Source organism: Bufo gargarizans, chromosome 5, assembly GCF_014858855.1.
Source record: "Bufo gargarizans isolate SCDJY-AF-19 chromosome 5, ASM1485885v1, whole genome shotgun sequence".
In the NCBI taxonomy this organism is placed as follows: domain Eukaryota; kingdom Metazoa; phylum Chordata; class Amphibia; order Anura; family Bufonidae; genus Bufo; species Bufo gargarizans.
Genome location: NC_058084.1, coordinates 472579747 through 472651835, shown reverse-complemented (window position 1 = coordinate 472651835; position 72089 = coordinate 472579747). Strand labels below are relative to the sequence as shown.

The 72089-nt window shown below is 42.7% G+C and overlaps 1 protein-coding gene across 1 annotated transcript; it reads right to left on the bottom strand.

Moving 5' to 3' along the window:
• Nucleotides 1-19018: 19018 nt before the first annotated feature.
• Nucleotides 19019-48720, bottom strand: LOC122939529 (highly reducing polyketide synthase PKS6-like). Its single transcript, XM_044295596.1, has 7 exons — nt 48618-48720; nt 47670-48560; nt 36515-36668; nt 34834-34994; nt 29607-29810; nt 24874-25055; nt 19019-24508 (listed from the first exon to the last, which is right to left on the bottom strand). The coding sequence occupies exons 1-7, from the start codon at nt 48718-48720 to the stop codon at nt 19019-19021; spliced, it is 7185 nt and encodes a 2394-aa protein (XP_044151531.1).
• Between the last annotated feature and the right edge of the window lie 23369 nt (nt 48721-72089).

Sequence of the window (72089 nt, the reverse complement as noted above, 5' to 3'; positions counted from 1 at the left end):
CCCGACATGTCAGAGCTGCTGCATAAAGTGCGGGCCGTCCGTGCGCGCTTTCAGCATTCTCACCCTGCTGCTGCTCGCCTGTCAGCGCCGCAGCGTAACTTCGGCCTTCCCGCTCACCTCCTCATATGCGACGTGCCCACAAGGTGGAACTCCACCTTGCACATGCTGGCCAGACTGTGCGAGCAGCAGCAGGTGATAGTGGAGTTTCAGCTGCAGCACGCGTGAGTCGCTCGGCGGAACAGCACCACTTCACCACCAATGTCTGGGCCTCCATGCGAGACCTGTGTTCCTTGTTGCGCTGTTTCGAGTACTCCACCAACATGGCCAGTGCCGATAATGCCATTCTCAGCGTTACTATCCCACTTCTATGCCTCCTTGAAAAAACGCTCATGGCGATGATGGAAGAGGATGTGGCACAGGAGGAGGAAGAGGGATCATTTCGTAGGGTTTTCGGCCAGTCATTCCCAATTGGCTCAGAGGGTGGGTTTCTGCACCTATATACCCAAGGTACACAATTGTCCAGCCAGGTCACAGTTCTGGAGGATGACAAGGTGGAGGATGAGGAGGAGGAGATTGAGGAGGAGGAGGAACCATGTTCACAGCAGGGTGGCACCCAGATCAGCTCATGGCCATCACTGGTGCGTGGATGGGGGGATACAGAGGACACAGACGATACACTTCCCACAGAGGACAGCTTTTCGTTGCCTCTGGGCAGCCTGGCACACATGAGCGATTACATGCTGCAGTTTCTCCGCAACGACCGCTGAGTTGCCCACATTCTAACTTGTGCGGATTATTGGGTGGCCACGCTGCTGGATCCCCATTACAAGGACAATGTACCGTCCTTGTACAAGGGCACACTGGTAGACGCCTAACAAAGGGGGAACAGTGGAAACACAAGGGGAAGGCAGAGGACGAGGAAGAGGTCGCCAACGCAGCTGGGGCTCCGCCAGCACCTCAGAGGGCATGGTTAGCATGGCCGAAATGTGGAAAAGCTTTGTCAGCACGCCACAACAACCAGCACCACCAGCTGATACCAGTCTTTGCAGGAGGCAGCATTTTACCAACATGGTGGAGCAGTATGTGTGCACACGCCTACACGTACTGAATGACGGGTCTGCCCCCTTCAACTTCTGGGTCTCCAAATTGGGCACATGGCCTGAGCTTGCCCTTTACGCCTTGGAGGTGCTGGCCTGCCCTGCAGCCAGTGTATTGTCTGAACGTGTGTTTAGCATGACTGGAGGGGGTTATCACAGGTTATATTTCACAATGTTTTGGGGTTTACCCTGATTAAAAAAAAAAAATGTAAAAGCAAAAAGCAGTGTAGTCTACCTCCTCCTCCTCCTCCACTGCCGCTTCTACCTACACCGCCATATCCACAGCCTCCTCAACCTCCTACTCCATATGGACCTCTTCCTCCTAGATCAAGATTATTATTTTTTATTTTTACGTATTTTATGTTATTTTAAGTAATTTCCCTATCCACATTTGTTTGCAGAGCACTTGCCATGCTCTTAACCACAATTTGTTGGCATTTGCAGCATTCTAGCCCTTTCCATGACATTTTTACAGCCTTTTTAGTGCTCAAAAGTTCGGGTCCAAATGTACTTAAACTGGGTTCGGGTTCGGGGTCAAGTTCGGTTCAAGTTCGGGGTCCTGAACCCGAACTTTTTTCTGAAGTTCGGCCGAACCCGTCGAACCCGAACATCCAGGTGTCCGCTCAACTCTACTTCAGATAAATGCCATGATGACAGTAAACAGTTTCAAATACCATCCATGGATGAATAGACTTATTCAGATATCATCTAAGGATGGGAAAAAAAACATTCAAACACCATCTAAGGAGGTATAGTGTTAGGAGGTATAGTGTTAGCTGGCCTATAAACTGCCAGAGGTAGAGGACTCAAATCCAGGTATATGGTTAGCTGGGTAAGGCTCCATTCACACACCCACCCGACACCCCTATAGAAATGCCTATTCTTGTCTGCAGCTGCGGACAAGAATAGGACATATTCTATCATTTGCAGAGCTGCAGACCCAAAGATAGGGGTCGCGCTCCACAAATGCGGATGCGGACAGCACACTGTGTGCTGTCCGCATCTATTCCATCCTGATAGAGAATGAATGAGTCCGCACCCGTTCTGTAAAATTACAGAACGGATGCGGACCCATTTACGGACGTGTGAATGGAGCCTTATTCTCATGGAGAGATAGCCATTAGCCTGTTCCTGTGAGTTAGCATGGTAAATATATTATGTAGTTCAGGGGGACAGTGAGCGATACTCATGTGCACGGAAACACCAGATGTACACACAAACAAACAAACCAGGCGCCATATGTTTCAGATGCAAGGCTGTAAGTGATGTAATGAAGCGTATAGAGCTGAAGGCATATCGCAATCAGTTCCAGTATAATTACCTAAGAGGCCGGTCATTAGAGATGGCCTTGTGGTTCACCTGTTTCGCGGCGAACTTTGCGTGTTCGTCGAACATGCTGTGCTATGTCTAAATAAAGTCAGTTCCTGTTTTAACCCTCAAAGTGAAGTGTCGTCTCATTCTTGGGGGAGGATTTATGGTATGCTGTTCCAGTTTGACTGCTAGGAGCGTAAACCTATTCGTATGGTTTCCTATTCAACTGTCTACAGCATTCATATGCTTGAGAGGATTTATATGCTTCTTTGGTTTGGTGATTGTGGGGTCTGCCAGAGTGCTTGGAAACCTCAGGAACACGCTAGGAGCATCCATCAACGGAGGTACTCAGTCGGGGTGCCAGGTGATCCGTTACATTGGTGGCAGCAGTGGGATGGCGTCCTGGTGTGAGAGGAACAACACCCTGGAGACACAGGAATTATTATGGAGCGGCATAGAACCAGCGAGTCCCTGGACAACACTCGAGGTAGGAAATGAATTTAACCGGAGGTTACAGAACCTCTTGGCACCACTGGTCAAGCCAATAGGAGAGGCAACCAGGTTGGACTGAAAAAACCCTAGAAGGTGTTCAGCGTTGGCGAAGTGAGCATCTTCCCAGCAAGGAGCAGCGGTTACAGGCCAGAGTGCCCTACGGATACCTATGCTGGGAGAACAGGCCCAGGAGGAATTGGTGATGCAACTTAATTCACTGGCATGGAGGGAACTGGGTCTCGAGGATGCATACCAAGCGCTACGTTGGTACGCGGTTCAGCGGGTTCCCGGCATGGCCAAATTTGACAAATCCGAGGGCAAAGATTAAAATGGCCCTGGCTTATTATGGGGGACCTTTGCAGAACCGGAATTTGGGAGTGCGGCAGAGTCACGGCTTTGGGACATATTTGACTACAGCGAGGCCGTGCTGGATCTCCCTATGGCCGAAGACCTAAGGCCAGACCTGATTGAACTAGCTGTCCAGGAATGGGAACTGGAGCAGTATTACCAGCACCTGTTTAGCTCCAGTCAGTCACCCTATACCCTGCAAGTACCACCAGAGCAGTGGGAGATCGAACAGAATTATGCAGACTTATATAATCAAGTGACACCGCCTGTCTCTAACCTGATGGGGCTTATGGACTGTACACCATTGGGAGCGGTGAGTTTCGTTCCCCCTCCCCAACAACTAAGCCCGTCATCAGGAGACTTGCATTCGGTACCTCCTACCCCCCAACCAGCTCCAGAAATGAGGGGCCTTATCGACTGGTCCTGGGAAGACCCACAGATGGCTGGTGGAGATGAGACTGCGGTCTCTCTACCGGCCCTACAGGGATGCTGGGCAGTTGGCCCAGATCCCCAGCGGCAGAATATTCCACCGGGAGGGGAGAGTCTCGTTCCCCCTCCCCAGCGGCAGCCTAGCCCACCAAGGGGAGACAGTAAGCCCCACAACAGTGCAGATGGGACTGTAGTCTCTGCACCTACACCACTGGGGATAGGGACAGTCTGTCCTGGTCCCTAACAGCAAGACAAAGTATTGGAAGGGGAGACAGTCGCTTTTCCCCTACAACAAGAGAGGGTGTCGCAGGGAGAGGAGCCTGTTACCCCCTCTCCCCAGCGGCTGAAAGTGTGTAAGGGAGAGGAGTTTGTTACCCCTTCTCCCCAGTGGCAGCCTAGCACACCAAGGGGAGACAGTAAGCCCCACAACAGTGCAGATGGGACCGTAGTTTCTGTACCTGCACCACTGGAGATATGGACAGTCTGTCCTGGTCCACAACAACAGGACGATGTATTGGAAGGAGAGGCAGTCTGTTTTCCCCTACAACAAGGGAGGGTGTCGCAGAGAGAGGAGCCTGTTACCCATTCCCCCCAGCAACAGCTTTGTTCCACAAGGGGAGAGGGCACCCTGGTTACCTTCCCCCCAAGCCATGGATCTACAACTGGGCACAAGTGGCAGGGGGCCATAGGGACAACTACACCCTTTACCCTTTAAGAAAAGCCGGCTGACTATCAGAGCCCCAGACCGACTGGTAGATAGTCTCAATGGGAAAGGGGAGAAATGTGGTGAAACCCGCCTCGCCACTGGGCATTGGAGAGGCCTGGCTTCCTGCCTCCTACCTGCTGACTATGGCCCCTGGTAAATTTGTACATTTGGGTGCAATTTGGGTATGTGGTATTTTGTATTGCTGCTGCTGGGGACCATCCGTGGACATATTGTGACTTTTGGGAGCGATGCCCTTTGGGACTGTATAGCAGATTGCATTCAGGCTGTTTTGAATGTTATGTATGTTGTTGTGGGTTCGGTTGAATTGTATTGCTGTGTATTGTAGACTGTGTGTGTCTTGCTCTTGCTGTGATGTTTGCTATGTTGGAGGCATTGCTGTTCTGTGCCTCTTCTCCTCCCCCTTTTTCCTGTCCCATTGTTTTCCCAGCAAGGTGTTGTCTCAGGGACACTGGGAGACCAGTTTAAACCAGCTGCTCTGTCCCTCCTCAATCTCCCATCAGCCCTTGCTATTGTCTGCCCCCACCCTTCCTTGTACTATAGTCCTCCATGTGCCCTATTGTATGTAAATGAGGCTGTTGGGGGGTTAAAAGTAGGTGTGCTATGTCTAAATAAAGTCAGTTCCTGTTTTAACCCTCAAAGTGAAGTGTCGTCTCATTCTTGGGGGAGGATTTATGGTATTCTGTTCCAGTTTGACTGCTAGGAGCGTAAACCTATTCGTATGGTTTCCTATTCAACTGTCTACAGCATTCATATGCTTGAGAGGATTTATATGCTTCTTCGGTTCGGTGATTGTGCGGTCTGCCAGAGTGCTTGGAAACCTTAGGAACACGCTAGGAGCATCCATCAACGGAGGTACTCAGTCGGGGTGCCAGGTGATCTGTTACAGCGAACATATGGAGAAATTCGCGCCCGCCATATTCTTTTACATTATGAAGAACTTTGACCCATGACACATCCATCAGGTGGTACATGACAGCCAATTGAGACATTTCAGCACATGGACATACCCCCTACCTTATTACCTTATAAATAAACCTGATCTGGCCGCCATTTTACATTCAGTGTTTTGCCAGTGTAGGGAGAGGTTGCTGTTTTGAGCAGGGAGAGGCTGTTATGGACACCAAACACTAGCTAATAGGGCCACAAAAGTCATTTTTAGGACTAGTATAGGTGTGCTATCTATATGTGTGATACACAGAGGGGTGCGATTTACTTATACTTTTATTATGAGTCAAAAACACATAGATCTATATAATGATCACCTGGAACTCCGGGGCCTAGGGGCTAGGGGCTTACTAGGGCCATTTTTATATAGGGTAAGCTTCCGGATGGGGTCGCTCTTATCAGGGCGGGTGGTCTGTAGTTAGGCTATCAGGGCCAGAATAGCACCCCCCTGTAGGGCAATATCAGGGACAGTTCTTTGCCCACCCTGTCCTTCAATACCACATCATCATCTAGCCCAGGGATAGATGGTTTTTGCTTTCCCTCCGGGATTCATGGATGTGCACTGGAACCCCCGGATTTGGTGCCGCCGAGCACCTGATTTAGTGCCGCCGAGCACTTGTTATTGCCTACCACATCTATTCTTTTTGCTTAAAGGGGTTCTGCACTTTGTTTTAACTGATGATCTATCCTCCGACACCCGGGACCCCCGCCGATCAGCTGAAAAAAATCTCCCAGGCTGTGAGCTCTGTGCTGCGATTGGCCAGTGCTAAAGCCTGGGAGAAGAAGACACCCAGGAGAACAAGGGCAGTCTCCACCTATTATAACCACGTGACCGAACATACCGGAGGGCATAGCGGGAGAACGGAGCGGCGCCCAGGGATAATAGTAAGTGCAGTGAGATCCCTGGAGGTCGCTGTACAGATCATGATACTTAGTTCACAATGTTTTGCCAGATGAAAGGTCCTCTTTAAGGGTGAACTCACTTTTGCTGCCAGCTGTTTAGACATTAATGGCTGTGTGTTGAGTTATTTTGTGGGCACACCAAATTTACAATGTTTTGCAGGCTGTACACTGACTACATTACATTGTATCAAAGTGTCACATCTTCAGTGTTGTCCTATGAAAAGAGATAATATAATATTTCCAAAAATGTGAGGGGTGTACTCACTTTTGTGAGATACTGTATATACAGCCTATACCTATATACAGCTTATACCTATATACAGTCTATACCTATATACAGTCTATACCTATATACAGTTTACACCTATGTACAACCTATACCAATATACAGCCTACAACTATATACTGCCTATATCTATATACAGTCTATACCTATACACAGTATACACCTATATATAGTCTACACCGTGTAGAGTGTACATAGATGTAGACTGCATGTAGGTATAGGCTGTATATTGGTGTAGACTGAATATAGATAAGATTAAGAACTTCTGTTCGAAACGCACCAAGTTTGCTACACTTGTTGGTGGATGTCCTAAAAAAAGACGAAGATTTTAGCTACAAAAATTTGCTGGAACTTAATTTGTTTTCATATCAAGTATACCTATGCACAGTCTACACCGTGTAGAGTGTACATAGGTGTAGACTGTATATAGGTATAGGCTGTATATTGGTGTATAAATTTTATTACAATAAGTTAAAAATAACAGAAAAAAGAGAAGAGTAAATTAGTACATGAGATGCCGTAAAGCAAGGTGATGGGAGCGGAGAAAAAACAGCACCACCCTGGGAGGAAGGAGCACACGGTTATAACAAATAGAAAGATGTGATATACGTGATATCTAACATGGGAGTAAGAGATCTTGGGTACAGTGCCCAAGATCTCTTACTCCCATGTTAGATATCACTTATATCACATCTTTCTATTTGTTATAACCGTGTGCTCCTTCCTCCCAGGGTGGTGCTGTTTTTTCTCCGCTCCCATCACCTTGCTTTACGGCATCTCATGTACTAATTTACTCTTCTCTTTTTTCTGTTATTTTTAACTTATTGTAATAAAATTTATATATTTTTGGTAATATGAGTAGGGATGAGCGAACTCGAACTGTATAGTTCGGGTTCGTACCGAATTTTGGGGTGTCCGTGACACGGACCCGAACCCGGACATTTTCGTAAAAGTCCGGGTTCGGGTTCGGTGTTCGTCGCTTTCTTGGCGCTTTTGTGACGCTTTCTTGGCGCTTTTTGAAAGGCTGCAAAGCAGCCAATCAACAAGCGTCATACTACTTGCCCCAAGAGGCCATCACAGCCATGCCTACTATTGGCATGGCTGTGATTGGCCAGAGCACCATGTGACCCAGCCTCTATTTAAGCTGGAGTCACATAGCGCCGCCCGTCACTCTGCTCTGATTAGCGTAGGGAGAGGTTGCGGCTGCGACAGTAGGGCGAGATTAGGCAGATTAACTCCTCCAAAGGACTTGATTAACTGATCGATCTGCAGCTGTGGATCATTGAGCTGCTGATCCTCAATTGCTCACTGTTTTTAGGCTGCACAGACCGTTTGTCAGTCTCATTTTTCTGGGGTGATCGGCGGCCATTTTGTGTCTTGTGGTGCGCCAGCACAAGCTGCGACCAAGTGCATTTAACCCTCAATGGTGTGGTTGTTTTTTGGCTAAAGCCTACATCAGGGTGAAGCTGTCACACCAAGTGCATTTAACCAGCAATAGTCTGTTCATTTTTTGGCCATATACAAAATCAGGGGCAAGCTGCGCCTGTCACCAAGTGCATTTAACCCTCAATGGTGTGGTTGTTTTTTGGCTAAAGCCTACATCAGGGTGAAGCTGTGACACCAAGTGCATTTAACCAGCAATAGTCTGTTCATTTTTTGGCCATATACAAAATCAGGGGCAAGCTGCGCCTGTCACCAAGTGCATTTAACCCTCAATGGTGTGGTTGTTTTTTGGCTAAAGCCTACATCAGGGTGAAGCTGTCACACCAAGTGCATTTAACCAGCAATAGTCTGTTCATTTTTTGGCCATATACAAAATCAGGGGCAAGCTGCGCCTGTCACCAAGTGCATTTAACCCTCAATGGTGTGGTTGTTTTTTGGCTAAAGCCTACATCAGGGTGAAGCTGTCACACCAAGTGCATTTAACCAGCAATAGTCTGTTTATTTTTTGGCCATATCCCAGTCTAATTCTGTCACTAAATCCATACCGGTCACCCAGCGCCTAAATACTAGGCCTCAAATTTATATCCAGCTAAATCTGTCCCTAGTGCTGTAGCTGGGCGAGTTATTTAGTGTCCGTTCAAGCACATTTCTTGTTCTGGGTTGAAATACAATTCCCAATTTAGCAATTTCATAATTTAGTGGTTCCTGCTATATCAGAGCTATTTGAAATCTATCCCAAAAAGGGTATATAATATTGAAGGTGCACATTGGGTCATTCAGAATAACTTCACACACACCCGCTACTGTGTATTTCCAAGTCTAATTCTGTCACTAAACCCATACCTGTCACCCAGCGCCTAAATACTAGGCCTCAAATTTAAATCCCTCTAAATCTCTCGTTACCGCTGTACTGTTGTTGCTGGGCAAGATATTTAGTGTCCGTCAAAGCACATTTTTTGTTCTGGGTTGAAGTACAATTCCCAATTTAGCAATTTCATAATTTAGTGGTTTCTGCTATATCAGAGCTATTTGAAATCTATCCCTAAAAGGGTATATAATATTGAAGGTGCACATTGGGTCATTCAGAATAACTTCACACACACGCTTCTGTGCATTTCCAAGTCTAATTCTGTCACTAAATCCATACCGGTGACCCAGCGCCTAAATACTAGGCCTCAAATTTAAATCCCTCTAAATCTCTCGTTACCCACCGCTGTACTGTTGTTGCTGGGCAAGATATTTAGTGTCCGTCAAAGCACATTTTTTGTTCTGGGTTGAAGTACAATTCCCAATTTAGCAATTTCATAATTTAGTGGTTTCTGCTATATCAGAGCTATTTGAAATCTATCCCTAAAAGGGTATATAATATTGAAGGTGCACATAGGGTCATTCAGAATAACTTCACACACACGCTTCTGTGCATTTCCAAGTCTAATTCTGTCACTAAATCCATACCGGTGACCCAGCGCCTAAATACTAGGCCTCAAATTTAAATCCCTCTAAATCTCTCGTTACCGCTGTCCTGTTGTAGCTGGGAAAGTTATTTAGTGCCCGTCAAAGCACATTTTTTGTTCTGGGTTGAAGTACAATTCCCAATTTAGCAATTTCATAATTTAGTGGTTCCTGCTATATCAGAGCTATTTGAAATCTATCCCAAAAAGGGTATATAATATTCAAGGTGCACATTGGGTCATTCAGAATAACTTCACACACACGCTTCTGTGCATTTCCAAGTCTAATTCTGTCACTAAATCCATACCGGTCACCCAGCGCCTAAATACTAGGCCTCAAATTTAAATCCCTCTAAATCTCTCGTTACCCACCGCTGTACTGTTGTTGCTGGGCAAGATATTTAGTGTCCGTCAAAGCACATTTTTTGTTCTGGGTTGAAGTACAATTCCCAATTTAGCAATTTCATAATTTAGTGGTTTCTGCTATATCAGAGCTATTTGAAATCTATCCCTAAAAGGGTATATAATATTGAAGGTGCACATAGGGTCATTCAGAATAACTTCACACACACGCTTCTGTGCATTTCCAAGTCTAATTCTGTCACTAAATCCATACCGGTGACCCAGCGCCTAAATACTAGGCCTCAAATTTAAATCCCTCTAAATCTCTCGTTACCGCTGTCCTGTTGTAGCTGGGAAAGTTATTTAGTGCCCGTCAAAGCACATTTTTTGTTCTGGGTTGAAGTACAATTCCCAATTTAGCAATTTCATAATTTAGTGGTTCCTGCTATATCAGAGCTATTTGAAATCTATCCCAAAAAGGGTATATAATATTCAAGGTGCACATTGGGTCATTCAGAATAACTTCACACACACGCTTCTGTGCATTTCCAAGTCTAATTCTGTCACTAAATCCATACCGGTCACCCAGCGCCTAAATACTAGGCCTCAAATTTATATCCCGCTGAATTTGAATACAATACATTGGGCCAAATAATATATTTGTTGTTGTGGTGAACCATAACAATGAGAAAAACATCTAGTAAGGGACGCGGACGTGGACATGGTCGTGGTGGTGTTAGTGGACCCTCTGGTGCTGGGAGAGGACGTGGCCGTTCTGCCACATCCACACGTCCTAGTGTACCAACTACCTCAGGTCCCAGTAGCCGCCAGAATTTACAGCGATATATGGTGGGGCCCAATGCCGTTCTAAGGATGGTAAGGCCTGAGCAGGTACAGGCATTAGTCAATTGGGTGGCCGACAGTGGATCCAGCACGTTCACATTATCTCCCACCCAGTCTTCTGCAGAAAGCGCACAGATGGCGCCTGAAAACCAACCCCATCAGTCTGTCACATCACCCCCATGCATACCAGGGAAACTGTCTCAGCCTCAAGTTATGCAGCAGTCTCTTATGCTGTTTGAAGACTCCGCTGGCAGGGTTTCCCAAGGGCATCCACCTAGCCCTTCCCCAGCGGTGAAAGACATAGAATGCACTGACGCACAACCACTTATGTTTCCTGATGATGAGGACATGGGAATACCACCTCAGCATGTCTCTGATGATGACGAAACACAGGTGCCAACTGCTGCGTCTTTCTGCAGTGTGCAGACTGAACAGGAGGTCAGGGATCAAGACTGGGTGGAAGACGATGCAGGGGACGATGAGGTCCTAGACCCCACATGGAATGAAGGTCGTGCCACTGACTTTCACAGTTCGGAGGAAGAGGCAGTGGTGAGACCGAGCCAACAGCGTAGCAAAAGAGGGAGCAGTGGGCAAAAGCAGAACACCCGCCGCCAAGAGACTCCGCCTGCTACTGACCGCCGCCATCTGGGACCGAGCACCCCAAAGGCAGCTTCAAGGAGTTCCCTGGCATGGCACTTCTTCAAACAATGTGCTGACGACAAGACCCGAGTGGTTTGCACGCTGTGCCATCAGAGCCTGAAGCGAGGCATTAACGTTCTGAACCTGAGCACAACCTGCATGACCAGGCACCTGCATGCAAAGCATGAACTGCAGTGGAGTAAACACCTTAAAACCAAGGAAGTCACTCAGGCTCCCCCTGCTACCTCTTCTGCTGCTGCCGCCTCGGCCTATTCTGCTGCTGCCGCCTCGGCCTCTTCCTCCGCCTCTGGAGGAACGTTGGCACCTGCCGCCCAGCAAACAGGGGATGTACCACCAACACCACCACCACCACCTCCGTCACCAAGCGTCTCAACCATGTCACACGCCAGCGTTCAGCTCTCCATCTCACAAACATTTGATAGAAAGCGTAAATTCCCACCTAGCCACCCTCGATCCCTGGCCCTGAATGCCAGCATTTCTAAACTACTGGCCTATGAAATGCTGTCATTTAGGCTGGTGGACACAGACAGCTTCAAACAGCTCATGTCGCTTGCTGTCCCACAGTATGTTGTTCCCAGCCGGCACTACTTCTCCAAGAGAGCCGTGCCTTCCCTGCACAACCAAGTATCCGATAAAATCAAGTGTGCACTGCGCAATGCCATCTGTAGCAAGGTCCACCTAACCACAGATACGTGGACCAGTAAGCACGGCCAGGGACGCTATATCTCCCTAACTGCACACTGGGTAAATGTAGTGGCAGCTGGGCCCCAGGCGGAGAGCTGTTTGGCGCACGTCCTGCCGCCGCCAAGGATCGCAGGGCAACATTCTTTGCCTCCTGTTGCCACCTCCTCCTTCTCGGCTTCCTCCTCCTCTTCTTCCACCTGCTCATCCAGTCAGCCACACACCTTCACCACCAACTTCAGCACAGCCCGGGGTAAACGTCAGCAGGCCATTCTGAAACTCATATGTTTGGGGGACAGGCCCCACACCGCACAGGAGTTGTGGCGGGGTATTGAACAACAGACCGACGAGTGGTTGCTGCCGATGAGCCTCAAGCCCGGCCTGGTGGTGTGTGATAATGGGCGAAATCTCGTTGCAGCTCTGGGACTAGCCAATTTGACGCACATCCCTTGCTTGGCGCATGTGCTGAATTTGGTGGTGCAGAAGTTCATTCACAACTACCCCGACATGTCAGAGCTGCTGCATAAAGTGCGGGCCGTCTGTTCGCGCTTCCGGCGTTCACATCCTGCCGCTGCTCGCCTGTCTGCGCTACAGCGTAACTTCGGCCTTCCCGCTCACCGCCTCATATGCGACGTGCCCACCAGGTGGAACTCCACCTTGCACATGCTGGACAGACTGTGCGAGCAGCAGCAGGCCATAGTGGAGTTTCAGCTGCAGCACGCACGGGTCAGTCGCACTACAGAACAGCACCACTTCACCACCAATGACTGGGCCTCCATGCGAGACCTGTGTGCCCTGTTGCGCTGTTTCGAGTACTCCACCAACATGGCCAGTGGCGATGACACCGTTATCAGCGTTACAATACCACTTCTATGTCTCCTTGAGAAAACACTTAGGGCGATGATGGAAGAGGAGGTGGCCCAGGAGGAGGAGGAGGAGGAGGAGGAAGAGGGGTCATTTTTAGCACTTTCAGGCCAGTCTCTTCGAAGTGACTCAGAGGGAGGTTTTTGGCAACAGCAGAGGCCAGGTACAAATGTGGCCAGCCAGGGCCCACTACTGGAGGACGAGGAGGACGAGGATGAGGAGGAGGTGGAGGAGGATGAGGATGAAGCATGGTCACAGCGGGGTGGCACCCAACGCAGCTCGGGTCCATCACTGGTGCGTGGCTGGGGGGAAAGGCAGGACGATGACGATACGCCTCCCACAGAGGACAGCTTGTCCTTACCCCTGGGCAGCCTGGCACACATGAGCGACTACATGCTGCAGTGCCTGCGCAACGACAGCAGAGTTGCCCACATTTTAACCTGTGCGGACTACTGGGTTGCCACCCTGCTGGATCCACGCTACAAAGACAATGTGCCCACCTTACTTCCTGCACTGGAGCGTGATAGGAAGATGCGCGAGTACAAGCGCACGTTGGTAGACGCGCTACTGAGAGCATTCCCAAATGTCACAGGGGAACAAGTGGAAGCCCAAGGCCAAGGCAGAGGAGGAGCAAGAGGTCGCCAAGGCAGCTGTGTCACGGCCAGCTCCTCTGAGGGCAGGGTTAGCATGGCAGAGATGTGGAAAACTTTTGTCAACACGCCACAGCTAACTGCACCACCACCTGATACGCAACGTGTTAGCAGGAGGCAACATTTCACTAACATGGTGGAACAGTACGTGTGCACACCCCTCCACGTACTGACTGATGGTTCGGCCCCATTCAACTTCTGGGTCTCTAAATTGTCCACGTGGCCAGAGCTAGCCTTTTATGCCTTGGAGGTGCTGGCCTGCCCGGCAGCCAGCGTTTTGTCTGAACGTGTATTCAGCACGGCAGGGGGCGTCATTACAGACAAACGCAGCCGCCTGTCTACAGCCAATGTGGACAAGCTGACGTTCATAAAAATGAACCAGGCATGGATCCCACAGGACCTGTCCGTCCCTTGTCCAGATTAGACATTAACTACCTCCCCATAACCATATATTATTGGACTCCAGGGCACTTCCTCATTCAATCCTATTTTTATTTTCATTTTACCATTATATTGCAAGGCTACCCAAAGTTGAATGAACCTCTCCTCTGCCTGTGTGCTAGGCCTAAATATATGCCAATGGATTGTTGCAGTGGTGGCTGACGTGAAGCCTCATTCTCTGCTATGACATGCAGACTGATTCTCTGGTGACATGAAGCCAGATCCTCTGTTACGGGACCTCTCTCCTCTGCCTGGGTGCTGGGCCTAAATTTATGAAAATGGACTGTTGCAGTGGTGGGTGACGTGAAGCCTGATTCTCTGCTATGACATGCAGACTGATTCTCTGGTGACATGAAGCCAGATCCTCTGTTACGGGACCTCTCTCCTCTGCCTGGGTGCTGGGCCTAAATTTATGAAAATGGACTGTTGCAGTGGTGGGTGACGTGAAGCCTCATTCTCTGCTATGACATGCAGACTGATTCTCTGCTGACATGAAGCCAGATTGTCTGTTACGGGACCTCTCTCCTCTGCCTGGGTGCTGGGCCTGAATTTATGACAATGGACTGTTGCAGTGGTGGCTGACGTGAAGCCTGATTCTCTGCTATGATATGAAGACTGATTCTCTGCTGACATGAAGCCAGATTGTCTGTTACGGGACCTCTCTCCTCTGCCTGGGTGCCGGGGCCTAAATATCTGAGAATGGACTGTTCCAGTGGTGGGTAACGGGAAGCCAGATTCTCTGCTATGATATGAAGACTGATTCTCTGCTGACATGAAGCCAGATTGTCTGTTACGGGACCTCTCTCCTCTGCCTGGGTGCTGGGCCTAAATTTATGAAAATGGACTATTACAGTGGTGGGTGACGTGAAGCCTGATTCTCTGCTATGACATGAAGACTGATTCTCTGCTGACATGAAGCCAGATTGTCTGTTACGGGACCTCTCTCCTCTGCCTGGGTGCCGGGGCCTAAATATCTGAGAATGGACTGTTCCAGTGGTGGGTGACGGGAAGCCAGATTCTCTGCTATGGAACCTCTCTCCAATTGATTTTGGTTAATTTTTATTTATTTAATTTTTATTTTAATTAATTTCCCTATCCACATTTGTTTGCAGGGGATTTACCTACATGTTGCTGCCTTTTGCAGCCCTCTAGCCCTTTCCTGGGCTGTTTTACAGCCGTTTTAGTGCCGAAAAGTTCGGGTCCCCATTGACTTCAATGGGGTTCGGGTTCGGGACGAAGTTCGGATCGGGTTCGGATCCCGAACCCGAACATTTCCGGGATGTTCGGCCGAACTTCTCGAACCCGAACATCCAGGTGTTCGCTCAACTCTAAATATGAGCTCTCTTTTCATTTGTTTCTGCTATTCCACTCGGGAGCTTTTACCGAGTTACACTTTAGGTGTATCCCCTGTGGCTATTCAGGGTGGGCACTGTCTCTTACCCGCCTTGGGGATACCCTGGGTCATTTTTGTTTGTCTGTATATTGGTGTAGACTGTATATAGATATAAAAAAACTCACTGAAAAAAGTGGCCTAACCCTAAGTTCACACCTGAGCGTTTTACAGCGCGTTCCTACACGCTGTAAAACGCTCAACAAGGATAAACCAATGCTTCCCTATGGGAATGGTTCTCACCTGGGCGTTTTACAGCGCGTACGATCGCACTGTAAAACGCCCGACGCTCAAACAAGTTCTTGAGCTTTTTTGGGGCGTTTTGTCACGCGTTCCCGTACATAGATATTGGGGAACGTGCGACAATGTGTGTTCGCCTGTCTCTGTATGTGCGATTGTAAACGCCGGTACAATCGCGCATACAGAGCGCTCCTTTCAGAACGCTCAGGTGTGAACCCAGGGTTAACGGGTGAAAATGCTCCAAACCCAGACACTGTGGCGTGTCTATAACCGGGGGAGCAATTCCTCTTCATGCGGTCCGCAGACAGCGGCAATCCCCAGCAAAAAATGCGTACAATGGAGGATGCCGGGGCAGACCGCATGCACCACAAGAACATCTTACAAGAAATGATACATTGTGCAGATGAAAAAATATACATACAAAAATCACTGCACAAAATGTACCAAATTGATACGCAACTGACAATACTAGCAAATTCCTCAGGCCGATGTTAAAAGCTGAGAACTTTGCCAATATCTTCCAGTCAGGAACATATCGGAGCCCCTCATGTTGTGAGTTGGTTTCTATCACTGATTCTGACCCTGTTCACACACCACAGGCAGTTGAGTGGTAGGACCCCAGAGCGTGCTGAGACACCGTGACATGGTACATGAGTGGCTCCGATATGTTCCTGACTGGAAGATATAGGCAAAGTTTTCCGATTTTAACATCGGCCTGAGAAATTTGCTAGTATTGTCAGTTATGTATCATTTTGGTGCATTTTTTGCAGTAATTTTGTATGTATATTTTTTCATCTGCACAATGTATCATTTTGTGTAAGATGTTCTTGTGGTGCATGCGGTCCGCCCGGGCATCCTCCATTGTACACATTTTTTGCTGGGGATTGCTGTTGTCTGCGGACCGCATGCAGAGGAATTGCTTCCCCGGTTATAGACACGCTACACTGTCTGGGTTTGGAGCATTTTCACCCGTTTAGGCTTTTTTTCAGTGAGTTTTCTGTCTTTATGTGTATGGAATGTGCCACTTTATTTTGTTGGTAACGTTCTTTTGCACCTGGTGGCTTCTGTGTCACATGGTCTGTTGTGGGTGCGGCTCACAGCTTTATCCTACCTCACAGTGCATTGGTGATACCACTATGGAGGCATGTGAGAGCCTGGCTGTGAGTTGGTTTCTAGCACGGAATCAGACCCTGTTCACACACGACAGGCAGTTGAGTGGTAGGATCCCATGAGTGCTGAGACACCGTCACATGGTGCATGAGGGGCTCCGATATGTTACTGATTGGCAAAGTTCTCAGCTTTTAATATCAGCCTAAGCAATTGGCTAGTATTGTCAGTTGTGTATTATTTTGGTGCATTTTTTGCAGTAATTTTTATATGTATATAGATATAGGCTATATATAGGTATAGGCTGTATCTAGGTATAGGCTGTATCTAGGTATAGGCTGTATATAGGTGTAGACTCTATATAGGTGTAAAATGTATATAGGTATAGACATTATATAGGTGTAGACTGTATATAGGTGTAGGCTGTATATATGTACATAGGTATAGGCTGTATATAGGTATAGACTGTATATAAAAAATAAAGAATCTACGCGGCACTTCCGTGAATGTGCGTTTATTCACCCGGTATCATGCGACGTTTCAGTCCTCTCAGTGGGACTATTCTCAAGCAGTGGTTACAAAGTAATGGTGCTCAATACACATATAAATAGTGACCCCATCATTATGAGGCAATTAAAATAATTAATAAATAACAGTGATAAAATGTTTTAAAATTGTGTTGCATTAAAACAAGTACTGACCATGAACAATTCATTGACATACACCAATGTTTTTTACATTCATACAAGTCATTATGTGCAAATAATGTGATAAAATATACAATTCAATATTAATAAGATAATTAAAAACACCTGTATACAGCCAGTGCTTTAAATATAGAATCACTTACAGCTGATGGGAAGGAAGGGAGAATACTAACTGCCCAGCGTGTGTAGGGAAACATGGCTCCCAGGGCGTCTGTGCTTACAGACGGCACATGTCAGAAATATACTTAGAGAAAAAACAGGACCTGTGACGTCCACCTGACAAATTTACATGGTGCTCACATGATCGCAAGCAGCATCAGAGGCTGTCAGGGAACCCACAGGTCCTGGAAGGTACAGCTTTCCAAGAAGACATAATCAAAGCTATCTATCTGAATCCACAGGTCCTGGAAGGTACAATTCTCCAAAGCCACATAATCACAAACACTTGATATTCTAAACAGGGATGAGTTTAAGAATATATTAGAATCTAAATAATTGTTGATAATGCTCCCACGGAGAGGACTGAAACGTCGGATGATACCAGGTTAAAAAAAACGCACATTCACGGAAGTGCTGCGGAGTTTCTTTATTTTTTGTATTTTTGGGCTTGAGGGATCGATCTTCAGCCGCTGGCATTTGCTTGATTTACAGTGCTGCTCCCTGATTTATTTATTCTAGCCATTATAAAACATATGATTTATACAGTAGATCAAAAAAATATACATTTTTCATTTACTGGTGGAATTTAAAAAAGGATGTTAAGGCCTTAGAGGGCCCCTGCCCCTTTTTCCTCCTTACGTCTTTTTTCCTTTTCATTCTGTGCCTTTTGATTCTCTCAATACATTTTGCTTAAATCAGTTTTGATAGTTTGTGACTGTTTTGGTGTCTCGTGTCAGCCAATCTGGCTGCCTTATAAATACCATAGGTGGCTAGTGTGCAAATCAGCATAATGAATCTCTTATCTTTGGTCATTTTGTGGGCAGTGGATACCATTAGGCCAAACCACCGTAGAGTAAAAATAATTCTGGCTTTTCTTTTGAGATATAGTGAGATATTGATTATCTCTTTTGTTTTTATATTTTTTGTATTTTTGTTGTCCAGAGATTGGCATAAAATACAACAAAATCAATCTTTTAAAACTTAATAAATATTGATTAATCATAAAAATGTGTGCTTACATGTATAAAAATAAAAAATAATAAGCTGTGCAATAAACTTTCATTTCTGATTTTGCTTGTGTTGCCTAGCACTGGTCTTGTGTGCCCCCACCACTACTGTTGCTATTCAGTGTCTACTAGTATGACATCAACTGACAGTTGCGGGAATAAAAGTAACATCTTTATAGACAAATGTGATCTCATTTGTAATTATGGGGCACCAAGGGACTGGAACAAAGAAGTGCATTAAGCAGTCTGTCTTTCAAATTTGAGTCCATATGGACAAATTTAATCTCCACTGGATTAATTGAAGGATATAAAAATATTTGTGATGATAAAGTAATTTATTTACATAAAAATCACATCACAATGTATTGCTATACATCAATAAATGTGCAATGAATGCTGTAAGCAAAAGTAATTCAATAAATTTAATGTGCAATGAATGCTGTAAGCAAAAGTAATTCAATAAATTTTGCCCAATATTGGCTAATTGTTTCCCTCTTACAGTAGAGTTTCCTCTATTATCTCGCTTCCAATCTCTTTTTTATCACCAGTGAATTCTTTAATCAGTGATGCCAGATTTGAGATTGTTGTGTTGGGATCCAGTAGTTTGACCAGGGGTATGTTTACATTTTTGTCTTTGAAGATATGACTTTGTAATGTCATAGCTGACATTGAGTCAATCCCCAGAGAACTGAGAAGAGTACTCATAGTGATGTCATTTGGGCTGACTCCTGTGAGTTCAGTAACTACTAACAAAATATAATCTTCACATGTTTCATTGTTACTATTGTTACTATTGGAAGATTGGTTTTCTTTTGATGTTTGCTCCCAACTATTCATCTCTCCTAGTACCACATTGTAGAGCCGCCTTTTTAGTGCTGGGATTTGGGACATCAGGTTTTCATACGTGGTTTTAAGGTTAAATTTGAATATTGCTTGACTTGGATTATTTAGTTGAAGACATTTCTTTAGATGCTCATGAATTTCCACAGTACTCAAGAGAAGTATTCCTTTTGCTTCTAAGATTCTTTGCACTTGAGACTGATTGAGTAATACTCCAAGATCAAGGGCACCCCAACTGATCGCTTGTCCACAAAGGCCCATATTCCTTCTGTATTTGCAGAACATTTCTAGAAAGGAGTTGGCAGCAGCATAATTTGCTTGTCCTGAATTTCCAACAAATGAAGCAATAGATGAATAGCAAACAAAATAGTCAAGTTTCATGTTTAATGTGGCAAGGTGAAGATTCACAACTCCATCTACTTTTGGGCTAAGAACTTTCTCAAACAGGGACAAGCTAAGATTCTGCAGAATCCTATCAATAAAAACAACAGCACTGTGGAAGACACCTTTCACTGGGATATTCGGAAATATTTTTTTTATGTAATCCATGGCATTTTTAACCTCTGGGTAACAGGAAATGTCACATGATATAGTGACAATCTTGGTAGTTTCATTTTGATTCTGAATCTCAGCTAAGTGTTGTTCCATTTCAGGGGTTGATTTTCTTCTGGATAGAATCACTATGTGGCCACCACCATTATTCCCAATAAATTTCACTGTTTCAAATCCAAGACCAGTTAGACCACCTGTGACAATGTAAACAGCTTTATCTTTGAAGAGCATTGGATTGGGTGCTGACATTGGTATTGCTGAGACAATACTATTGTCTAGCTCAATTACCGGTAAGGACTGAGAAGTAAAGTAGCTGGTTTCTCCAATATGACAGTCAGATTCTCTCCATGATGGTTGAATCAAGCATTTTGGAATGATAATGGTGTTTTTTGAAGTAATGGAATAAAGCCACTTATGCAGCTTTTTTGCATGCTGTTGTAGATATGCCTTCTGGAAAATAGCAGAAATATCAAGCAAGTGTATTTGAAAGTCTTCATTGCTGCTAAGAATTATATTTCGCCAGTTTTTATCATTTTTATGATCAGATACTAATACCACATCTTTGAGGAGTGGTAGTGCATTAAGAACTTCTCTAGAGACATCTCCCACTGTCGGAAGAATAACCATTGAAGTGCACTGCTTATCAACCTCCCTACTTCCAACAGATATTACAGTTTCCCATCCACTCTGCTTTGCTGTCTTGGACAAAACTCTGCATAAGACTGAGTTTACATCAGATGTTAAAATAGCAAGTTTAGACTTATTCTTTGCACATGGTAGTTGATTGTGCAAAATTTCCCAGGCTAAGACAAAGAATGAGATGCAAGGAGCATTTCTTATCACTGGAGCTTTTTTGACTAAGTAGCAAACATTTTCTGGAAGAGTGACTTTAGAGGTTGCAGTTATTGGATAACATGCGGCAACTCGATCACCAACTTGAATTTTTTTAACGCCTTTGCCAACGGCAGTCACAATACCAGCAAAATCCAAAGCAACAAGCTCATGCTTATCACTAGTCAAAGAGTTCCAGTACAAAGCATTCCCATATTTCCAGCTTGAAAGGCTAATAGGAAAATAATCATCTGTGTGGATGCAAATTTTATCAACACAAATCTCCAAGTCTTTGCTTTTAAGGTCAGATAATTTGTGATTAGACTGTTCAGCAGAAATGTTAGTTACCGTATAAGGCTCTGAAGTGTAAAGGGTGAAATTATCAGATTTCTGTAAAGAATCGATCTGCCTTGTTCTCTTTTCAGTGTCAGAGAAGATTATTTCATTAGCATAAATAGAACCTTCATTAATCCAGATCTCTGGATGGTCCTCTGGATTATAATTATGAACAACCTGGGCTAGTGCCTTAACATCTTGGGGACTTGTGGAGCTAATGTCAATCAGCTGAAATTTTATGTCAGGCATGTCAAAGAGACAAGCTCTTGTCATTCCGACAAATGCAAATCCAGGGTTAATATTATCTACTGTGCTGTCTACTGTTCTGAATGTCACTGTACGGATAGAAGGCTTAGGGGATTTTTTACTCACTGCTAAAATCATCTGTCTATAGATGTCACAGCATTTTGCTAGATATTGTGTAAGGTTGTTTGGAATGTCTTCAGATACTCTTTGGATTCCCCACATAAACACAACATCAGTGCAGTCACTATTGAGAAGCTTTTGTGCCTGAAAATCTGAATCCCAGCTGTTGAACATAACATAGCTAGGTTCATTCCGCATGTACGTTGATAATTTTTCACCTATTCCAAGAGTGTCAGAAAAAATCAACATTTTTGGCTCGTGTTCTGGTATATGACTGGGTTGTGAACATTGTGTCCATTCAACTTGGTAAAAAGTTTTCACTTGTTTGTTCTCTGTTTGTTTTAATAATGACAACTTAGCACTTTTTATTTCTACTAAAATGGAACCAGTTTTATCCACAAAACATCCACAGAACTCAATGTACTTCTCTGTTGTTTTTATTGTTTTCATGTAGATCATCATTTCTTCTTGAAGAGGCTGTAGAATCGTTAAACTTTCTATGGATGATGGGAAAATAGCTGAGTCTTTTGTTCTTGATCCCACACAAACTCCCATTTGAAGAAAGCAGTCTAAAATGACTGGATGGATGTGGTACTCATACATTGTTTCTCTGACTTCTTCACTCACTTTCAGTCTGGCAATCCCTTCTTTGAGATCATTTCCATAATGAACATCACCCAGCTGTTTGTAAGCCTTCCCGTATTCAAATCCAAGTGTAGAAAGCTGCTCATAAATATTTTCAATTTTGAAAATAGTGGTACATCTACTGAATATCTGTTCAACTGAGATTCCTTTGACTGTGTTTACTATAGAGTTATGTTTTCGGATTTTCCCACTTGCAAAAACATGTGATGTTAGAACTTCAAAATTAGTTACTTTATCTTCTTGGTGTAGCTTGATTTTCAGGTCAACAGAGTCTTGTTGAAGAACACAAGGGTTGGAAAATATTACACTGATTTTTAAAGAATTTAAGGGCAGTTTAGGTTTGAAGCTGATAGATGCAGCTGCCAATCCAAGTTCTACATAGAATGCACCTGGAATGAGGGCAGATCCCCAGTTTGTATGTTCATAGACATAGGGTGTAATGGTTTTAGATACTATACATTGGAACTCAGTGAAATCTTCACTCAAGCTACGAATTAATGGGTGGTTAGGACTGGATGCTGTTTGGTTCCCCTGTCTAATTTTTTCAAATTTAATATCTTGCTTGATGTGATCAAATTGGTATCTTGGAATTGTTGATGGAGAAGATTTATATGCGTCAAAAACATTACACCAGTCAGGATTATATCCGTGTGTAAAAAGTTCAATCAGCATGGAAAAGATGGTCTCATACTCTTTATTGGGCTGTAAGGCAGGTAATACTGTTGTGTTGGGGCCTAAAGTTTCAATTATGTTCCTTTGTAGTGCTCTCCGAGGACCTATTTCAATGAAAAGAGTGTGTTCTTTATCTTTTGCTGAAGCTTTTATGGCTTGTTGAAAGGCAACTGGTTCACGAATATTTTTACCCCAGTAATCACCAGTGGTGAAATCTCCTTTGGATGCAGGCTTTCCTGTCACTGTTGAAAAAAGATCAACTTCAAGATCATGTTCCTGTAAATCCCTTAGCATCTCTTTTATCTCATTTAATATAGGATCCATCATGTGGCTATGGTATGCAGCAGGAACATCAAGTACATGGAGAAATATATCCTGTGAACTATAATCTTTGGACAGTTTTTTATTGAGTTGGTCTATTGTCTCACCATCTCCAGAAACTGTACATGAGGTAGGACTGTTATAAGCAGCAATGCAAATTTTCCCCTTGTAGGATGCAACTAAGTTTGATACGTCAGTGACTGTTATATTTCCAACTACCAACATTTTCCCTCCAACAGCTTTGCATTGCAATGTGCTCCTGTAATAAATGACTTTGACAGCGTCTTCTAGCGAAAGAAGTCCAGAACAATGTGCTGCTGCAACCTCTCCAACTGAATGTCCTAGAATGCAGTCTGGCTTTACCCCCCAATGTTTCAGAAGAGCTACTAATGACACCTGAATTGTAAAGAGCAGCAACTGTGCCACATCTGGCCTTGAGAACTCGTCAAACTTTTTCTCCAACAACTGTACCACAGAAAGCGGAGTGTAGACTCTAATCACCTCATCTATCTCTATACATTTATTTTTGAACACTGGCTCAAGTTCTAGTAACATCTTGCACATCCCTTTATAAATGAGCCCATTCCCACAGAACACAAATGCAACACTGGGACTGGATATCACTTGGGCAGTGTCTTTTTTCATAATTTCAAGCTGTTGTTGTAAGTGAGTTAAGGAAGAGGCCAGAAATCCTATTCTGTATTTGTAATTTAGATGACTTCTTCTGCAAGCTGCTGTGTAGACCAGGTTCTCCAGAGTTAAGGATGTTGTCTTTCTTAACTTTTGTTTAGTATCTTCAATACAGAGTTGAAGTGATTGGCTGGAAGCTGCAGACAAAATAAAAAGTTCAACCGGTCTTTTTGAATGATATTGAGGATCTTTTTGTTTATATTGTTTAACAACAACGTGTGCATTGGTTCCCCCAAACCCAAAACAGTTTATTCCTGCTATTCTTCCAAATGTAATGTCCTCTAGCCATTTTTGAGGCTTGGTTGGAATCTCTAGATTTGATTCCTCAATAATTTTTATACCACTTTCTTTAGAATAATGTAGAGATGGAGGAATAATTTCATGATTCATCATGAGAAGAACTTTTATCAACCCAGCAACGCCAGCAGCAGATTCAGTATGACCAATGTTCCCTTTAACTGATCCAATCTTTAGAGGTTTAATTCCAATAGGACGCATTTTCCCAAAGATGTTTCCTAAGCTGGCAGCTTCTGTTGGGTCTCCAATTGGTGTTCCAGTACCATGAGCTTCAACATACTGCACAGAACATGGATTTATGGTTTTATAAATTTGCTGCATTAATTTCTCCTGTTGGTATTGAGATGGTTTGGTGATTGGTGATACTGACCGCCCATCTTGGTTAACTGCAGTTTTATATATTATACCCCAGATTTTGTTGCAATCTTCAATTGCCTGTAAAATGTAGGAAAATATATAAGAAGTCTATAAAGTACATGCCCGCATGTATATATTATGTACTGTAGAAATATATAACCAATATAATAATATGCTTAATTTCTAGTAAAATGTTTTAAATATAGCAAGTTTCTTTTTACATGTATAGCTCTCTAGAATTAAAATGTTTTCAGTTCTTTAACATGTGACTTATCCTCCAGATAGATTGTCAACATATTGTCTAGGTTCAACACTAGTACACTGCCTGGCTATGATAAATCTGCTCCTGTGAATTCATTTTGATAAGCAATAACTTTTTTGTATTTGCCACAAAATGTAAATAGAATTACTATTGTGATTTATTAAAATGTAAGAAATCATACCTTTTTCAAAGGTTTTAAGAGAATAACACCACAGCCTTCTCCTCTTCCATATCCATCAGCTTTGTTGGAAAATGGTTTACTTGTCCCTTCCGGAGAAATCATCTTTGCTTTACTAAGAGCAACATAGATACGAGGTTCAATGATACAACTGACTCCTCCGCAGATCGCCATACAACAATCACCTATTTAAGAAAGGTATCAGCCTTAGTAACAAAAACCATGTTGTTTGTTTATTTTAGTTCATTAGAATACAATTATAATACAATCACCGATGCCGGAGCATTAACCCTTGATGTGCCATGGTCAGTGCTGACCGCGGTACGTGCGATGTCCGTGCGGGGATTGGAGCTTCCATCTGGTCTCCGTGCTGCTGTGATGGGGACCCTATGGCAGGGAAGGCAGCCCCCTGGATCTCACAGACAAGCAGGCTGTAAGCATATTACAATCTGTAATACATTTACAGCCAATGCATTACAATACAGAAGTATTGTGATGCATTGTAAAGGGGGATCACAAATTGTAAAAAAAATTGGGGAAAAAAAAGAAAAGACATATTAGGTATCACCGCGTACGTATCGACCTGCTCTATAAAAATATCACATGACCTAATCCCTCAGGTGAACACCGTCAAAAAACATAAAATAAAAACTGTGCTAAAAAAAAATTTTTTTTGCCACCTTACATCACTAAATGTGCATACCGATCAAAAAGACGTATGCCCCCCAAAATCATACCAATCTAACCGTCACCTCCTCCCGCAAAAAGTGAGCCTCTACCTAAGACAATCTCCCAAAAAATAAAAAAAACTATGGCTCTCAGACTATGTAGACACTAAAACATGATTTTTTGGGTTTCAAAAATGCTTTTATTGTGTTAAATGTAAAAAAAAAAAAGTTGACATATTAGGTATCGTCACATTCATAGCAACCTGCTCTATAAAAATACAACATAACCTGACCCCTCAGATGAACACCATAAAAAAATTAAAATAAAAACAGTGTCAAAAAAGCCATTTTTTGTCACCTTACATCACAAAAAGTGTACTAGTAAGCGATCAAAAAGTCATATACACCCCAAAATAGTGCCAATAAAACCGTCATCTCATCCCGAAAAAAATTATAACCTACCTGACAATCGCCCAGAAAATAAAAAAAACTATGGCTCTCAGACTATGGAGACGCTAAAATGATTTTTTTTTTTGTTTCAAAAATGATATTGTTGTATAAAACTGAAATAAATAAAATAAAAAAGTAGACATATTAGGAATCGCCGTCTCCGCAAGAACCTGCTGTATAGAAATATCACATGACCTAACCTTTCAGGTGAACACCGTAAAAAAATACATTTTTGTAAAAAAAGCCTTTTTTTGTCACCTTACATCTCAAAAAGTGTAATACCAATCGATCAAAAAGTCCTATGCACCCTTAATTAGTACCAATTGAACCATCATCTCATACTGAAAAAATAAGCCCCTATATAAGACAATCGCCTAAAAAATAAAAAAAACTACGGCTTTCAGAATGTGGAGACACTTCAAAAATGCTTTATTATGTAAAACTGAAATAAACAACCAAAAAATTTAGTCATATTTGGTATTGTCGCATCCGTAACAGCCTGCTCTATAAAAATAGCACATGATTTAACCTGTCAGATGAATGTTGTAAATAGCAAAAAATAAAAATGGTGCCAAAACAGCTATGTTTTGTTACCTTGCCTCACTAAAAGTGTAATATAGAGCAACCAAAAATCATATGTACCCTAAAATAGTACCAACAAAACTGCCACCTTATCCCGTAGTTTCCAATGTATTATGCTTGTTTATGGCAGAAATACTTTTATATTGTGAGCAGAAATATTGCTAAAGGACCTTACTATACTCTGAGATGGACTGGCCATATGTATCTTACATCTGCCCCCTTAGTCTGGGAACTGCAGATGTACTTAAAATAAAGGATTGCACTGTTATAAGCTTTCAAAGTGTTTTTTACTGCTGTATGTACTACTACTCCCCTTTTGACTTCAGTAAAGACTTATTTATTGAAACTAACAGGCCTGGTTATTGAATCCATCATACATCCACTGGTCTATTTGCATCAGTTCTCCAGCCTTGTGGCTTGCCAAACTATTCACCACCAATGGCACCCTAACTACCACCTGGCAGGACCCTTAAGGCCAGGGTATGCCCGTAGGTAAGAAAGGGTTTTCCTTCCAGTCACTGCTTGGCCCTAGGGAGCGCCAGAGTGGAGACAGCTACCATAAACTGTGAGTACCATCACATCATCTGAGCCATGACTACCACTAACATCCTCTCTGTCTCCTCTGCCTGGTCGCTGCAAACTAGGGGGGTATTTTTAATACCAGGGCCTCAAAAGGAAACATCACTGGGAAACTATACATTCCTATTGCTGAAGGTACTGTAGGGGCATTACTAGTTCTGGTGCATTATAGGGCCAGTAGTATTACTAAAGGCAATATTGGGAATAATATTATTACTCGGGATAATGTAGGGGGTATTATGTTTACCAAGGGAACATTGGAAAGAGGATGACACTGTTGGGGCACCAGGACGGGGAGTTTGTGTTGAGAAAGTTAGGGAGATGTTGTAAAAGTGAGGAACCTAAGGTGTCTGTGAGATAAGATGTGGTTGAAAACAGCTGTCATGGTGGTCTGGGCTGAATGGTAAAGATGAGGAAAGAGTACATATACAGTACATTAGAGGTGATGTAACTGGATATAATAGGTATGTAGTGTTGTATTTTCCTCCATGTTTGGTAGCACTGAATGACCAGGCAAAATGCTGAAGGTGGGACTGGCTAAATGCTTTTGCCTGTTTCTCATCTCCTTAGCCTCCTTTACATATCTTAATTAGAGAGTACTGGAGAAGAGGAAGAGTAAAACAGAGTGTGGCTACTAGAACTGGCCAGAGAGGAAGCTACTGGGGCGGTATTTTGTGCTGTTGGAGCAATATCAAGTTGCTCATGTGTTAGAAAAAAAAGTCAAGTCCAGGCTTGCCATGTTTCTACAGTAAGCCTGACAGACCCTGAGGGTCTGATCAGGCTTAGTGTCAGTGTAAAACTGACAGTACAGTGCACTGCAATAGATGACTATTGCAGTACTTTGTACAGCCATCATCCCCACCAGATCTTGAATATTCAAGTGGGACTTGATAAAAAAAAGTGTGAAAATAAAAAAGTAAAAACAAAATGTAAAAAAATTTATACATTTTAATGAAATAAAATAAAAATATATGTTTTAATAAATTGCCTTTTCCCATATCCACATATTTATAATTTATTAAAAATGAAAAATTAAATACGTAAACTTCACATATTTGGTTGTTGGCATATTCAGGAAAAAAATGCATAACATATTTGGGGGTGCATTTTCTCATGTTAAGCTTTGTGAAAATGAAAATTTGGGGTAAAGCAACATTCTATTGGAAATAAGATGTAATTTTTCATTTTCATAGCATAGAGTTTCTAAATTCTATGAAACGCATTCACTTTAACCCTCGATCAGTTCCTTCAAATGTGACATGGCACCTGAAAAACATTCCAGCAAAATCAGCCTTCCAAAAACAATATTACGATCCTTTACTTCTGCACCCTGCCATGTGCCCATGAACAGATTTACCGCCAAATATGGGGTGTTTCTGTAAACTGCAGAATCAGAGTAATAAATATTAAGTTTTGTTGTTCGCTGTGTTACAGGAAAAATGGACAAAAATTGAAAATCTGCACACAAAAAAATGTGCACCCTGCCATGGGCACATGGCAGGGTGCAGAAGTAAAGGATCGTAATATTCAAGATCTTCTGACATTTATACATTTTACCACCCTTTTTTTATTATTCCTGTGAAACACCTAAAGGGTTAACAAGGTTAGTAAAATCAATTTTGAATAAATTGAGTGGTGCGGTGTCTAAAATAGGGTCATTATTGAGTCGTTTTTATTATGTAAACCCTTTAAAGTCACTTCAGAACTTACTTGGTCCTTAAAAATGTTTTGAATATTTTCTTGAAAATATCAAGAATTACTTTCAAAATTCTAATCTTTCTAACATCCTAAAAATAAAATGAAATTGACCAAATAATGGCAACATAAAGTAGACAAATGGGGAATAATTAATAACTATTTTGTGAGGAATCACTATTTATCTTAAAATCAGAAAAATTCTAATTTAGAAAACTGCTAATTTCTAAAAAAATGTCAGTAAATTTTGCACTTTTTAATACATAAAGGTAAAACATAGCAACTCAACTTCACCACTAAGATGAAATACAATGTGTCAATGTGTCATCGCCATTTGGACCAAACTGGCTTTTGCTGGAAGGGGTTAAACGTGTACCTTAAAACAGCACCACAATAAGTACACACAAAACAGAATATCCCACTGACCTCTCATTAAAGGATCTTCTCAGGTGCAGAGGAAGGGTTTGATAAAGATCCAAAGAAATTATTGCAAAGTTCCAGGTAAAATCTAAGTTTATTAAAATATTTCTAGAAATTTAAGCTACTGTCCCATGGGCATTTTGTTGGATATTAAATGTCCTAATAAACTTCTAAAGAGAGTTGTAGCAATCATTTCCACAGAAAATAAATACACATGAGTACAACTCATTTGCAAAATACAAGCCATGATTTCAACAAATGCAATGATGCAAAAGAATGAAAAGAATGCTAACAAAATGTCAAGAATACGGTATGTTATTCTTATCTACTAGGCTTATGTACCTTGTCTGATGGATTGGCAGGCATAATGTAAAGCAACAAGAGAAGAAGAACAAGCAGTGTCAATGGACAATGATGGTCCAGTCAGATTGAAACAATATGATATCCGATTGGCAGCTATGGATGTTGATGTGCCAGTTCCATGAAAATGTTTAATGTTATCAGCACATTGAGTGTAGATGCTTTCTGAATCTCTGTTCATGAGACCTGTAAAAAATATATATTTTATATAGTGATGAGCGAACTTATATTGTGTCTAGTGCATGCAGGACTTTAATGGCCTCTTTTACACGGTTAGTATTTAGTCAGCATTTTGCATCCGTATTTGATCAGTATTTGTAAGCCAAAAATTAGGAGTGGGTCAAAAACAGAGATAAAACGTAATGGAAATATTTGCATCTCTGCTATGTTTTGAACCCACTCCTGCTTTTGGCTTACAAATACTGATAAAATACGAAAGAGGCCTTACGGATTTTCAAAATATAGGATCCTTTTTTTTTCTGTTCTTCTGACGGATAAGAAGAACAGAAAAATAAATGGTGATGTCAAAACGGATAAACAGAGACATTAGTGGCCCCATAACAGAGTGGTGATGGGGGGCCAACCACTGGCGGATCCAGCGGGGGCAACGGGTCAATTTCCCCCCTTCGAGAATATAGTGAGAGAGAGTCAGAGAGAGGGATTTCGATCGCCCATATACTTACAAGATCAGATCATCCGAATCAAGTCACTGCGCAGAGTGCACTGACCTCACACGCTGCCTGAGATTCGCGCAAGACCAGTCAATTCTGGTTTGCAGGCGCGTGGCCCGGCGGGAAGTGGAAGGAAGGAGCAGCTCTGAGCAGGAGGAACAGACTCAGTCTCAGGACTCTCAGAGCTTAGCTGCGCTGAAGTAGTGTCACTGTCAACTTGGTCTGAGACTGAGACTGAGGACTTTGCTGTGGCCGGGGAATGGGGATTGCTGAAACTGAAAGGGCCGGGGGGAAGTTTGGTCATGGGGGGAGTAGTGGGGAACTGACTGTAATAACTAGGGTAGGGGAGAAATTAGGTATTACTAACTGGCCTGTGCTGCCGGGGATTGCTGAAAGGGGTTAATAAATACTGTTAATGGGGGACTGCTGAGAAGGGTTAATAACTATTGTGAAAGGCCCTTCACAGTAGTTATTAACCCCTTTCAGCAGTCCCCCATTCACAGTATTTATTAACCCCTCGGGGACTGCTGAAAGGGGTTAATAAATACTGTGTGAAGGGGGTACTGGCTGGCTCCAATACACCCCCTGGCCGCTCCAGGACACCCCTGGCCCCTCCACAAGTTCTTCTCTTTCCTCCCCCTGTTCTCCCCCCCCATAACAGAGTCATCCACTGATGCCCATAACAGTATTATCCCCACAGATGCCCCAAATGTCTCCAAAACTGTTGCATAATAAAGTTATATGTGGTTAAATGTCACCTATTTGTAATTTTTAAGATCCGTAATTTGGAAAGACAAATGTGACTGTTTTTAAATAAGGTTAGAGTTGTACGGTAGGTTAAATAAAATAGTCTGTTTTATAAGCACCACATTATTTTTCTTCCCGACGCCACAAAACAATCTGGACCAGGCTCTGGATCCGCCACTGGGGCCAACATCAGTGGTAGTAACAGGGATAATATATTGTAGCCCCAAAACAGAGTGGGGATGGGGGCCAACAACATTGGCAGTAACAGGGACAGTAGTGGCCCCATGACAGAGTAAGGATGCTGGCCAAAAGCAGTGGCAGTAACAGGGACAATAATGACCCTATAACAGAGTGGAGATGGGGGCCAACAGCAGTAGCAGTAACACGGACAATAGCGCCCCCATGGCAGAGTGGGGGGGGGTAGCAGCAGTGTCAGTGACACTAGTCAACCCATGACAGAGTTAGCACAAGATGGTGGCAGTTTACTGTAGTAGCAGAACGGAAAAACAGCAAACAGCAACAGTGTCATAGCAAGACCCAGTAGTATGCACATCCTTCAAAAAAAATAGTAACATACACATATCAGTAGGCCAAGAAGCCCCATTGTAGGAATTGCAGCAGAGGCATCAGGCGGGTGGCAGCATCAGAATGGTGGCAGCAGCAGATTGCAGAATAATCCAGATTTTGCAGAATAATCCAGTGTGGCAGCACACTGCAGTATGATCATTAGTGGCAGAACAATCTATTCTGTTGTATCAGGCATAAGTGTCTGGAAATCCTGGTTGATTCATGTCTGATTTATCTTTATGAATGCTAGTCTCCCAATATTTTGGGAGGAAAGCGAATTCTCTTAGGGGTAACTATGCACTACCCCCGCCTCACTGAACACCCACTCTGATGCCACACTATTGGCAGGGCAGGAAAGCATTCCCATGGCAAATTCGGCCAGTTGTGGCTAAAATTCAAGTTTGGCTGGGCCAAGTCTTGGATAATGGGTGACAGGGTACAGTCGTATTATGCCACCACCTGCTGGTTGAGGTTCTGCTGCTGCTGGGTGGTTTCTTCTTTAGGCGGCTGAAGAAAACTGCTCATCATAGACTCCAGACTGAAGTTACTGCATTTGGCACTGGCACTGCTCCTGCTTTCCCTCTTCACCAGTCATGGCAGTGCAGCATGAGCACAGAGGGTCCTCCCTAGTCAGACCTTCCTGAGGACGGACGATGGTGCTCATAGGCAGCAATCAACTGACTACACAGCATGTCTCTATAGTAGGCCATTTTTGCATTCCTCTCAGAAGGTGTAATAAATGCCCCCCCCCCCCCTTTTTGACTGGTAGTGAGGGTCTAACAATGTGGATAGCCAGTAATCATCCCTACACAAACATGACATCATGCATTTAGCCATTTGCAAAAGGGACTAGGAGGGCCTCCCTGCCTCGATCTCCACTGCATACTGCCACGGTCTGTCAGGGTCATCTGCATCATCATCCTACAGCTGGCCTGTAACTGATGACTGTCCTCACAAAGCTCAACGTCACTGAAAAGTGCAGCAGAGCCGGCAGGTATCATTACTTGGCTAGCAGAAGGAGCAGCAAAATCAAGAGGCAGGTTCAGAACAGATGAGGGCATAGAGGCAGTTCCTGGGCCATGCAAATTAAGCATGGTATCAGAAGAACAAAGCAATTCCTGGCTGTGTTTATCTGTCTTCACTTCAAATTATGTCAACCATTTCAATACAGCTGGTCAAAACATGACCGCTGGATGACAGTGGCAGCTGTGGCATATTGTCGCGGGTGCTACCATCCCCCCTTCTTCTGTTGCTACTTGTCCTGTCTACAGCAACATTTTTGCCATTGACCGTTTCTTTCGTGGGCCCAAGTAACTGTTTGTTGGTCATAGCATATAACTGTATCACTACCAGAACAGATTAATTATGAAAAATTTCACTCCACTGCAGACTTATGTACAGGGTGATAAATTACACCTGCCTGTAATATGGAAATAACGTAATGCTACAGCTAATGCTACTTTCACACTAGCGTTTTTTGCAGATCCGTAATGGATCTGCAAAAACGCTTCCATTACAATAATACAACCGCATTCATCCGTCATTAACGGATCCGGTTGTATTATGTCTTATATAGCCATGACGGATCCGTCATGAACACCATTGAAAGTCAATGGGGGACGTATCCGTTTTCTATTGTGTCAGAGAAAACGGATCCGTCCCCATTGACTTACATTGTGTTACATAGTTACATAGTTAATATGGTTGAAAAAATACATAAGTCCATCAAGTTCAACCAAGGAATGGGTGCGGACACGAATCCCAGAAGGAAATGAGACTCAGATTTCTACACGTTTTCATAAACATTAATGTTGTTTACTTTCAAGAATTAATCTAAACCCTTTTTTAAACTATCCAGTGTTCCTGCTGTGACCACGTCCTGAGGAAGTCTATTCCACATTGTGTGTCAGTAGGGATCTGTCTTGCTTCGCACCACATCACGGACAGAAAAACGCTGCTTGCAGCGTTATTGTGTCCACGATTGGAGAGCAATCAAACGGAACAGAATGCATTTTAGTGCATTCCATTTTGTTCAGTTCAGTTTTGTCCCCATTGACAATGAATGGGGACAAAACTGAGACCTTTTCTTCCGCTATTGAGATCCGTCATAGGATCTATCTATGATGGATCTCAATAGCGGAATTGAAAATGCTAGTGTGAAAGTAGATTTGCAAAAATTGTTTAGTGGCTCACCTATTCAGTGACTGGAATAAGGTGTCCTATCTGATCCACCCAATCAGAAAGTATTGATATAGAGACCGTAACTCTAAATCTGAGGTCACGCAGAGGGTTAAATATTTAACTAATTTAATATCAATAATAAAAGTACAAAAGCACACCCATAAATCAGATACATTCCAATAAAATAAGATAAAATAGAAAAGGATATCCCCCCTATTGGATCTATATTGGCAGCTAAAGAGCACAAGATTGTTCTTTTTTCTATACTGTGAATCGTCATAATACCTACATATTACAGGGGGGATATCCTTTTGTATTTTATCCTATTTTATTGGAATGTATCTGATTCATGGGTGGGTTTTTGTGCTTTTATTATTGATATTAAATTAGTTCTATATTTAACCCTCAGGGTGACCTCAGATTTAGAGTGCCAGTCTCTATGTCAATGCTAGTGTGAAAGAGGCCTAACAGAGGAGATTAGCTATGATACATTTTTCTCCACTGCACACTTATGTATCGTAAAGCTACATCTAACAGAATGAATTAGCTATGATAAATCTTTCTCTGCTGCACATTTATGTACAGGGCAATAAATGTAACCTGTGACGTAATACGAACGCAACGTTGCTCTATTGCACACTTATGTACAGGGTAATAAGTTCCACCTGCCCGTAATACGGATGCAACATATTGCTACAGCTAACAGATCTTAAGTCAGTCTGCTATTCCCTCTGGTATCTGTAAATATAGTCAAAAGTAAGCTCTGCTGCTGTTGCTGTCATTGGTGTTGAATTGTGGTTTGTGGTGCTTTTGAGGAGGTATTTTCTGTTACACTGTAGTGTTTGTTTGGCACTGCTGTATCTTTTGATGCAACACTGTGGCTGACTCTGGTACTGTGACAATGGCATTAGGATGGCATGAGACCCCTGAGGCCAGTGATTGGCTGCAGTAGCGTACATAATATCACTGTTTGCAGCCAAACAATATAGAGGGTGAAAATGTAGTCTCCAATAATTCCATTTTAGTGTCTTTTATTGCAATACCTATAAACACTCCAGTTTCACTTCCACTGATGCTTTCCATTGGGTAGCCTCCATCTTCCAGAGCCCTGTATGTGCACTCAAGCAGTAGTTTTTGCTGTGGATCCATAATCTCAGCTTCTGACTTGTAGATTCCAAAAGGTTTATGATCAAATTCATTAATGCTATGAAAAAAGGGTTCACATGAAAATGTTAATAACTAAATAATAAAACGTAATTCAGCATTTAACTTTTATCAAAACATTGTTGACCTTATTATGACTAGGAAAGTTCTCCTTAGATAACATGTTCGGGGAGGTCACTTTATACCTCATTAAAAATTTGGGATGGGGAATGAAAAACAAAATACAAAAACCAAACAAAAATAGACTTAACAACAATCTATAAAATAACTTAAAATTTAGCCCTAAAATCATATGCCACTAAAATAATGGTCACTATTAAACTATGAAGAAGTTATGCTCATAGAAGGCTCTGCCTCTGATATAGAGTACGGCAGCTATTCTGGAAGTCAGTGTTCTTCTTCCTAGAATTTCAGAGGAGCTTGTATGGCCTATAAGTCTTCTCATATCAACTAAGGTGTTGTCTGTAAGGAGAGATGGTACCCCCAAATCCTGTCTCAATGCATATTTAAAGGGTTGAACATTGACTTATAGGGGAGCTGCCTTACATCTGGTGGCATCAGAGGCAGAGCTTGCTAATAGCTAATTTGCATAACTCCTTCCCAGAATTCCAGAGGAGCATGCATGGTCTGGTCCAAATCCAGGCCAAGGCCTCTTACCCAGTTAAACCAGTATTCACTGCACTGATAAGGGGCAATCACTCCGTGAGGTGCTGGTTTATTTATTGTGTTAGTCATGTCTCAAGGACTACTTAAAGGGTTGAACATTGACTTATAGGATAGCTGCCTGAAATCCGGTTGGCTTCAGAGGCAGAGCTGTGCATGCCATCTTCACACAATGTATGGCCACACAGCATGTATGGCCTCTAAGACTCCCCACACTGATTAATCCGCTCTCCATACCGAGAGATAGTGCTATACTATGCACATCATTGCAGACTACAACATTACATTCATAGAGAAATAAATGCAGAGGAAAACCTTTGAGAGAATTGTCTTGGGAAAAGGTTTGTCACTAGATACTTCCAAACTTATATTATTAACAAAATATCTAGCAGTCTAACAATTTATTTGTCTTGGGAAAAGGTTTGTCACTAGATACTTCCAAACTTATATTATTGGGAAAAGGTTTGTCACTAGATACTTTCAAACTTATATTATTAACAAAATATCTAGCAGTCTAACAATTTAAAGATCAGTAGAAAGATCAAGTTAAAATTGTGTAGGCTACAGAACTATCTACGTCTTCCCCTCTCTCAGGAGAATTATTGATGAGTTTGTGAGATATTATTAAGATCAAGGAAAACAACTATCTAGATTGACCTTCTACTTTGCTGGCAGATTGCCTTAGTTAGGCACCACAAAAAGTAAATCACATGCTGAAAAAGTATTGCCACCTCTGCTGAAGATATTATCTCCTGTTTCTGTCAGAAATGCACTGGTACCACAGGAAAAGATGATACCCTACTACATTCATGCAATACATGTGCTACTTATGTATACTGCAGCTCATAAATTAAAAGTAAAATATTGCTTATAAAAAATTAGCATCAACAAACTTACCCTTCCACCAGGGCAGCTCGGCTGGTACATATTTTTCCTGGCTTGTCATAATCGGGATCATACCAATGTTTGACATTAAATCTTTCTTCTGGAATCTCTATAGTACAGTTTTTTCCCTCAACAAGAACTTTCCAAAAATTGTCAATTCCTTCACCTGTTCAGTAAAAATATATTAAACATGAACTATAATTGATATATACATTTATGAAATCTCCTCGCATACAATAACAATTTGGAAACCACTTCTCGGTTTTTAATATTATCTTTTTTATCAATTATGCCCAAGATACAAATCTCTAAGGAAAGGGGAACTTTAACCTGATGATATTCCTCTATTTTTTCACTCACTCTCTCCCAGAATTTCTGGGTCTTTTTACAAATCCAAAGAATATGAATGTCATCTACCCCTACTTCCCTGCATTGTTTACAACTAAATTGCTTAGTTTTATAACATTTCATTAAAATCGTAGGGGAGTAATACAGGCGATATAATATGTTAAACTGAGTGATTCTATGGGAGAAGCTATTGGACACCCTATTTTTAGACTGTATAGCCTTTTCCCCAAATTCTTCCCGTTGCGTGTTTAAGACATCTTGCCATTTATAGTTTAGAATAGTAGTGGCTTTATTTTTTGTCTTCCGATGTATCAGGCATCCATATATTTTGGAGATCAGCTTCCTCCTTGCTGTTAAATTCGCAATATTAACTAGAGTTGATGGAAGAGGGGCAATTTGCGTTCCTTTCCCTATCTCCGCCCGCAGGGCTTGTTTCATTTGTAAATAAAAGAAACTCAGATCTTTATTGTCTTTTACGTACTCCTTTTTTAGTTCTTGATAAGTAATTATATCTCCCTCTCTCCATATCTGGCCCAGTTTATTAATTCCATATTTCCACCAGACATTTTGCTCAACTGATTTTAGTTCCATTAGATGGGTATTATCCCATAACAGGGTGTCTGAGTGTAATCCCTTGTGTGACCAAAGTTCCTTTACCCTATTCCAGGATTTAGTCCACATGTCCAATAAGGGTATTTTATTAACTTGTTTTTGTAACAAAATGTCTGCTTCTATTAATAGGAAGATATTACAGTTTTCCAGACCTTTCTTGAGCCTGGCTACAAAACTCTTATATCTCTTTGAATAGCTCCAAGTTATCATATTTCTAATCTGTCCGGAAATAAAGTACAACTCCAAATCCGGAACTGATAGGCTGCCCTCTTTCTCCTGAATGTGCAGTATCTGTACTCTTATTCTTGTTTTTTTGCCTCGCCATACCAGATCTGTTATTAGAGTGGCTATTATCTTGAAAATTCATTTAGCATTCCATAACATATAATTTAAAGCGGGCAAAATTCTAATTTTCACCAGTGAGATGCGACCTGCCATTGAGATATGAATTTTTTTCCAGACCTGTATCTTCTTCCGCATCTCTTGTATTTTAGGGAGTACATTCAACTGTACATAATCCCTGGGGTTAGATGTCATCTGAATACCCAGGTATTTAACCAGTTCTTGCCTCGCTTTAATTTCAAGTAGCCCCGGTACAAACCCATTCAGAGGATCAATCGGGATACAAGCCGACTTAGACCAGTTTATATTCAGTCCGGTGTATTTGCTATATTCTTCAAATACCTGAAAGATCTTCACTAGTGATTCATGAGATCCCACAAACAGCATAATATCATCTGCATACAATGAGATTTTTTTCCTCATATGCCCCAAACCTAAATCCTACAATTTCTTTATCCTGTCTAATCATATCTGCTAGGGGTTCCATAGCTATGGCAAATAATAAGAGGGATAGGGGACAACCCTGCCTAACCCCCCCTAGCAATATGTATTTTCTCTGAGTACTCGCCATTCAATATTAACCTTGCGGAAACTTCAGTATACAATAGCTTAACCCAAGATACAAATTAATCTCCAAATCCCATTCTCTTCAATATAGCGAATAAAAAGGGCCATTCTATCGTGTCAAAAGCTTTTGACGCATCTATGGTTACAATCATACGCTCTCCACAGTTTATAGGTTCTAACTGGGTACCCATAAAGTATCTAATTATGTTGTCACTTGTAGTTCTGCCTGGCATAAACCCCATGAATGATCCCAGGCGCCACTCTCCCAAGTCTATTTGCCAGGATCCGTGCTAATATTTTATTATCAGTGTTAATCAATGAGATAGGGCGATATGAGCCCGGAATCTCCGGGTCTTTCCCTGGTTTTAATATTAAAGTTATTAAAGCTTCTCTAACAGAATCTGGGAGTTTTCCCAGTTCCCTTGAGACAGTCCACATTGTGAGCAGTTTCGCAATTAATACTTCTTTATATTGAGCGTAAATTTCAAATGGGATACCGTCTGTACATGGGGTCTTATTCTTAGTTATCTTGGACAATATTGTCTCTACTTCAGCCGAGTCTAAGGGGGCTTCATGGGATTCTCTCTGATCAGTAGTTCATTTAATAATACTAATTTTCCCTAGGAACTGTTGTAGTTCCACTGCACTTTTATTTACTTTACTCCTGTATATATCTTCAAAGTATTCCCTAACAAGCTCCAGCTTCGCCATTTGTTCATAGGTTTTATGGCCATATTTATCTATCAGGCAGTGGATATATTTATTATTTTTAGTCTGAGTTGCCACCAGGCAGCCAGTTTTTTGCCAGGTATATGTGCAAAGATATAATTATCGCTTACATTGTTCTCTTTTTGTTGTTCAGCTAACAGAAGCAGATCATTTTCCAATTTTGCCGCTTTATCTGTCCATTCCTTATAGTTTTGTGCTATAGGGTTATCAATATATTTATTTTCAGATCTTTCCACCCTTAGTTTCTAAATCGGTAATTTTTCCCCCTAATTTCCTTCCTAAATGTTACAGTGTGTTTAGTAATAATCCCTCTTATAAAGGCCTTTGCAGCTTCCCATACCATATTATTCCCCACTGATCCCTCGTTTATCTCAAGAAATTCCCCAATCTCTTTCAATATCTTATCGTGAAAGCCCATTATGTTGATCCATCCTATAGTTATGTTCATCCCTCTATTTATTTTTTTCTTTGTTTTTATATTTATAATAATTGAATTGTGATCTGAAATCCCCCGTCGTCCATACTTCACCTGTTCAATATCTTGTGCCCCTTTATTATACGTGAAAACTAAATCAATCCGTGACAAACACCTATGAGTTTTAGAAAAACATGAGTATCTTTTTAACTTTGGGTGCATTACCCTCCAAATATCGATCCAACCCAGTTCTGTTATAGTATCTTTTAATTTAGACCCTAACTTGTTTAATTGGGGGCTATTTAATCTACATCTGTCTATTTGGCCATCCATTACGTTATTAAAATCTCCCATTACTAAGAGTGGTTTGTCACCTGCCTTAACTACAACTTCATTTATTTTTAGTAACACATCTAATCTGAAGGGGAGAGGTATATATACATTTGCTATAATCCGTGCTCTGCCTTCCAATATACAGTCCATAAGGACATATCGGCCTTCCTCATCTATTAGTGTTTTTATTATTTTAATATCTATGTTTCTATGGATTAATATACTCACCCCTCTCGCATATGAAGAAAAAACTGAATAAAAGGCGCACTGCATCCAGGGTCTAGTCACCCCTATTATCGTCTCACTTGTCAGGTGCGTTTCTTGTAGGCATACTATTGCAGGGAGAAACCTATGTATTGCATCAAAAACTGCTATTCTCTTTATTCCTTTACTCAACCCTCTAATGTTCCAAGAAATTAGTCTCATAGAATCTAGTTTAAGTGGTTACTGCCATTTCCTATTTCGTAAAATGAGCCCTGGGAGAAAGGGGGGCAGCGAAGGGGCGGCAGAGCAGGAAGGGAGAGAGCAGAACGCAAAAAAAAAAAAAATTCATAATATATAGTTTTTATGCCCCTTTAATTCGGCACAGGTATTGTTTGTTTTCCTCTTTTCCCATAGTCCTTCCCCTACTTCCCCCCAGGAGCGAACGCCACCTACTTCCCCCCCTGATTGGCCCAGGATAGCATCTGAACCTGGCCCTCTCCCTTGCATTTCTCCCTCCCGGATATACCCCAGCCTTAATTATACCTCATATTTTTATCTTCTCTTTAATCCATTCCCCACCATCTCTGCTGTATAAAAAAAAAAACAAGTTTTATTCTCCCCTTCAACCCTCAACCTGGCCGGGAACATCATTGAATACTTGCCGCAGCATTTTTTTTACATCAGTATAATGGCTTCTTTCTCTCGCTGTTTCTCTTGCATAATCAGAAAATAGCATTATTATTGTACCCACGTAGTCTAGTTTCCCTTTGTTTCTTGCCCTGCGTAATACCTCCTCCTTATCTCTGACCGATAGGAAATTAATTATTATTGGTCGTGGTCTTGTACCAGGAGGGGGAGACCTTACCGATAGTCTATGAGCTCACTCTATAAAGTTTTTGAAATCTGAGATATCCTGGCCCAGTTGTTCCCTCGTCCCTCCACTCCCTCCTGAAACCCCAGACATCTCAGATTAGACCTCCTTGACCTGTTTTCAAAGTCCAGTAATTTGTTTTCTTCCTTTAACTTAGTTTTTTCTTTAACTATTATCTGCAGTAGGTCCTGAGTATCAGATGTTCTCTTCTCTACTTCTACTAACCTACCTTTGTATTTTTTGTAGATCTGTCCTGAGGAGTCCCACCGCCTCCTTAATATTTTCAGTCTGGAGAGATAGGTTCTGTATTGCCGAGTTGCATTTTTTTATTTCATGGAATATGTCCTGCAAACTAGGCCCCAGTTCCTCCTGAATGGGGGCAATTTTTTCCACCTCCTTTAAGTGTTTATTTCCGCTCTCCCCAGAGTGGAATTTAGTGGGAGACAATCTCATGGTGGCTTTCTCTATCGACCTGGAAAGGTCCCCCTCCTGGGTTTGGGGTATATCTTCCTTCTTCCTCCTAGGGGGGCTAGTCTGTCCAACTATATTAGTCAGCACTTGTTTCAATCTTTCTGCCCGGGGAGATCGAGGTGTTTAGTTCTGGTTGGGCTTTCCCCCTTTTTCCCCACCCCCTGTCTGGACATATTGAAGCTAGTGTATATATATATATATATATATATATATATATATATATATATATATATATATATATAGTTTTTTTTTCCTCTCCTCTCCCCTTTCCCTTCCTCCCCTCTCTCATTTCCCCCTCATTCCTCCTTTTTTCCCTTTTCCCCCTCTCTTTCCTTTTTGTTCCTTTTTTTTTCTTTCTTTTTTCTCTTTCTTTTTTCTTTCCTCCCCCTCCCTTATTTAACTACCTGTTATATGACCCTCAAGGTTTCAGCTGCTTTTTAACATCTGTACTTTGATAAGGTAGTGTATATGGTTCAGTTTGTCTGTGAGTTATCAATTTATACAGTAGTAATTCATTCAAGGCACGTTATTAAAGCTTCATGCAGTAAAACTTTCAAATACAGTTCCTCAACTCGGGCGCAGCCTGGATAATCACCAGACCGCGGCTCTACTACACAAAATGGTCAAACCACTACAGTTATAAATATTCAGATTGAGCCCAGAAACTAATAATTATAAATAATTCATGCAGCAATTCTTTCCCATACAGCTCCTCAATCACCCCCTCAACATAAATGTTGACCGGGCCTTAGCCTCACTATACCACATGATAAGCAGTGCAAGTTGCGGGTTCAAATTGGTCCCAAACGCTATTAGTGATGTTGATGGGGAGAAAAAAAAGTGTTACACCATTACAAATAAAGGCGGGGGGTGGAAAAAAGGGAAAGGTCCAAAAATGTGCAGTCCTGAGGTCTTTTTAAAGTTCCTCTATCACTGGCAATTTTGCCATCGGGGGTGGGGGGGCAACCTTCACAGATTTTTGTATACTTATTGCGCAGATTCTAGAAAGATTCTAGAGAGGCGTTATCCATCGTTCCCCAAAATGTCTGCCTCCTGGATCGGGCTTCACCGCTCGCAACTCAACACTGGCTCCCTGAGGCTGACCTCCCATCGAACCCCAAGGTTTACGTCCCCCTGCCCCTTTTTTCCACGTTCAGAGTCAATACCTCTATCTCCAAATTTACTGAGTCAGAACTGCCATGCAGGTGTTCCGTCCGGGACCACAAGCCTCCTCCTCTGATACCACAATCCAGGCTTGTCTTCAGGGTGTAGACTATCAGAAGGGGGAAAACGCCAACCGAATCCCAGGAGATGGCATTTAGGATCGGCTTGGTCACCCCAGTTCCCCCCCCCCCCCCCCCCGACTGCCACCCACTTTAAAACCGCTTGCCTCACCTCGGTGTTTCAACGTATCTGACAGCCACTGTTCAAGTCCAAAAACAGAACCCATAAGTCTAACCTCAGCTCTGGTTCTGATTCAGGGGGAGGGGGGGACAGCGAAGCTCGGGCAGTCTCAAGGTACACAGCAGTCCTTCTCCTCTCATGACCTCCTCTCCTCTCACACATCCGCTCCTCTATCTGTGTCTGTTCTCAGCTCCCTCTCTCCCTCCAAGCACAGAAGTCGGGCAGGGCAGCATCTCACCCACAGCAGAGCTGAACGACTGAACACGGGTCGCCAGGTCAGGTCAGAGGGCAGCAGAGCAGTAGGGCGGCGGATGGAACGTGCGCACGCACTAATGCCCTGACTCCACTGAAAGAGACTTTAACAAAGTAGTGTACCAAGAGGGCCATAATTCCCAACTTTGCCAAAAGCTATGCATTGCTATATGGAAAAAGAGTTAAACAGATGAGAATGTGATTCCTTGTGTTTGGATGTACTATAAATCCCATTTTGCACAACAATAAAAAGAGACATTTAATATGTTTAAAGCTGGCCTGGTTTACTCCAACACCATATGCCAGCCATTGCATCTGTACACACCCTGACAGGCACTAGTACAACCAAAAACTCACTGAAAAGAGTGTCCTAAAAGGGTGGAAATGCTCCAAACCCAGACACCCTTTGCCAATATCTTCCAGTCAGGAACATATCTGAGCCCCTCATGTACCATGTCATGGTGTCTCAGCACGCATGGGGTCCTACCACTTAAATGCCCATGGTGTGTGACTTTTTTTTACTTAAGCTACTTTCACACTAGAGTCAATATAAGTCAATGGGGATGGATCCGTTTGAAGATGACACACTATGGCTCAATCTTCAAATGGATCCGTCCCCCATTGACTTTCAATGTAAAAGTCTGGACGGATCTGTCTGCGGCTACTTTCACACTTAGAATTTTTTTTTACAATATAATGCTGTCGGATCCGCTCTGAACGCTAGTGTGAAAGTAGCATTAAGCCTTCCTGTGCCTTTTAAAATTTATTTTTCTGGGCAGATAAGCCCTTTAAATGTTTATGTATTTATTTAAATGTTGCAACATTTTTGCATTTAAAATCCTTCCAATACTGTCTGTTGAGACAGAGGTTTTTGTGTGTGTGTGTGTGTGTCTGTGTGTGCTTTATGGCAGCTGCGATGGATTGTACTTAGAGGTCAATTGACCAATACCATATACAAAAAGTAATGGACTATTGCCCCTGAGTTTGCAGACCAATATTTCGTAATAAACTCGCACACAGGCAATTGTTTGGCACACCACTTGGGAAGCTGGAGATTTGACTGGAGAATCGCAAAGAAAGAATCATCTGTCACACAAAAGGCATATTTGGAAAAGAACGTGCAAGGCCTGATTCCATGGGGAAGGCCTGACTACATGTGCCAAACAATTGCCTGTGTGCGAGTTTATTACGAAATATTGGTCTGCAAACTCAGAGGCGCCCCCCCCTCCCCCCTCCCCCCGCATGTAAACAGTTACAGAGGGAGCATACTTCCATACTTCCTCTGTCTCCCATCGGCACCACGCAAGGTGCCAATGCGTGTATAAGCAGGCTGGAGCTGAACAGTTTATATAATAAGAAAATGTCAAATTATGATGGAAAAAATAATTATATAAGTCATCAAAAGATTACTGAACAGGTAAACCAAGGATACTAAAGTACCAGGAGACTTAAAGGGAGTCTGTCACCAACTTCAGTCATGTCAAACTGCGTGTACAATGCAGAGCCCAGTTAGCGGCACATGCTCATTAGGTTGAATGATTGCCGCTGCTCACAGTGGGGATCGTAAGGCGCATGTGTGGGCTGGTACTAGTGTTCGCAGATGCACACTGAAGTACCTCAGAGCTTTTGCCGGGGGCCTAGGTGGGCACTTTGAGCTGAAGTCACCGGGCACTTTCAAATGCCATTTGAATATGATTTAAACTTAGTTTTTTGGAACATTTCAGCCACAGAAGTGGTGAAAAAAGGCACCATGTATTATCTGTGTGTGTGACCCACAATGTGGTATTAACAATATTAACTTTTTAATCCTGCTGACGATGCTGGTCAAAACCAAAATAACCCATACATGGAAATACTAAAATAAGTATACAAAACATTAAAATACAATATAAACATTATATAGGGAAAATAATTTAAAGGGCTTGTCATAGGAAAATTATTACTAAATAATGAATAGAACATTTCAAATGAAATATTATTACAATATGCATGCAATAAAAATATTGTTAGGTTTTTATGCAGATTACATTTTCTACTCTGGGAGCGCCCCCTGATGTTTATCCTGTGGATGAAATTCAGGTCCACATTCTCTTACATTCAATTGTGGACATTTATGCTCAGTAGCTTCTTGCTCCCTGTCTCTTTTCAGTGCTGGCATAGGGATCTCATAGTGAAGTAAGTGAAGCGGTCCAGACAACTTTACTTCATTTGTCCGTATTTCTAAATTCATAGAAATACTGTATATAGGCATTGGAAAAGTATATTGGGGGCATTACATACTATATCATATGTTTATAGTTGGTGTCTAAAATGTAATAGACCCACTATAAAGTACTCTCAGTGGTCTCAAGTATCTATTTATTGTTTACTGAGTATGCCTTATTATTCTTATTTTAAGATTTAACTTTTATTCTTATCATTTAAAATTATGATGAGACGACAGAGTATAGTGAAACTCCTGCGCTTGTTAGTTAGAGAGGGAGGAAAGGGTCTGATTAACTAGTGCTGGGCTAGAGCAGTGTTCCAATATATTAGGCCTGTTGCATATAGGGAAAGAGCCTAGTTGATTTTACTAGAAGTCCCTATGCACTTACCCTACTTGACCTAGTCTAGTCAGTGTGATAGCCTAAGTGGCTGTAGTCGGGGCACTCGTCTTTAAAAAGACGACCCCCAGCCTCAGGAACCTCGGCCCTGTACTACAGATCCCTATGCTCTTACCTCTCTACGATTGATGTCCTATGTCATCCGACGCGTTTTGCCAGGTATGGCTCTTCAGGGAAAAAAGGATGTTCAGGCGCTGAAGGCAGTGGCTCTCGCCTGTATCGATCATGCGGCAGTGGCAGCGTTGTGATGCTGTGCCTCTCCTTTTGAGCGCCTCGCTCCACCCCGGTATGGAATTAACCAATCAGCTGGTGTGGGCCATGCGCACTGGTGACACTCCCCCCCCCCCCCCCCCCGTATATTCACCTGCCTACTTCAAAGCGGAGACATGCGCAATAGGGTTCCGCTTCTTCCATCGGGCGGCCTAGCTATGCTCCGCTATAAGGAGGAAGTGACGTGGTGCTTGGGCGTGGTTAGTCGTCATGGGGATCTCACACCGCGTCCCCGGCCGGCTTTCTGTATAGCAAGGTTGCAGATCCCTGGAAAGTATTAATGGTTCGGTTTTGTTTGTTAAGAAATATCCATGACGGTTCACACAGGGCATGGATTATAATAACCCTGTCTCTCCTGAGTGTTATATTACAATTTTTTATAGTTTTTAGTTTTTGTCATGTTGGTATTAACACCATCATTGTTAGGTCGATAGCTGTATGGCTGTTCTGGGAAAATACCATCCAACCATCCAGACCATGCACACAGAGATGATCTGATGTTTAGAAAAATAGGATCATTGTTGTTTATTATTTTTATATATATATATATATATATATATATATATAGGGCTTAAGTTAATTATAGAGCAGAATTTATTCTGTCTTCTATATTGCATATTAGTGCCCATTTAGACCTGCCCTCTGTATATATATATTCCAGATTTGTATCTATAGGAAGGGTTTATATGAGAGATATTCATTGAGACCGTTTGGTGTCACGGACTTCAGTCTATAGATCCACCTAGCTTCTGCCTTCAGGATCAATTTATCCCAATCACCTCCCCTCCTAGGTTTAGGGACATGTTGGATACCTATAAATTGAAGGCATGTCGTGTTTCCGCCATGGCATTGATTGATATGCCGTGCCACTGATGTTATTTTGAATGTCATTGTAGTGGTCTCTAATGCGTCTCCTGAATTCTCTTTTAGTTTTCCCTACATAGTCAAGAGGGCAGGAGCACTGTGCCAGATATACTACCCCCATGGTTAGACAGTTCACGTAATCACGGCTGGTATACTCTCTGCCTGTGTGTGAGCACGTGAATGTCTTGGTTTTCTTTACCTGGCTACAGGCCAGGTACCTACCACACTTAAAGGTACCTGTAGGTCTCCTAGATAGCCAGTTACCAGGGTTACTGGGGGGTGGCTATTGACCAATCTGTCTTTGAGGCTTCTGCCTTTCCTGTAAGTTATTGCTGGATATGGACCTACTATATCTTCCAGATCAGGGTCCGTTTTTAATATGTCCCAGTACTTTGTTAGTACCTGCCTAACCTGTTGATGGGCATTGTCAAAAGTCCCTATGATGTGAGTAGTCTTGGAGGGAACTATAGAGTTCATCCTTTTTTTCTTTGGTATGAGTAGCATATCCCTCTTCTCTGAGACTGCTGCCTCATAGGCTACTCGTAGTATGCCGTCAGGGTACCCTCTATCTCTGAATCTGTACCTTAGATCCTCTGCCTCACTTTTGAATTTTTTAACGGTGGAGCAGTTGCGTCAGAGTCTAAGGTACTGACCTTTAGGTATGCCCTTCCGTAGGGCGTAGGGGTGTGCGCTTTCCCAACGGAGCAAGCTATTTGTCACTGTCTTTTTGCGGTAGACCGAGGTAATTATGTTATTATTTGGGCCTCTTTCAATGAGCACATCTAAAAAAGGTAGAGTCATGGCTATGTTCAGATGTGAATCTAAGGCCCATAGTATTGTCATTAATCATCTCCATGAAGTCCCCAAATTCGTCTACCGTACCTCGCCACAATACAAAGACATCATCTATGAACCTTAGCCACAGAACTATCATATCTTGCCACTTCTCCATCCTTTCTGAGCCAATGACGTTGGCTTCCCACCAGCCCAGGAGCAGGTTTGCGTACGACGGCGCACAGGAACTACATATCGCGGTGCCCCTGAGCTGGTGGTAGTAGTGGTCATCAAAGACAAAATAGTTCCTAGTGAGGCTGAAGTTCAATAGATCGAGTATGAACTGATTGTGTCGAGTTTGTCTTATATCCCTCATACTTGGGTAGCTTTCTACTGCCTTCATTCCTAGATCATGTTTGATCGAACTGTATAGGGCCTCGACGTCAATGGACACCAGTATGGTTTGATCGTCCATACGTACAACACTGAGTCTCAGTAGGAGGTCAGATGTATCGCGTATGTACGACGGTAATGTCTCCACGAAGGGTTTAATGATTTTGTCGATGTAGATGCCTACGTTCTGTCCTAGGCTACCCACACCTGATACGATTGGGCGTCCTTTTAGTGGTGTAGTGCCTTTATGAATCTTTGGTGTGGAATAGAAAGTGGCTATGACGGGATATTTAGGCAGGAGGAAATCTAGTTCTGTCTGGTCAATTAGCTTGTCCTTTAATCCCTTAAGTAAAATTTGCCGAAGTTCTAAAACAAATATAGGGCCAGGATCTTTTAGTAAGATTTCATAAGTTTCCTTGTCTTTCAGGATATCTAGACACATGGTTTTATATGCATTTTGATCCATTATGACCAGATTTCCTCTCTTACCTGAGGGTTTTATTATTAGATTCCGGTCTTTTTCGAGGCTTATTAGAGCTTGGTAATCTTCCTTACTCAAGTTAGAGATTTCCTTGGTCGTTTTAATTAGTTCCAGATCCCTGGATACTAGTTAATGGAATATGGATACACTAGAGTCTGGTAGAGGTGGTGGCATTTGGGTACTTTTTAGTTTATGTTCAATAAAAGGATCCTCTGCTCTATCTCTCTCCCCTTCCTCCATTAGAACAACAAGGGTCAGTGTGGCCTCCAGTTCCCTGGGGTTCATGTTTAACTCTTCAAACTGTATATGATCCTGGAGTCGGAAGTGTTAATACCAAAGCAATTTGCGTGTAAACAATGCTAGGTCCTTACTCCACTCGAAAGTCTCATATTGAACTGTGTATATAAGTATAATAAAAATTAAAATCATAAATAATAATGATCCTATTTACCCAATCACCAAACCATCTCTATATGTATGGTCTGTATGACATCTTTCCAGAACAGCCACACAACTATAAACGTAACAATGATGGTGTTAATACCAACATGACAGAAACTAAAAACTATAAAAAATTGTAATATGACACTCAGGAGAGACAGGGTTATTATAATCCATGCCCTGTGTGAACCGTCATGGATATTTCTTAACAAACAAAACCGAACTATTAATACTTTCCAGGGATCTGCAACCTTGCTATACAGAAAGCCGGCCGGGGACGCGGTGTGAGATCCCCATGACGACTAACCACGCCCAAGCACCACGTAACTTCCTCCTTATAGCGGAGCATAGCTAGGCCGCCCGATGGAAGAAGCGGAACCCTATTGCGCATGTCTCCGCTTTGAAGTAGGCAGGTGAATATACGGGGGGGGGGGGGAGTGTCACTCTAACTAACAAGCGCAGGAGTTTCACTATACTCGGTCGTCTCATCATAATTTTAAATGATAAGAATAAAAGTTAAATCTTAAAATAAGAATAATAAGGCATACTCAGTAAACAATTGCATACTATAGAGCTATTTATTTGTGGATTTGCTGGAGCTAGGTGGGGGGGACTCTTTTCAATGCATGGGAGGAAAGGGTTAGCAAGAGTTGATTGCAGTGCAATCATGGGAGATGCAGGTGCTTGATGGACACTCAAAGAAAGTGAAAATAAAATAGCTGCAAAGAGGTGAGCAAGGGGGAAATTACACTGGATTGCATTTTTTATTTTTTGCATTGATATAGAAAAAAAAGTTAGCATTACTCCAGATATTTTTATCTTATTTGTAGGATAATCCCTTTAAGCCCACATGTATTGCATTGTATCAAACACTATGAAATAAGATACTTACCCCCTGGGAAATTACATCCTATTCCAACTACTGCAATGTGATCTTCTGGTTCAAACATTGTACAGATTCTTCTTTAGACCTGCAATAGAATTATAAATAATTACTAACAGAAGCAAAACTTTTTAATAACAACCTGACTCATTAGAATATTAGAACAATAATAATGTTTTATTTTACTTGCAAACAGCCATAGATAATAAGAACCATCTGATCTTAAGGTGTTTTTATTTGTATATGCTTCCAGGAAGTAGTAATAACAATTTATCAAATAAAAGCATGTAAAAAAAAAAATATCCGGATGCGTCGCGTGTGCATTGCGAGAAACCTGCGTGAGTGCGCACACAATTTCAGTCAGTTTTGACTGTGATTGCATTGCGTTGTTAAGTTTTTATCGTGCGGGTACAATGTGTTTTGCACGCGCGTGATAAAAAACTGAATGTGGCACCCAGACCCAAACCCAGACTTCTTCACTGAAGTTCGGGTTTGGGCTAGGTGTTCTGTAGATTTTATTATTTACCCTTATAACATTGTTGTAAGGGAAAATAACAGCATTCTTAATACAGAATGCTTACTAAAATGTTGATTGAGGGGTTAAAAAAATAAATAAAATGAACTCACCTAATCTACCTGTTCGCGCAGCCGGTATCATCTTCTTTCTTCTTCTTTCAGGACCTGCAAAAGGACCTTTAATAATGTAATCGCGCTCACTACGTGGTGAGCATGGTGACGTCAGCGCAGGTCCTGCTGAATGAAGATAGAAGATCCTTCTATCTTCATTCAGCAGGATCTGCGCTGACATCACTACACTCAGCATGTGGTGAGAGCGATTATATCAAAGGTCCTTTTGTATGTCCTGAAAGAAGAAGAAAGAAGATGATACCGGCTGCGCGAACAAGTGGATAAGGTGAGTTCATTTTATTAATTTTTTTAACCCCTCACCCCTCAATCGACATTTTAGTAAGCATTCTGTATTAAGAATGCTGTTATTTTCCCTTATAACAATGTTATAAGGGACAATAATACAATTAATTTACTTTAATGGGGTCCGGGGTTGCTTATCCCTATCATCTCCTAGGAACCATGTGTGAAAATTGCACCACATCCGCACTTGCTTGCGGATGCTTGCGATTTTCACGCAGCCCTATTCATTTCTATAGGGTCTGTTGCGTGAAAGACGCAGAATATAGAGCATGCTGCGATTTTCAAGCAACGCACAAGTGATGCGTGAAAATCACAGCTCATCTGCACAGCCTCATTGAAGTGAATGGGTCCGGATTCAGTGCGGGTGCAATGTGTTCACCTCACGCATTGCACCCGCATGGAAAACTAGCCCGTGTGAAAATGTCCATAGTCTAAAATAACATTACATTTTTACCTCTTTTGCTCAGTTTTTCCAAAATAAAAAAAATAAAATAAAAACATTCTCTATATAGTATCAATAAAAATTAGTAATTAGTATTTCATAGCACTACAACTATTATTATTTATTTAGTATCCTTATAATTATGTTCTATATTTCAATTACAATTTTATATACTGTATGTACAAAATACAAGAATAAATGAAAATGTATTCTTTTATTTTGTACACATATTTTTTATTGTTTTCACTTTTTTATTAATTAATTGCTAATATATATTATTGCACTGCTCTGCACTTTGGACTTTGGGAAGCAGAATTGCACTTTCAATCCATCTCAATTTTATGTTTTCTCACCGTGTTTTTTTATACTCATATTGGTCTATACTACAGTATATCAATTTTTGTCATATGGATGGCGACTTGTATTAATAAGTAATAGTTGTACTTGCTTTTTTGTGTGTATATTTTTTATGGTAAACCTATGGGCATTGCTCCATATATTTCCCTTTACCAACATGGTGGATGGTGCATGTGGTCTTTTTGGAAGTCAATTCACGCCTGATCAGTCATGTTCCCTACCCTGGATCTCATGCTTGGTGCTGTACACTCCTAATTCAAGAGCTAAATAACAGGTAGCACCTGTTTTTAATAACCATATCACGCCCTCGAGAAAAGACATATCCATTTCAATACTTCTCAGTACCACCAGAGGAAGATTTTGGGGTGCAACGCATTAAAGTGTTGGTGTGTGAGGAGGGCCAGATTCCTTTATTTCTATGCAATTAGATCTGTCATTATCTGCTTTTTTGCTTATACTTACCTACATTCTTATTATATTACTCGTTATATATACTTTATCCTGATTGCTAATACTATTAAAGGGGTCATCTAATTTCACCTTAAGAAGTTGAGATCAGACACAATCCCAACCACCAGCCGGCCGTGAAACAATGAAGCCTGTCGGTGCTCACTACTTCAGTAGCTCCCATTGTGGTGCATGAGAGCTACACGTTTTCTGTAGCTCACATGCAACGCAATGGGAGCTATTGAAACAGTGAGCGTTGATACGTCCCACTGTTACCCAGCCGGCAGGTGTTCGGAACTGTGTCTCATGTCATGTTAGTAATGGCCAGGTGAGACAACCCCTTTAAATTTAAAACAATTGTGGCTGAGTTAGAGCTCCTGCACACAACCATATCCATTTTTTGTGGCCCCCAAATTGCAGATCCACAAAACATGGATACAGGCCAAGATCCTGCCACAATTTTTATTTCTCCTGCAGAAATGTCCTATCCTTGTACCCAAAACAGACAAGAATAGGGCATAATCTATTTTTTTGCAGGATGTACGGATGCAGACATCTTTTGCGGCCCCATTGAGATGAATGGGTCCGCATCCAATCTGAAAAAACAGATGTAGACCAAAACTAAAGTAATCCTCTGCTTTTGTGCTATTTTGCATACACTTATCTATATTTTAGTAATATGTTAACTGCCTAAATACATGATTATATTATGTAATATAAATGTTAATTGCAAACTGTTTCTTACATAGTCTGTCATTTTGCCCAACAGTCCATTGTCATATATTTAGGCCCCAACACCCAGACAGAGGTCCCATAACAGAGATTCAGGCTTCATGTCAGCAGAAAATCAGTCTTCATGTCATAGCAGAGAATCAGGCTTCACGTCAGCCAAAACTGGAACAGTCCATTGTCATATATTTAGGCCCCAGCACCCAGACAGAGGAGAGAGGTCCCATAGCAGAGATTCAGGCTTCATGCGAGCAGAGAATCAGTCTTCATGTCATAGCAGAGAATCAGGCTTCACGTCAGCCAAAACTGGAACAGTCCATTGTCATATATTTAGGCCCTGGCACCCAAACAGAGGAGAGAGGTCCCATAACAGAGATTCAGGCTTCATGTCAGCAGAAAATCAGGCTTCACGTCAGCCAAAACTGGAACAGTCCATTGTCATATATTTAGGCCCCGGCACCCAGACATAGGAGAGAGGTCCCATAACAGAGATTCAGGCTTCATGTCAGCAGAGAATCAGTCTTCGTGTCATAGCAGAGAATCAGGCTTCACGTCAGCCAAAACTGGAACAGTCCATTGTCATATATTTAGGCCCCAGCACCCAGAAAGAGGAGAGAGGTTCCATAGCATCATCGCCACTTGCCAGGTTGGTGGAGTACTCGAAACAGAGCAACAGGGGACACAGGTCTCGCATGGAGGCCCAGTCATTGGTGGTGAAGTGGTGCTGTTCCGCACTGCGACTGACCCGTGCGTGCTGCAGCTGAAACTCCACTATGGCCTGCTGCTGCTTGCACAGTCTGTCCAGCATGTGCAAAGTGGAGTTCCACCTGGTGGGTACGTCACACATGAGGCGGTGAGCAGGAAGGCTGAAGTTGCGCTGTAGCGCAGACAGACGAGCATCCGGCAGGATGTGAACGCCGGAAGCGCGAACAGACAGCGCGCACTTTATGCAGCAGCTCTGACATGTCGGGGTAGTTGTGAATGAACTTCTGCACCACCAAATTCAGCACATGCGCCAGGCAAGGGATGTGCGTCAAACCGGCTAGTCCCAGAGCTGCAACGAGATTTCGCCCATTATCGCACACCACCAGGCCGGGCTTGAGGCTCACCGGCAGCAACCACTCGTCGGTCTGTTGTTCTATACCCTGCCACAACTCCTGTGCGGTGTGGGGCCTTTCCCCCAAACATATGAGTTTCAGAATGGCCTGCTGACGTTTACCCCGGGCTGTGCTGAAGTTAGTGGTGAAGGTGTGTGGCTGACTGGATGAGCAGGTGGAAGAAGAGGAGGAAGAAGCCGAGTAGGAGGAGGAGGCAACAGGAGGCAAAGAATGTTGCCCTGCGATCCTTGGTGGCGGAAGGACATGCGCCAAACAGCTCTCCGCCTGGGGCCCAGCCGCCACTACATTTACCCAGTGTGCAGTTAGGGAGATATAGCGACCGTGCTTACTGGTTCACGTATTTGTGGTTAGGTGGACCTTGCCACAGATTGCGTTGCGCAGTGCACACTTGATTTTATCAGATACTTGGTTGTGCAGGGAAGGCACGGCTCTCTTGGAGAAGTAGTGGCGGCTGGAAACAACATACTGTGGGACAGCAAGCGACATGAGCTGTTTGAAGCTGTCTGTGTCCACCAGCCTGAATGACAGCATTTAATATGCCAGTAGTTTAGAAATTCTGGCATTCAGGGCCAGGGATCGAGGGTGGCTAGGTGGGAATTTACGCTTTCTCTCAAATGTTTGTGAGATGGAGAGCTGAACGCTGCCGTGTGACATGGTTGAGATGCTTGGTGACGGAGGTGGTGGTCTTGGTGGTACATCCCCTGTTTGCTGGGCGGCAGGTGCCAACGTTCCTCCAGAGGCGGAGGAAGAGGCTGAGGCGGCAGCAGCAGAAGAGGTAGCAGGGGGAGCCTGAGTGAGTTCCTTGTGCCGGTGCCTGGTCAGGCAGGTTGTGCTAATGTTCAGAACGTTAATGCCTCGCTTCAGGCTCTGATGGCACAGCGTGCAAACCACTCGGGTCTTGTCGTCAGCACATTGTTTGAAGAAGTGCCATGCCAGGGAACTCCTTGAATCTGCCTTTGGGGTGCTCGGTCCCAGATGGCGGCGGTAAGTAGCAGGCGGAGTCTCAATTCAAATTCAGGCCTTTTTTTTTTACAAACACCTAACACTATCTGGCTATCTATTTAGGTACTATATTACACTAATACAGGCACAGCAGTAACGACAGATTTAGCTGAATATAAATTGTAGGCCTAGCATTTAGGCGCTGGATGATATACCCTTTTATGGATAGATTTAAAGTTGGCCTGATACAGCAGAAACCACTGATTTAGGGAATTGCTAAGTTGGGAATTGTATTTCAACCCAGAACAAAAACTGTGCTTTGGCGGACACTAAATGAATTGACCAGCCTCAGCAATAAACACAGATTTAGCTGAATATAAATTTTAGGCCTATTATTTAGGCGCTGGGTGACAGGTATACGTTTACAGACAGAATTAGACTTGGAAATGCACGGTAGCGTGTGAAGTTATTGAGGATGACCCTATCCACACCTTCAATCTAATATACCCTTTTATGGATAGATTTACAGTTGGCCTGATACAGCAGAAACCACTGATTTAGGGAATTGCTAAGTTGGGAATTGTATTTCAACCCAGAACAAAAATATATCCTTTGCCAGACAGGAGACAGTATTACAATTGGCTAGTCACAGCTGAAACACCAGATTTAGGGTACTGCTATTTTGGCAATTGTATTTCACCCCTCAATAAAATAGCAAGCACAGCCAAGCCCCTGATGTAGAATATAGCAAGACACAAAATGGCCGCCGATCACCCAAGAAAAAAGTGACATAAAAAGGCTCTGGGCAGCCTAAAAACAGTGAGCAATTAAATAGCAGCAGTTCAATGATCCACAGCTGTAGATCGATCACTGAATTAAGTGTTTTTGCTGAGTTAATCACTGCCTAATCTCACCCTAACAGCAGCTGCAACCTCTCCCTACACTGATCAGAGCAGAGTGACGTGCGGCGCTATGTGACTCCAGCTTAAATAGAGGCTGGGTCACATGCTGCACTGGCCAATCACAGCCATGCCAATAGTAGGCATGGCTGTGACGGCCTCTTGGGGCAAGTAGTATGACGCTTGTTGATTGGCTGCTTTGCAGCCTTTCAAAAAGCGCCAAGAAAACGACGAACACCGAACCCAAACCCGGACTTTTACAAAAATGTTCGGGTTTGGGTCCGTGTCACGGACACCCCAAAATTCGGTATGAACCCGAACTATACAGTTCGGGTTCGCTCATCCCTACTTATGACCTATTCTCTCAATAGGTTATCAGTATCTAATCAGTGGGGATCCGACACCTGGGTCCTCCACTGATCATCTGTTTGAGAAGGCACCGACGCTCACAGTAGTGCCACTGCCTTCTCTCAGCTCACCAAGCACAGCGCCGTATATTGTATAGTGACTGTATTTGGTATCACAGCTCAGCCTTTTTCATGTCAATAGGGTTCAGCTGCTCCTTGGCCATGAAACCAATAAACATAACTTCACATGCCTAGGCTAAGCTCCAAAAAGCACTGGTGCCTTCTCAAACTGTTGATGGGAGAGTGTCCCTGGTGTCCCCCACGAATTAGATACTGATGACCTACCCCGAGGATCAGTTAAAAAAAATCTCAGATAACCCCTTAAATCTATTCTATAATCTCAGTTTACCATATATGCTGCTACTACTTTATAATTTGTGTATCAGCGCATGGATTTATAGAATAATGGTCTCTTATTGCATAATTTCAATTGTTTTTATTTGGGTTTTGTTTGATTTATTTAATAAAGAATTCATTATATTTTTTTTTTACATTTTTTATATTAAGAGAATAGATCAATGTTAAGTTGCTTTGAGTATAAATAGTAATTGTTTTGCAGATATTGATATTAATAAAGTGCCCTACGCGTCACGTAAAAAAAGTCACTAAATTATTTTTGTTGTCCAACCAATGGGAGGACCATTAACCCCTTGAAGACCTCCGCCGTACATGTGTGGTGGAAATCGTCACTTTAAAGAGGGCGTGCAAGTGCAGGAAGTTATAGTTATAGGGATCTTGCTCTAATCATACTGACCTGGAAAATGAAAGTAACAGGTCAGTTTTACTGTATGGGGAACGCCATAAAAAACTAAACCAATAAACCTGTTGCAGAATTGTGTTTTTTGTAATTTTCTTTTACAGCTCCCCACTACATCGCATGCAATACTAATTGGCGGACTTAGAAAGTGCACAAAAAACCCTCATATGGCTATGTGAAGGGAAAAATAAAAAAGTTATGCCCCTGGAAAGGCAGAGAGTGAAAGCCTAAAATGCAAAAACAAACAACCCTTAGGGGCTGAAAGGGTTAAACTGTTATTAATTACTCATGCATTATAGGTAAGCAGTTTAAATATTATGGGGGCAACTTATCATAATGGTAATATTTGAATTCAGTTCTGCAGGAGTCCGCATTAGCAAACTTTGCTTCAAATGTATCGTTGTTTGTTCTTTTTTTTATTTGTCACATCTATAAACCTTAAACTTTTGTCTACTCTAGTTTTTCCTAAGACATCCCTCACACTGGAGGGCCTTTGTGACTTTTGTGCGACTTTTGAAAAGTTGAAGATAGTAAATGTAGCTAAAAAGTGATCTACATTAGAACAAACTCCAAATTCAATTCTGTACTCCAACCTGGAAAGTGGAGAATTCAAAATGTTTCAAAGTTGTGGACAAGGTGCCATGTGCGACATCACTTCAGATATTTTGACGACAAAATATAATGTCCCACTATATGATTTTATAAATGAATTAAATTAAAATTACAGTGATACCTCGGTTCACGAACAGAAAAGTTCATAAAAATATGCTCCGGTTCACGAACTCCGCCTCAGTTCACGAACAGGAGCCGCGGCCATTTTAATGCTATTTCCAGGCTGTCACATGGTCGTGACTTCCTGTAGGAAGACCGTGGAGAGAAGAAGAGACACAGATAGAAGTACTGTGAGTACTCTGCAAACATTTTAAGTGATTTTTTTATTTTTGGTGTGCTTTTTAGCACATACAGTACTGTACTTACTGTATTGTACAGTTCCCCCTGATGTCATTATGGAGGGGGACTCTCCCTCCAAACAATAACTGCCTTCCTCCGTGCCAGAAGTCATCTCAAGCAAGGTTAGAGTCCTCTATTTATACATTACTATACTGTACTAATGTGCATTGTAATTTGTTTCATATTTTTGTGCTTCAAAACCCCCCCAAAAAAGGTCAGTACGGATTAACTGGATTTACATTGAACCCTATGGGAAAATGTGCCTCGGTTCGCGACCAATTCTGTTCGCGACCAGAGTCAGTTCACGAATTAAGTTCGTGAACCGAGGTATCACTGTACATATATTAGTATCACAAATAGTTTAGCAAACAGAATCATAGTGATTATATAACATATTTAACAAAGTTAAAGGAGTAATTACCATAAATATATTCAAAATAATTTTATCATTTTAAATTGGTTTGTTTTTACCTTTTTATCCACTTTCTTGAAAGCATGAAAAAATCATAAGTTGATTAAATCCAAGAATTATTCTTTTTATAGTCTACTTGTGGAATTGCCTTAGGATAGGAACCAATCAGCTTTTAGTTTTCTAAAATGGTTTATAGTTTGGTGCAAAGGGTGTTTTTATATCAAATAAGTAAATCTTAATAATACATCTTTATATTGGGGAATTGTACTGACGAATCCTGTATCTTAATAGCGTTATAAAACTACAAATTGCAGTGTCATAACCCTTAATTTACTTACGTTGTCCATTACTCAGTTTATTGGCTGTCATATAATAGTTTTTGTCTCAAATTCTTGCTGTCTTAACAAGGAAATCGTATAAAGTAGTCAGCTTCCATGTGCTTTTGGCTTTATGCCTAATATTTTCTTTATATAACAGTCTACCATTTTACATAAAGTTACTGTTGTTGCATACATATAGACCTTCATTTAGGTTAGAGAGGTTGTCCAAGATGTTTTTACTGATGACTAGGGTTGAGCGAACCCGAACTGTATAGTTCGGTGTTCAGCGAGTTAATGGCGCTTTTTGAAAGGCTGCAGAGCAGCCAATCAACGGGCATTTAACTCTGCACCCTTAGAAGCCATCACAGACATGCCTACTAATGGCATGGCTGTGATTGGCCAGTGCAGCATATGACCCAGCCTCTATATAAGCTGGAGTCACGTAGCGCTGCACGTCACTCTGCTGTTAATAGTGTAGTGAGAGAATGCTGATACCCTAAGGGAGAGAATAGGAAATAATATTTAATTAGAAGTGCTTGTTAACTCAGCGATCTACCTAGATTTAGTTTTGTGACACAGAAAATGAACTATCATCCATCTGTTAGATAGGTGGGCGGCGGCGGCGGCCATTTTTTATGCAAGCTCAGTGCTCCAGCACAGCATGTGTGTTTTTGTGACATTCAAATCCAAGCTTGAAATACTGCAAAAAGAATATGGGTTTAAAAAAACACCCATTTTTTGGCAATATCCTACATCTGATGCCTTTGCAGCATTTGTCATTGTGTAAGCAATTTAAACTAGAAATACAGAAATAAATTTCTAGGTTTTAAAAAACACCCTTTTTGGGCAAAAAAACTCAGCCATTGCAGCATCTGTCATTCAAAAAAACACCCATTTTGGTGCAAAGTACTTAATATTGCAGCCTTTGTTGCATCTGTGATTGTTTAAAACAAGCTTGAAATACTTCTATAATTTTCTGGGTTTTAAAAAACACCCATTTTTGGCAATACCCTCCATCTTGGGCCTCTGTCGCATTAGTCAGTGTGCAAATTAAGCTAGAAATACAGCTATAATTTTCTGTGTTTTAAAAAACACACTTTTTGGGCAAATACTAAATTTTACAGCCCTTGCTGCATCTGTACGTGTGAAATTCAAGCGTTATATAATGCTGTCATATTCTGTTATTAAAAAAACACCCATTTTGGGGCAAAGTACTTAATATTGCAGCCTTTGCTGCATCTGTGATTGTTAAAAACAAGCTTGAAATACTACTGCTGTCATATTCTGTTATTTTAAAAAAATACATTTTATTTAAATGTTTATTAATTTGTGGCCTTGTCTGCATCTGTAAGTGTGAGATACACGCTTTAGATACTGCTGTGCATTTCTGTTATAAAAAAAACACCCATTTTAGGCAAAATACTTAATTTGCGGCCTTGTCTGCATCTGTCAGTGTGAAATTCAAGCGTTATATACTGCTGTCATATAGAGATGTCGCGAACATAAAACCGGGCGAACCGCCATTGAGTTGAATAGGCAGGCGAATTTTAAAACCCACAGAGACTCATTCTGGCCACAATAGTGAATGAAAAGTTGTTTTAAGGGGACTAACACCTGGACTGTGGCATGCAGGAGGGGGATCCATGGCAAAACTCCCATGGAAAATAATGTAGTTAACGCAGAGTCTGATTTTAATCCATAAAGGACATAAATCACCTAACATTCCTAAATTGTTTGGAATAACGTGCTTTAAAACATCAGGTATGATGTTGTATCGATCAGTTAGTGTAAGGGTTACGCCCGCTTCACAGTGACTGACCAAACTATGACAGACCAAACTCCCCGTTTAACGCACCGCAAACAACCACAAACAGTCCATTTGCACAACCGCAAACTCCCCATTTGCACAAGGTTGGATACCAAGCTAGCCATATCCTGTTCCTTGTCCTCACTGACGTCTGTGAAGGTCTCTTCCTCCACCCAGCCACGTACAACACCAAGGGTCCCCGAAAGGTGATAACAAGCCCGCTGGGACGCCTGCTGTGGTTGGTCTTCCACCTTCCTCCTCTGACTCTTCTTCAGACTCCTCTCTCTGCGTTGATGCAGGTCCAGCAATCGACGACAACAAGGCTGCTTCTGGTAGTAATGGTGACCACAACTCTTCCTCTTCATGCTCATCTATGGCCTGATCCAGCACTCTTCGCAGGGCACGCTCCAGAAAAAGCGCATATGGGATGAGGTCGATGATGTTGCCTTGGGTTTGACTGACCAAATTTGTCACCTCCGCAAAAGGACACATGAGCCTACAGCCATTGTGCATGAGGGTTCAGTAATGCGGCCAAAAAATACCCAGCTCCGCAGAGGCTGTGCTCTTTTTTTTTTAATTTAAAAAAAATCTGTTCTTACCAGTTTAACCTCTGTTTTGTCCCCTATCAGGGGCCGGTGTATGGAATAGATTTTTGGAACCGGGAGATGGAAAAAGATGCTTGGTCGGTCCTCTTACTTCCAATTTGGGGCACTGAGCGTGCGCCGTGCAATGTACTGTGCCACCCTATATGAGTGGTGTGTTAAGTAGTACTATTCTTATCAGTTTAATCCCTGTTACGTCCCCTACAAGGGGATGTGTATCGAATAGATTTTAGACAACCGCAAAGAGTTGTCAATAGTTGACACACTCATTAAAAAAAATGTATTCCTCTATGAGTCAATCTTGGTGTAGTGATGACTGTTCTAGTGCACACGTTTGGGAGATTGCAGGCGATGGCGGTATTTCAAAGCCTATGGTCATGCTGAGGTAGTTCAGTGACAGTTAAAGGGGTTGTCCAAGTTATATTTATTGATGACCTATCCTCAGGATAGGTCATCAATATCAGATCGGAGGTGGTCCGACACCCGGCTCCCCCTCCGATCAGCTGTTTGAAGAGGAGACTCGCATGGTTTCAGCGCTGCCTCCTCTTCACTATTTACCTTCTAGCCGTTGCATCTGCAGTGGTGAGCAGGTGTAATTACACCCTAGCCTTCCTATTGAAATGAATGGGATGGCTTGGGTGTAATTACACCTGCTCACCACTGCAGATGCAACGGCTAGAAGGTAAACAGTGAAGAGGAGGCAGCGCTGACACCGTGCGAGTCTCCTCTTCAAACAGCTGATCGGAGGGGGGGCCGGGTGTCGGACCCCCTCCGATCTGATATTGATGACCTATCCTGGGGATAGGTCATCAATAAATATAACTTGGACAACCCCTTTAAGTGACCCAGAAAACAATGATTCTGCAGTGTGGGCCCATTGTTGGCCTAGTAGGCCTTAATAATCACCTTCGATGATCACAAAGAAAATTAATGTTTTTTCTATGCAAAATTATCCAGCCGGAAAAATCTGGTATTGTTGCAGAAAAATTGATGTTATCGTGGTAGGAGGAGGATTACTTTCACCTCTTCCCCTGTTAGATTCCCATTGTGCTGTGACATCACCCTTATACGCTGTGCAAAACATACTTTTTAACTTGTTTTGGAACTGCTGCATCCTTTCCGACTTCTGGTAATTCAGTAACAATTTCAGCCACTTTCTGCTGATACCGGGGGTCTAGTAGAGTGGCCACCCAGTACAGGTCGTTCTCCTTCAGCCTTTTTATACGAGGGTCCCTCAAAAGGCACGACAGCATGAAAGACCCCTTTGCACAAGGTTGGATGCCGAGCTCCTCATGTCCCGTTCCTAGTCCTCACTGATCTCACTGAAGGTCTGTTTTCCCCCCAGCCACGTACAACACCACGGGTACCAGATAGGTGACAACGAGCACCCTGGGATGCCTGCTGTGGTCGGTCTTCCTCCTCCTCAAAGCCACATTCCTCCTCTGACTCCTCTTCCTCAGACTCCTCTTCCAGCATTGCTGCAGGTCCAGCAAGCGATGCTGATAAGGCTGTTTCTGGTGGTGATGGTGACCACAACTCTTCCTCTTCACGCTCATCTACAGCCTGATCCAGAACTCTTCGCAGGGCACGCTCCAGGAAGAAAACAAATGGGATGATGTCGCTGATGGTGCCTTCGGAGGTTTGTCACCTCCTCAAAAGGACGCATGAGCCTACAGGCATTGCACATGAGCGTCCAGTAACATGGCAAAATACCTAGCTCTGCAGAGGCTGTCCTAGCACCCCGGTCATACAAATACTCGTTGATGGCTTTTTCTTGTTGGAGTAGGCGGTTGAACATTAGGAGTGTTGAATTCCAACATGTCGGGCTGTCGCAAATCAAGCGCCTCACTGGCATGTTGTTTCGCCGCTGAATATCTGAAAAGTGCGCCATGGCCATGTAGGAACGCCTGAAATGGCAACACACCTTCCTGGCCTGCTTGAGGACATCCTGTAAGCCTGGGTACTTATGCACAGAGCGTTGTACAATGAGATTCAACACATGTGCCATGCACGGCACATGTGTCAACATGCCCAAATTCAATGCCGCCAACAAATTGCTTCCGTTGTCACACACCACTTTGCCGATCTCCAGTTGATGCGGAGTCAGCCACTGATCCACCTGTGTGTTCAGGGCGGACAGGAGTGCTGGTCCGGTGTGACTCTCTGCTTTCAGGCAAGTCAACCCCAAGACGGCGTGACACTGTTGTATCCGGGATGTGGAATAGCCCCTAGAGAGCTGGGGGGGGGGGTGCAGTTGATGTGGAGCAAGATGCAGTGTCACCACCAGATCTTTGAGAAGTTCTGATAGACGCTCTTCAGTACCTCCTGCATGATCTTTTTTTGTTTTGCTTTAGTTTTGACATCTCTCCTCCTTCTCCCAGCTGTCATCTATTAGCAGTGATTGCCTCCCTATATATCTCATCCCCATACTGCCTCCCCTTGCGGTTTATACAACTTCCTGGAGTGGCTCATGCTGCAAACTGCAACTGATGCTTCTACAGGTAAGTCTGTTCATTTATTTGAGTTTTCCTGTTGCCTTGATCCTAGGTGACCCTGACTCCCTCCGTATTAAGTGTAGGGAGCCGGTGGTCGTGTCCCCTCACTATTATAGGGTGTTCAGGTGTCATACAGTCAAGGCACGAGGGCATGCAATTTTCTATCATAGAGATCTTTGCATGGGCTGAGAAGACAGGGAGAGTTTCAGGGCTTAAATAGGGGGTCACCCTTTTGTTCCTTAGTTTCGGATCAAGCCAGTCGTATCCTTATTTGTAACTTCTTGTTTTCTGTTACACCATCCGTGACATTATAAACAGCCAAAACCGTCTTAAGCATGAATCCGGTTTCAACCTTGAGTGACCGCATGCAGGGTCTTTCACTGGAGGTAGCAGATCTCCGGAAAACTGTCTCTCAGTTTGAGGTGACCGTTTCTGCTTGCGTTCATGGTATTTGTTCTGAGCCTAAAATCTTGCTTCCGGATACGTTCTCCAGGGGTAGTGACAATTTTGTTTGTTTCAGAGAGGCTTGCAAACTCCATTTTCGCCTACTTACCATTCCTCTGGTGATGAGGAGTGGAGGGTGGGGATCATCATTTCGCTACTCAGGGATGACGCTCAGTCCTGGGCCTCTTCGCTGCTGGTGGGGGCACGGCCCCTCCGTTCAGTGGATGAATTATTTTTAGCCCTGGGTCAGATATATGATGATCCGGATCATATTTCTCTGGCGGAATCTAAACTGCGTCTTTTATGCCAGGGTAAACAGTCCGCAGAGATATACTGTTCAGAATTTCGGAGATGGGCAGCTGATACTGGTTGGAATGATGCTGCACTCCGAAGTCAATTTTGCCATGGTCTTTCAGAGGGATTGAAAGATGCATTTGCCTTTCATGAGAGACCTACCTCCTTATATTCAGCCATGTCTCGGGCTGTTCGTATTGACAGGCGTCTTAGAGAGAGGAGAGATCACTCCTTCCTGTCATACTCAGTCCAAGGACAGTGGGGTGGTCTCATTCAGTGCGCAGGAGCCTCAGTCTCTCTCAATCCTCTCTGAGCAGGAGCCCATGCAGCTGGGTTTGATTACCTCTGACAACAGAGGATTCAGCTCTCAGAGGAGGGTTTGTTTTTGTTGTGGAGGTATAAATCATTTGGCAAATGTTTGTCCCTCTAGGAGATTCAGGCAGTTTTTTGAGAGTAATAAAGAAACAAAAAGAAAAAAGTGCTCTAAAAACGTTCCATCTGTTACTATTGGCAAGGTTGATGCGGAAATTGAAGGTTTTCCGTTTGCTTGTAGTTCCCGTTTTGTCCTACCTGCCAGGGTGGCGTTAGAGAGCAAGAACATTCTTTGTGAGATTTTTGTAGATAGTGGAGCAGCTGTCAATCTCATTGATAATCAATTTGCTATAACACATGGTTTCCAGGTATGCACTTTGGGAAAGGATATACCTGTTTTTGCTATTGATTCCACTCGACTTTCTCAGAAATCATTAAAGGGCATAGTTCACAATATCCGTTTGATTGTGAGTGATACTCATGTTGAGGATGTGTCATGTTTCGTCCTAAGCTGGTTGCCTACTCCTCTAGTGTTGGGGCTACCCTGGCTCACTAAACATAACCCCACCATTGATTGGCAAGCGAGGAAAATAAATGGCTGGAGTGACTTTTGCAGAGAGAATTGCCTCTCGACATCTGTTTCAGAGGTTTCTACTAAGACTGTACCTCTTTTCTCTCAGAATTTTCAGATGTGTTTTCTGATAGTGGTGTTCAGATGCTGCCCCCTCACAGGGAGTACGATTGCCCCATTAATCTCATCCCAGGTGCCAAGCTGCCTAAATCTTGTTTATACAATCTCTCCCAACCTGAAAGGGTCGTTATGCGTGCTTATATCTCTGAGAGCCTGAGAAAGGGACACATACGACCCTCGAAGTCACCTGTTGCCGCTGGTGTTTTCTTTGTTAAGAAAAAAGATGGTTCTTTAAGACCATGTCTTTCAGGGAGCTGAACAGTATCACAATTTGTGACCCTTATCCGCTTTCTCTGATCCCGGACCTGTTTAACCAGATTGTTGGGGCTAAAGTTTTTTCCAAGTTGGATTTAAGAGGGGCATACAACCTGGTCAGAGAAGGAGACGAATGGAAGATGGCCTTCAATACTCCTGAGGGCCATTTTGAGAATTTGGTTATGCCTTTTGGTTTGACGAAAGCTCCAAGCATCTTTCAGCATTTTGTGAACAGCATTTTTTATCATTTAATGGGGAAATTTGTACTAGTGTATCTAGATGACATTTAGATTTTTTCTCCTGATTTCAAATCTCATAAGGACCACCTACGTCAGGTCTTGCTCATTCTGCGGGAGAATAAATTGTACGCTAAACTGAAAAAGTGTGTGTTTGCGGTTCCAGAAATTCTATTTCTGGGGTTTCTTCTCTCCGCTTCTGGTTTTCGCATGGACCCCGAGAAGGTCCGCGCTGTGCTTGAGTGGGAGCTTCCTGAGAATCAGAAGGCACTGATGCGCTTTTTGGGTTTTGCCAATTATTACAGGAAGTTCATTTTTAATTATTCCTCTGTTGTTAAGCCACTCACTGATATGACTAGAAAGGGGGTAGATTTTTCCTCCTGGTCGGTAGAGGCACGTAGGGCCTTTTCTAGTATCAAGGAGAGTTTTGCTTCTGCTCCCATCTTGGTACAACCTGATATTTCTCTGCCTTTCATAGTTGAGGTGGACGCTTCTGAGGTGGGTGTGGGTGCGGTCTTGTCTCAGGGTCCCTCTCCTGCCAAATGGCGACCGTGTGCCTTTTTCTCGAAGAAACTCTCCTCCGCAGAGAGAAATTATGATGTGGGAGATAGGGAGTTGTTGGCTATCAAGTTAGCTTTTGAGGAATGGCGCCATTGGCTAGAGGGAGCCAGACACCCTATTACCGTGTTTACCGACCATAAGAATCTGACCTACTTGGAGTCAGCCAAGCGTCTGAACCTGAGACAGGCCAGATGGTCTTTGTTCTTTTCAAAGTTTAATTTTGTTGTCACATTCCGCCCTGGGATTAAGAATGTGAAGGCGGATGCCCTGTCACATTGTTTTCCAGGAGGGGGGAACTTTGAAGACCCGGGTCCCATTTTGGCTGAAGGGGTGGTTATGTCTGCTCTTTATCCTGAATTGGAGGCAGAGGTTCAGGCAGCCCAGGCAGAGGCTTCTGATCTTTGTCCTCCTGGGAGGTTGTTTGTGCCTCTCGCTTTACGACACAAGGTTTTTAAGGAGCACCACGATACTGTCCTTGCTGGGCACCCGGGGGGTAGAGCCACAGTGGATCTCATTGCTCTGAGATTCTGGTGGCCAGCTCTTCGTAAGTCGGTTGAGGGTTTTGTGGAAGCCGGCGAGACCTCCGCTCGTGCCAAAGTCCCTCATTCACAGCCATCGGGTCCTCTCCTTCCGTTACCCATTCCTTCCCGTCCTTGGACACATCTGTCCATGGATTTAATTACGGACCTGCCTCGTTCCTCGGGGAAGACTGTGATTCTGATGGTGGTAAAACTCTGGCGCAGGCATTTATTGATCACATTGTCAAACTGCATGGTATCCCTTCAGACATAGTCTCTGATAGGGGCACGCAGTTTGTTTCTAGATTCTGGAAGGCCTTCTGTTCTCGCTTGGGGGTTCGGTTGTCATTCTCTTCTGCTTTCCACCCGCAGTTGAATGGCCAGACAGAGCGCGTCATTCAGAATCTAGAGACATATCTGCGTTGTTTTGTGGTGGAGAATCAGGAGGATTGGTGTTCTTTACTCTCCCTTACTGAGTTTGCTTTAAATAACCGTCATCAGGAGTCCTCTGATAAGTCACCATTTTTTGGTGCATATGGGTTTCATCCGCAGTTTGGGACATTCTCTGGAGAGGGGGCTTCTGGTTTACCTGATGAGGAGAGATTCTCCTCGTCTTTGTCATCTATTTGGCAAAAGATTCAGGATAATCTAAAGAGCATGAGTGAGAGATATAAGCGTGTGGCGGATAAGAGACGTGTGCCTGGTCCGGACCTGAATGTTGGAAATCTGGTATGGTTGTCTACTAAGAATATCAAATTGAAGGTTCCCTCCTGGAAGTTGGGTCATCCGTGGCTTGTACTCTCACATGGTGGACAATGTGGGTCTCTCCCTGTGATTCTCACTGTGCAGCATGGTTCATGCCATGGTAGACACCCGGAGCAGCTTCTCCGGCTAAGGCAGTTGAATAGATCTGGCCTTGCTGGCAGTGCCCCATCTTGCCACTGTTGCTGTCTTCCTGCTTTCATCATGCCATCGCTGTGGCCTGCCAACCATCATATTGTATGGTTGCCCTATGGATGCTTCTTCCTCCATCATGCCACTGCAGCAGCCTAAGCTGCTGCTGCTCTTCGCTTCTAAACCTCCACTGCCACTACTATTAATGTAAAGCATCTGCCACTACTAACTACTATTAATGAACAAAGTTTTAAAAAATTCTATTTGGTTGTTTCGCTGAACTGCATTCCATTGTATGTAGTGGGTGCAATGATGAAGAACGGCCATCATTGAACCCCTCAGATGCCACATTCAATGCTGATCACAGCATCTGATACTCACATTGAGGCCTTTTAGGGGTTAATCAAAATACATACTCACCTCATCCATTTGATTGCAGCCATCTTGATTGAAGAAAAAGCGCTAGTGAAATTATGTGGTGACGCGGCAACCTCTATGCGGTCAAATGGATGAGGTATGTTTTATTTTACCACCATTTCAAGAAAAATGTATTTATTACCATGAAGCACCAGGAAATTTTTCCTGAAATTGGTATTGAATTCCATTTTGTTAACTTCGATTCGCTCAACATTAACCTCCACCACCACTACTGCTATTACTACTACTATCCATAGACAGCTGACCTACTGCCTTCTGTACCCTTTCTACATGCACACTGCACTGCTTCTTCTCCCAATTAAAAAGGAGCTACTTTTTCTTCTGATAATCAACATTTGTGCATGTGGTATGGGAAAGCATTCTAACACTTTCAAGGCATAATTTTTGGACACATGGTCTCCACCTCCCCCCCGCCAGTTAAAAAAAAAATGTTTTATCCCATAACACTATGTGTGTTTAACCCCTTCTCGTTCAGCGCTGTAATAGTACGGCGCTGTGAGAAGTGACTTCCCGACCAGCGCTGTAGTACTACAGCAAGCTGATCGGGCGGGTGCAGGAGCTGTTCCTGTTAGCCAGACCCCTGCTCTTAAAACACCCATGCCGCTGCATTAACCCTTACTATGCCGTGGTTTTGCATAATAAAACAAATTTAAGCTTCAAGTAAAAAACTAAAAGCGTTCTTTTCCTATAATTAAGTAATAAAAAATTTGAAAAAAAAGAAAGACATATTAGGTATCGCCGCGTCCGTATCGACCGGCTCTATAAAAATACTACATGATCCACCCCATCAGGTGAATGCTGTAAAAAAAAACTGTGCCAAAACACCTTCCCTCACAAAAAGTGTAATACCAAGCGATCAAAAAGTCATATATACCCCAAAATGGTATAAATCAAACTGTCCTTTCATCCCGCAAAAAATGAGACCCTAAATAAGACAATCGCTCAAAATAAAAAATAATATGACTCTCAGAAAATGACAACACAAAAACATATTTTTCTCTTGAAAAATGCTTTTTTTACTGAGTAAAACTTAACAAAAATTTAAAAAAGACATATTAGGTATCATCGCGTCTGTAACAACCTGCTCTATAAACATATCTCATAATCTACCCCCGAACGTGAATGCTGTAAAAAAAATTAAGTAAAAACTGTGCCAAAACACCATGCCTCACAAAAAATTTAATACCAAGTGATCAAAAAGTCATATGTCTCCCAAAATGGCACAAATCAAACCATCATCTGATCCCGAAAAAATGAGACCCTTCCTAAGACAACCGCAAAAAAAATATGGCTACCAGAAATTGACAACACAGAAGCAAAATTGTATTCTTTTCAAAAATGCTTTTACTGTGTAAAACTTAACGAAAATAAAAATAATAGTCATATTAGGTAGCACCGCACCCGAAACAACCTGCCCTATAAAAATACCACATGACCTACCCTGCCAGGTGAACGCTGTAAAAATAAATAAGTAAAAATTGTGCCAGAACAGTCATTTTTTGACACCTCACCTTACAAAATGCATAATATCGAGTGATCAAAAAGTCATATGTACTACAAAAATGGTACCAATTAAAACATCATATAATCTCGCAAAAAATGAACCTAGACATAAGACAATCACTCAAAAAATAAACCAATGGTCCCCGTAAACCAATTTATTATAATCTGTGTTAAAAAAGCCATGGCCAGTCCTGCCATATGCCACCACAGCAGTTTACCACCACATATGGGGTGTTGCCGTATTCAGGAGAAAATGGGTAACAAAGTATGGGATGCTTTTCTCCTGTCGCTCCTTGTGAAAATAAAAAATATAGGACTAAAGCAACATTTTATTGGAAGAAATTAAACTTTTCATTTTCACAGCCAAGTGTTTCCAAATTCCGCAAAATGCTAATGGGGTCAAAGTGCTCAGTATATCCCTTAATACATTCTTTGAGGAGTGTAGTTTCCAAAATGGGGTCACTTTTTGAGGGTTTCCACTGTAGGGGTACGTCAGGTACTCTTCAAATACAAAATGGTGTCTTAAACCCATTCTAGCAAAATCTGCATCCAAAATCCATATGGCGTTCCTTTCCTTCTGACCACTGCCACGTGCCAATAGAGCAGTTAACCACCACATATGGAGTATTTCTGTAAACTTCAGAGTCTGAGTAATGTTTATTGAGGTTTATTTTGCTGTTGACCCTTGCTGTGTTGCAAGAAAATATTGATTACCATGAAAATACTGAAAAAAAAGGAATTTTAAAATTTCACCTCCATTTTCCTTTAATTTTTGAGGAACATTTAAAGGGTTAACAATGGGGTAATTTATGGGTGGTTTGCATTATGCAAGCCCCTCAAAATCACTATATATCTTAACTGGTGCTTCTAAACTTCTAACGTCCTAAAAAAGTTAAATTACTTTTACAAAATGATGCCAACATTAAGTAGACATATGGGGAATGATGACTGATAACTATTTTATGAGGCATTACTATCTGTCTTAAAATTTGAAAAATTCAAATGTAGAAAATTGAGATTTTTTTTATAAATAAAGAAAAAATATATTGACAAAAATTTACCACTGTCATGAATCTCAGAATGGCTTGGATAAGTAAAAGTGTTCCAGAGTCATTACCACATAAAGTGACACATGCCAGATTTGCAAAAAATATCCTGGGCAGGAAGGTAAAAACTGGCCCGGGGTAGAAAGAGTTAAACATCATCTTCCCCTGATAAATGAGAATTTTTGGAAGCTTTGGTATGTGAAAAACCATTCTTGAGTGATTCGCTCTACACAGTAGTAGGGTTTCATGCAACAAAGCACATAGCTACTCAGCATTACCGTAGATTCTTGATCCACTGCAATGTGCATGGACTGTTACAGCAGTTTGTATTCTGTAAATGTGTTATTGTTATATACTTCATCTGTAGCCCCATCTGTAATTTATAACCACACAAGTTGGTAAGGCTGATTAGTCAGCCTGCATTTGTGGGAGGGGCGGAGGCTCTTCATATACGAGCCACACCCTCACTCACGGGTGTGTGTTTTCAGGTGCCATTAGCACACTAGCTTCTCTGGTGGTAGGATTCTTTCTTTGCAGCATGGAGCCAGAATAGAGCTTGTTTTTTTGCTCTCTGCTACCATAGCATGCACGCGCCATACTACGTAAGTAGGTTGGGCCGGGGCCGTCTCTCCAGGCCGGTCGGATCCGACTTTGCTAGCGAACGGGAGGCTTCGCCTCAGAATCTTCTACCTCAGGTTTGCTCGTTTGGGCCTAAATACTTCCATTTGCTTTTCATTTTTGTTTGTTGGTAATAAGAGTTGGTTCCTATAAATCTTTGCTTCGTTCGTCTTGTATGAAAGTTTCTTTACATCAATCCGGCTGAAGTAAGAGTTACCCGGGCTGCACCTGACGTCATGTTTGGAGATCGGACGCAGCGTTTATTGTTTAGGCCTTTTGCTGTAGCTGTTCCTTGCCATGTGTCTACCCCCCCCCCCTTTTCCCCCCGCTACCACCATCTTTAAACTTCATGTATTTCACTTTCGTAAGCCGTGTACCGGCGTGGGCTCCCCAGGATACAGCAAAGTCACAGACATGGAAGCAACACTGACACCAGCTTTATATGCAAAAATATAAACTTTACTTTGGAAACAGTATTAACACAAGTACAAACAGTATAAGTAATACCCCAGGCCCACAGTCACCATCCCTGTCCGAGGGACAGGCCTAGCCTGCTGGCGTACACAGCAGAGCCTACAAGTCGTACTGTGCCGCTATAGAAGACACAACTAACAGGTGGCAGACGCAGCAGAGCCTGCAAGTCAATTACTGCGCTGCAGTCCAGTACAGTAAGGCCTAACACAGCTATAACCCTATCTAACTAGCGCATACAAGGCCTAGGCTAGTCTCTGTTACTTTAGGCGCCAAACAGTTAGGTACAATTGGTAATCAGGTGTACTGACCTGCGTCCGTTCTGGGCCCTAGGATGCCGCTTACCCGGGATGGCCACCAAGCTCTCAGCAACCGTGCGGCCTTGCTTGATGCTAAGGTTTTCTGTCCATACACTGGAACTGGTCTTCCTGGGA

Excerpts from the sequence above, each read along its gene's own strand:
- LOC122939529 (XM_044295596.1), bottom strand. The coding sequence starts at position 48,720 with ATGAACCCCAGGGAACTGGAGGCCACACTGACCCTTGTTGTTCTAATG. Across the intron at positions 34,995-36,514 it reads CGAGCTGCCCTGGTGGAAGG|CATTAATGAATTTGATCATA; the intron begins GTAAGTTTGTTG and ends CTTTTTTCATAG. Across the intron at positions 25,056-29,606 it reads CTGCCAATCCATCAGACAAG|GTGATTGTTGTATGGCGATC; the intron begins GTACATAAGCCT and ends TTTCTTAAATAG.